General features: G+C 44.2%; 1 protein-coding gene across 2 annotated transcripts; it reads right to left on the bottom strand.

The window, feature by feature from the left end:
• Positions 1 to 13,989: 13,989 nt before the first annotated feature.
• On the bottom strand, positions 13,990 to 60,261 carry RAB4A (RAB4A, member RAS oncogene family). 2 transcript variants are annotated; one of them, XM_080822911.1, is made up of 8 exons: positions 60,019 to 60,261; positions 34,280 to 34,360; positions 32,012 to 32,126; positions 27,179 to 27,241; positions 25,482 to 25,636; positions 24,174 to 24,269; positions 20,069 to 20,203; positions 13,990 to 15,647 (listed from the first exon to the last, which is right to left on the bottom strand). In XM_080822911.1, exons 1-7 carry the CDS (start codon positions 60,047 to 60,049, stop codon positions 20,088 to 20,090), a joined length of 657 nt encoding a protein of 218 aa, XP_080679037.1. In that variant the 5' UTR covers positions 60,050 to 60,261; the 3' UTR covers positions 13,990 to 15,647; positions 20,069 to 20,087. The 2 variants fall into 2 exon arrangements, with proteins under 2 accessions (XP_080679037.1, XP_080679038.1); XM_080822912.1 differs by having other exon boundaries at positions 25,482 to 25,598; positions 60,019 to 60,231.
• Between the last annotated feature and the right edge of the window lie 11,828 nt (positions 60,262 to 72,089).

Genomic DNA, 72,089 nt, shown 5'->3' with positions numbered 1-72,089 from the left:
TGAAGAGGTCTTGTAGTGTCCCGCCGTGCAGTGTCCCCTACTCACCCGAACCTGTTGCTTCGGGGGTGTCTTCTATGGATGTTGTGTGCACCCTGCTGTTGTGGCTGAGCCACTTTTTCCTTCAGTCCAACAATCTGCAATGGCTCTTTTTGCCTGTTGTGGGCAATGTTTGGTCCCTATGGTGTTCATGGACCAGTCTAGGGACACCCTGGGCTTGAGTTGAGTCAGACCAAGCATTTGCCAGAGATGCAGCAGCACCAAACGGTGGGGCACTTTCCCTGTGTAGCTTTGGTTGGTGAGTAGGTCTTGAAGTCAGACCAGCTATCTGCTTTCAGTCCACTGCAGGGGCCGGACTAGTTTGCATGATTATCTTTCCCTTTTTCTGGGGCAGGAATCATTGTGGAGCCGTGCTGGCCAATGTAGGGGCTGCTTGCTCTTTTCCAGGTCTGCACACTGCCCTAATGGGCTCTGGTCAAGAGCATACTGGAGAGGCCGGAGCCACCAGCATACAGCATGTAGGTGTTGGGGTACGGGTGTGAGGCTAGCAAGCTTTGACTCCTTGCTGTGCCTGGATTAAGGTGGGCTCTCCAGAGGGGTGAATGAGCAGAAGAACAGTGTGTGTTTGCAGGAGGGGGTGGGTGTTTATGGGATATGGAGGAGGCAGTGCTAGCAAGTTAGTGAGTCCCATGGGTAGCTGTGTGTTTATACTGCATGGGAGGAGGGGAACGGTGCCTGCCAGGTCCTTTGTTCCTGCAGGAGTTCCCCAGTGATTTCTGTCTCTCCTGACAGGTACTGTGCTCTGAGATTAGTAAATAACTCTCCCTCCCATATGCCCCAGGCATTTTTCAAGCTGCTGCAGTATCTATGTGGGCTGTTTGTGGTGCTGTGTTTTTTAAGGGCGGGGACTCAGTTTCCTTTCACCCACATGCTCTCGCAGAGCTGAGCCTGCTGATTTCTTTGGCCCCTCGGGTTTTCAAAGTTAATGTCATGGGGATTCATCTTCCATGTGTGGGATCCGTGGTGTGAGGGTCTGTTTCTCTCCCCTGTGACCGTGGCATCCCTCCCTCCCACAAACAGTTCCTGAGTCTCTGCACTTCCTACCCTCCTTGACTGGCCTCTTCTCTACCTTTAGTTGTGGAGTTTCAGCCTTCAGATTGTTTTTCTGGGTTATTTACACTGAGGTGAGTGTTATCCAGTTGTATCCATGGGACGAGGTGGGCCTGGAGTCCCCCTACTCTGCCATCTTCCCTGGAAGTCTCTTTTCTTCTAACCCGAAGTACAGTTGATACACATGACATTAGTTTCAGTTGTACAACATAGTTATTCAACAAGTCTTTACGTATGTGGTGCTCACAAGTGTAGTTGCCATCTGTCACCATACACAACCATTACATTATCATTGACTATATTCCCTGTGTTGTACCTTTCATTCCTGTGACTTATTCATCCCACAACTGGAAGGCTGTGTCCTCCCACTCCCCCTCACCCAGGTTGCTCACCCTCCTACCCTTTCTCCTCTGACAATCACCAGCCTGTTCTCTGTATTTATGGGACTGTTCTGATTTTTGTTTGTTTTGTTGGGTGTTAAATTACACCTGTAAGTAAAATAATATGGTATTTGTCTTTCTCTGACTTATTTCACTTAGTGAAATACCCAATGGGTTCAATGGCAAGATCTCATCTTTTTTATGGCTGAATACTATTCCATTGTGTATATACACCACATCTTTATTTGTTCATCTATTGAGGGAAACTTGGGTTGCTTCCACATCTTGGTTATTGTAAGGAATGCCACAATAAACATAAAGGTGCATATAGGTTTTTGAATTAGTGTTCTCATGTCTTTTGTGTAAATACCCAGAACTGTAATTACTGGATCATAAGGAACCTCCATACTGTTTGTTTTCCACAGTGGTTGCACCAGTTTACATGTCCACCTACAGTGTATGAGTGTTTCTTTTTCTCCACATCCTCACCAACACTTGTTATTTCTTGTCTTTTTGATGCTGGCCATTCCAGCAGGTGTAAGATGATATCTCATTGTGGTTTTGGGTTGTATTTCCATGGTGATAGTGATGTTGACCCGCTAGGAATCTAATAGACCCAAGGAGGTTCATGGAACCTCCAGTTTATAACTCGTCAGACAGAAGTACAGGTAATAATCTGGGCTTGTGATTGGCATCTGATGCGGGGAAGGAGGGCAGTCTTGTGGGACTGAGTCCTCAACCTATGGGGTCTCATGTTATCTCCAGGTAGATACTGTCAGAATTGTTAAACTGTAGGATACCTGTTGGTGTCACAGAATTGCTTGATGTGTGGAAAACCCACAAATCTGGTGTCAGAAGTGAAACAGTGCTGTAGTATTGAGAGTAGAGGAGACACAGAGGAGAAGTGAGTTTTTCCTTAGAACCTAAAAACAGTGCTATAAGATATATGAGCTTCTGTCCTAACAGTGCTGTCATGAACATGGTGAGTGTTCCTAAAGCCTGGTGAACTTCTAGAAGTGTGGCAAGGATCATCCCTACAAAATCACAACATGCAAGAAGAGCGAGCATTCTCTGTATGCCCAGGGAATACAGGGCTATGACAGGAAACAGAGGAGCTCGGGTGGGCAGACTAAGTTGATCTTTCAGAAAAGGCTAAAATTGCAAAGAAAATCACGCTTAGGCAAAATATATGCAGGAAAATCTGACGATTGAAAGGAAAATTAGACAAATTTACAATTACAGTTGGAGACACTATCAGTAATAGAACTAGGAGACAGAAAATCAATGAAGATATAGAAGAGCTAAACAATATCATTAATCAAAGAACTGGCATTTATAGAACACTTTACCCAACAACAGAAAAACATTTGTCAAGTGCACATGGACTATCCATCAAGGTAGACCATATCCTGTTTATAAAATAAACATTAACAAATGCAAAATAAATGAAATTATACAAAGTATATTTCTGACTATAATGGAATTAAACTGGAAACAGTAACAAGAAAGATAACAGGAAAATCTCAAATCAGTTGGAAATCAAACAATACACTCATAAGTAATCTCCCAAGGAAGCCTCAAGAGCAATTAAAAATATTTTAAATGGAAGAAAAATGAAATTACAGCCTATTAGAATTTGTGGGCACAGCTAACAGTGCTTAGAAGGGAACTTATAGCTTTGAGTGTTAATATTAGGAAAGAAGTTCTCGATCAATAACCTAAGCTCCCATCTTAAGAAACTGGAAAAGAATGAACAAAATAAACCCACATCTAGTAGAAGAGAAGAAAGTAAAGGATAGAAATCAATGGATTTGAAAACAAAAATGAAACAAATAGCTCATTCTTCAAAAAGAACAAAATCGATAAATGTGTAGCAAGACTGACAAAAAAGAAAAAGTCATATATTACCAATATCAGGAATAAAATGTGGTTATCTTAATTTGCATTTTACTTGATAATAGAGGTTCACATCTTTTTCATGTCTGTTAATCATCTATTTCTTTGTGTGCTTTGTGTGCTTTGCCAATCTTTTAAAAATATTTTGGAAAAATTAGAAAAACACTTTTTTTTTTTAAAGTGTATTCCTGTCTGTCTAGCTTGTTAGGATCTATACATTGGCATCAATCTTCTGTTAATGTGTTGCAAATGTGTTGTCCTAGCCTGTGGCCAAACTTTATGCATTCCGTTTTCTTATAAGAAATATTAATATGCAGGGTCAAACCTTAAACCTTTTCTCTACAGATGGGGGATTTTGTGTCACTTTTAGAAAGATTCACCCTTTGATCATTAAAAAAATTCTGTATGTTCTCCCAATGCCTTAAGAAAAAAAAAACTTGCCTATTGTTTTCAGTTTTTTATTCCAACTGGAATTAATTTTTTGGTGAATATGAAGTAGAAATTGAACTTTTTTCCTCCCAATTAAATGAGTAGTCAATAAACTTAACACTATCCAGCGAAGAGCCCTTAGATATAAGATGTCACATCATATGTTCTCATGAATCGCCATAGATTGAAGAGAAGGTTTCTAGAGGCCGCTCTTGTAGGTCTGTGGGGTAAAGACAAGTTGGTCAGGTATAGACAAGTCGATCTAGAGAAGAGCACACTGGCAGTACCAGATACTGAATTTTCTAAATGATTCTTGCCTATATATAAGAAAGGGGTTAAACTAGAAGGAATGCTATTACTTTTTCTGATAAATGAGGGAAGGAGAATGTAGGTAAAGACTGAGAAGTGAACAGTGCTCTCATTTAGTAAATATTTTGGAATAACCTCAAAAGAACCAGAGAATTGGAAATGACCCAATTGTTTACCAGTTGGGAGCTGGTTAGAGAAAACATGGTCGGAAGGAACACAATGTAGCCTTCAGTGAGAAGATTAAGCGCTTGGTGTACTGAGATATGCAAGAGCTCCAAGATACAGTAGAGATGGAAAGTGGATGGTATGTAATATGTTACCTTTTGTTTAGGGGAAGACTAATAAAAACTATCTGTGTCCAAATCAAGAAGCTGGAGGAGGGTAAACAAAGGACAAGTGGTTTCCTACAGAGGTGAGGGAAAGATTCGGGGGGAGAGGGTGGGGACACTCCACAGTGTGTCTTTCATGCTGCTTTGATTTTTGACCCCTAAGAATATATTAGGTATTCAAGAAAAAAATCCTAGAGAAAACACAAACTAGATATCCCTCTTCAAAGATATGTTCGCCCCCTGAAGATTCTTTTGTCTTTACTCAATTTTAGCTTGTCCATAAATACCGTAGTAGTCATGAAGAAAGTAGTTTTACTCCGCTAAGAGCAGTCTCCGGCTACTGCTATGAGGTATACGCTGAGCTTTGTGAACAGTAAGATATAAATCCTGAATTTTCACTAAAAAGACTAACCTTTTCTAGGTTAATAAAGAGAAAGTGTAAACCTTATGGTTTTGGTTTGTTTTTTTTTTTAATTTTTTAAAGATTTTATTTATTTATTTGACAGAGAGAAATCACAAGTAGGTAGAGAGGCAGACAGAGAGAGAGGAGGAAGCAGGCTCCCCACTGAGCAGAGAGCCCGATGTGGGGCTCAATCCCAGGACCCTGAGATCATGACCTGAGCCGAAGGCCGAGCCTTAATCCACTGAGCCACCCAGGTGGCCCGTTTTTTTTGTTGTTGTTGTTTGTTTGTTTTGTTTTTAAGTGTGGATTTCAGTTTGACCTCTAGCTCTATTAGTGGGCAAGTCCATTGGCACCAGGGCACTGGAGGGCAATTCAGCTTTATGAACCTTACAAAGGAAGACATGTTTGACTGGACGGTTCCACTGCTAAGCTTTTCCTGATATGCCCATGGGTGCAGGTGTCCTGGCCAAGGGAGTCCACACCGCATGGTGTAGGGGGCAGACTGTGGCGGAACCACACACTCTGCCTCTAGCCACGAGCTGGACCCGAGGGGGAGGGATGAAGGAAGCCAAGAGCAGAGCAGTCCTGAAGCACAGACAACACCCGAGTGGAAGCACGGTTGCTCCCTCTTCACCGGTGCCAACTGCTCACACGTACACGGGGTTGCCTATGGCAGGAAGCTCGCTGTGTGTATGGTTTCAATCTAAACGCAAAACACTGGTTTTGTTGACGAGGAACCATCGTCTGATCTAGGTAAGAGTAACTACATGTGTGCATTGACTTTACCGTTCCTTTCTCTGTCATTGTTTTTATGGCCTCGGTGTTGGCTAATAGCTGTGACGACATCGGTTTTCTCTTTTCACGCTCTTATGGCTTTAGGATTTCAGAACTTTGAGTTCCTTCGTCTCTGTGCTGCTTTCAGCCAGACGCTTGCTTCCGGCCCAGAGCCCCCTCGACTGGCTCGCCTCGCTCAGCTGGTCACCTCCGTCTCGGGCAGGGCTCTGCACCCGGCTTACCTCCAGGTCCTTTGTCCCGCGCTCACTTGGGGAGGAGCCCCGACACTCAGCCCTCCTGTTTGCCTTCTATACTTTCTACAACGTCCGTTGAACTAGACTTCTACTTTGCCCCCAGCGGAGTCCCGTGCTGTGCGGTGTCACCCAGTACCAGAACAGACCTGACCTGCGGGGAAAACATGACGTCAACCCTATGAACAAACACCAGCCTTGGCCTAAAGTCGAGGCCGCTACCCAGGGCCCGAAAGGTAACTCTGTTTGGTAAAAGTCTGAAGCAACAGGCTAGCATTTTATTAGCACAAAGCCAAAATTATTCCTGGAAGTAAATAGGAGAAAAGAATGCCCCAGTAGAATAATCTGATGGTTAGAGATTCAGTTAAGAAAAATCCCGAGTAAATAAAGCAATTCTCTTACTCTCGCTCAAAGGCTAACTTAAAGAAATAGAGATGAGAAGCAGCACTGGCCAGGGCTAGCCTGGGTCAACAGGAACGTGGTCACAGCAAATCACATGCGATGTTGCGGTGAGGGCCGCAAACCTCAGGGGTAAGGGGAAGGATAATCTCCCCACGAGGGGGGTGACGGCCATCAGTGCAGGCCCCCCCTGGGCACATTCTTACCTTTCCCTTACTATTTAACTCACCCACAACTTCAGTTCTGGACAGCTTTAAAAGCCACCGACAAGAAGATGGCGGCAAGCATTCTGAAAACCAGTAGGCGTGCCTTTGCAGCTATGCACTTTTAACTTGTAATATTTTCAGCTAACTGAAGGCAGGCACAAAAGGCAAGTTATCCAAATTGCAAGGTGTTGTTTTTTTTTAATTAAAAAAATTTTTTTAATGATTTTATTTATTTGACAGAGAGAGAGAGATCACAAGTAGGCAGAGAGGCAGGCAGAGAGAGGGGGAAGCAGGCTCCCTGCTGAGCAGAGCCCAATGCGGGGCTCGATCCCAGGACCCTGAGATCATGAACTGAGCTGAAGGTAGAGGCCTAACCCACTGAGCCATCCAGGTGCCCCCATTTTTTTTTTTTAAATCAAAAGCTGGTTTTACAGTGATGAAATCAACACATTCCCCCCCTAATAATTTAGCACCAAAGATTATTTTTAAATAATAATAAAAATTAATAATAATAAAAACCACTCTCACTAGTTAAACTAAGAACTGTTTAGAGTTTTAAGAATTCCAACAAATGGATGTTTGAAATTTTCATAGTAGATTTTAAGGCAAGAAAGGATTCCAGCCACTAGAAATCCCAGTGCCTTGTCTGGCTTCTGAGCGGTGGGTTCCATAGCGGGCACCCAGCGCCTTCTGCTCACTTCTAGGGGCGGCCAGCTCCTCCCCCCCGTATTTTGGGCCCTCGGTTGTGAGATGAGGGAAGATCTGCTCCATACTACTGCAAAGGGCTGTTCTGAAAGTTGAATCAGGTGTTAAATGTGAGAATACTTTTAAGTTGTAAAATATGCAAAGCCCTTGGAAAAAGGTTTTATTATTATAGAAATTTTAACTGATAGTATCAGAAATGAGCTTGTTAAACTAAAAGTTTTTAGTAATTTCACTAATAAACTGTTTTTTCGGTTTTTGTTTTTTAAGAAATCAGTGGTTTTCCCCCCACCCCACCCCCCAGCTGGCAGCTATCTCTGGTTCGAGTCACCTGTGGTCAACTCTGGTCCATAATTATTAAATGTAAAATTTCAGAAATAAATGATTTGCCAATTTTAAATTGCATGCTCTTCTCAGCTGCATCATGAAATCTTATGCGAACCTGCTGTGTCCCACCCAAGAGGTGAATCCTCCCCTTGTCTGGCATATCCACGTTGTACGAGTCCCCCCCCCCCCCCAGGAGTCACGGGGCCCACTTGGCTCTCAGTGTGGCTGTGGTGGTATTGCGGTAGTGTTCAGGGAACCCCGATTTTACTGTCTGAGGGCCCCAAAGCACAAAGCTGGTGATGCTAACAATTTGGATGTTCTCTTACTGTGCCTAATCTACAAATTAAACCTTATCATAGCTCTCTCTCTCTATATATAAGAAAAAAACATTATATATATATATATATATACACACACACATACACACACACACATATATATATATTTTTATATATATATAGTGGTCAGTACGATCTACAGTTTCAGGCACCTGCTGGGGTCTTGGAATGGGTACGCCGGGCTGTACTTGGATCAGAGACCCAGGGAGTCACCCAAGGAGCACTCAGCAAATGGATTTCTCCAAGTGCTGAACTATAGTTCTCATAGCTCAGACAGGGTGAAAGTTTGAAAAATCAGGTAGAAACTGGTCTAATCAACTTAAATAGATACAAGGTTCAAGTTTCAGGTGAAATAATTTAATCTTAACATTGGAGTAGGAAAACTATTTGCCATTCCTCTCCCCCTTTGAAAAGGCAGCAGGGTCCAAGTTTTCAAGATCTGATTAGGGCTCTGGCTTCTCCAACATGGGGACTTGTCGAGTGTAACAGAGTATGTAATTAACAAAATGGGGAGATTTGACACATTCTGCCCCCAAGCATTTATGACCCGTCATACAATATTTAGCAAGCTGAGCATAGCTCAGTCTAAAAACAGAGACATCAATAATCATATCCTCAACTGCTTCTCACAGCCCTCAAGCCTAAAGCTTGGTCATGAAGATGGAGAGGACATGCTGAGTACCTGCTTGCCCACAGGCTGCACCGTGAGGTACCAGGAGGTCAACCAAGAGTATAGACAGAATTCCTAAGATATACTCATCCAAAGAAAAAACCTTGCTGTCTCAACGTCAAAGCTCTTACCCCTAGAATGTAAAGTAATTGGATAACTCTGTTACCCAAATTTCGGAAAGGGAGTAGGCTGCATGAGGACATATGATTTTAGACACTTTTATTATAATGTGTCCTGGAGAAGACAGTTTTGGACTGAAATTTTGGTTGACTTGTCAGCTTCAAAAACTTGGGTGTCCAAATGACTCCCCTGATTTGGGGAGTTCTCAGCCTCTACTTAAAAAAAAATACAACAGGGACACCTGGGTGGCTCAGTTGGTTAAGCTGCTGCCTTCAGCTCAGGTCATGATCCCAGGGTCCTAGGATCGAGTCCCGCATCGGGCTCCTTGCTCGGCGGGGAGCCTGCTTCTCTCGCTGCTTCTGCCTGCCTCTCTGCCTGCTTGTGTGTACTCTCTCTCTCTCTCTCTCTGGCAAATAAATACAAATCTTTAAAAACAAACAAAAAAACAACATATTTTTTTTAAAAGATTTTATTTCAGAGAGAGAGACACACACACAGAGCATAAGCATGAGGTGGGGGCAGAGGGAGAAGCAGGCTCCCCACTGAGCAGGGAGCTTGATCCCAGGCCCCCAAGATCACTACCTGAACCCAAACCAGCCACTTAACCGACTGAGCCACTAGGTGCCCCCGCCATTACTTCTTTAAGAAAAGTGTTTTCTCCTTTCTCTTTCGGGGACTCTAAAGCCATGGGTAGACTGTTCTTTTATTTTTGTTTTTATTTTTTTAATTTTTAAAATGAAAAAAAATTTTTTAAAGATTTATCAATTTGTCAGAGAGAGCATGAGGGAGAGCACAAGCAGGCGCAGAGGGAGAAGCAGACTCCCCACCAAGCAGGGAGCCAGATGTGGGACTCAATCCCCGGACCATGGAATCATGGCCTGAGCCGAAGGCAGCCGTTTAACTGACTGAGCCACCCAGGCGTCCCAGGTGGGTTATTTCTTAATGGTGCTCCGTAAGTCCTGTAGGCTTTCTTCATTCCTTTTCATTCTTTGCTTCTCTGACTGGTTAATTTCATACCATCTGCCCTTAAGCTCATGGATTCTTCCTACTGTCCGGTCTGCTGTTGAAGCTCTCTACTGAATTCTGCGGTTCAATAGTTGTATTCTTCAGCGCCAGAATGTGTTTGGTTCTTTTTTATGTTTTCGGTCTCTCTTTGTTGAACTCACTTGGTTCTTGTGTTTTTCTGAGTTTGTTAAACTGTTTGTGTTTTCTTGTAATTCTCTGAGCACCTTCCAGAACAACTATTTTGAATTCTTCATCAGGCAATTCATGTCTCTCCATTCTTTTGGGGGTCAGCTTCTGGACGTTTCCGGCGCTCCTCTGGTGGTGTTGTGTTCCCCAGTTCTTTGTCATCTGTCACCTTGCGAAGGTGTATGTGCATTTGAAGAAGCAGTCACCTCCTTGACTGCATGGACTGGCTTCAGTGAGGACAGACTGCCCGCTGCGAACAGGGGCTGCTGGGGCGTGCTGTGTCGCCAAGACTCATGGTGCAGGGTGCCGAGTGCCGGAGGGTGTGGTGGCTCCAGGTCCGATGCTGTATTAGTTCAGGCCAGTGAGGTCCACGGCATCAACTGGGTGACCCTTGGCAAGCACTGGTGTGCGAGGATCTGCGGCGGCTTCAAGGGCTGTTGGGATCCTCGGTGATGTTTCCTGTCCAGTAGCTAGGGACCAGGGCAGGCAGCAGCGGTGGCCAGGCTGGTGGTGTGCACATACTTGGCTGCAGAAGCCAGCCACAGGTGTCGGTGTAGCGGCAGGGGCTGGGGCCAGAGCCAGCAACAAGGATTTGGGCCAACCGCAGGCCCAGAAGCAAGCAGCTGGGGGACCCTGGCTGCGGGTGTGCACTTCTCCGGCTGCAGGATTGACCAGTGGTTAGAGTCAGGCTGGTGGCCTGCGAGTACCCAGCCGGAGGGGCTGGGGTGAATGTGCACGTGGCACTGGGGGTCAGCCCTGGCACGTCGGAGGGGAAGTCCAGGATGGCACCTCTCACTCATGTAGCCGCAGATCCCGGGCTCTGGCGGGGGCACTAGGAGGGAGCAAGGAGGGACTCAGGCATCTGGCCCAGGGGCAGAAAAAAAAAAAAAAGAATGAAATCTGCAGGGGTGAAAGCTGCGGGGTCGTCTGCGGAGGTCACTGGCGATCACGGCTGCTCCTGCAGAGCGGCTGCGACCGAGGCACTTGACCCTCTCCCTTGCTCTCGGCCGTCTCCGTAGGTCTCAGTGTTGCAGGACGCTGGCTGGGGTAAAACTGACGTGGATCCTCTGCGTGGTGCCCCAAGAGGCTAGGGAGACTGGTCGTTCCCTCCACTCTCCCTTCCCTGGTGGGGAGAACCCTTCCGAGGGGCTGTTCTCACGGTGCTGAGCCATGCCGGCCTCAGGATGCGAGAACACAGGCAAAATGAAGCTTTTTTTCTTCCCCCTTTTCGTGGTTATTCTCAGGTTTTTTGTCCACTGTGTTGAAGTTCTTAAGTGGATTCCTGAGCTCTCCTGGAGCTGATTTTGTGGAAAGGTGTCCAACGTTGTCCAGGTTGATCTTTGCGGGGGGAGAGGCTGGGCTCTTCTACTTCACCATCTCGGTGATGTCATCGGCAAAGGGGCTCTCGGAGTCACAAAACTCCCTCCTGGACAGAAAGGGATTTAGCAGGATCATATGAGCACCTTTTAGGGATTTTGCAAAAGAGGGATCTTGCCATGGATAGACTGGACATCCGAGTACTTTAGAAAGCTGTGGGGACAGAACTGACGATCATCTGTCCTTTCCACAAGCACTCCTATGTGCCCCATGCGGGGCACACAAAAGGCAGGCCTGTTCTTGGGAGGTCTTAGCCCAGGAGAGAAGACAAGTAAGAGTAACATATAGATAAACGTGATCAATATCAAAAGAAAGGTTAGGATAGAAAAAGACAAGAGCAGAGCGTGCCACTGTCTGGGGCGGGAAGGGGCTTAGAGGAGGCTCCCAGCAAAGAAGTTCCACAGCGTCCCCTCCAGGACAACAGGCTGAGCCCGAAAGACTTGCAGAGCCGTTGGGGGTGCGTTACAAGTGAAGAAAACACACCGTCCATGCAAAGGCATAATGGGAAAGCAGGGGGCATTCAGAGAAATGTGCGTGTCCTATAAAAGCACCAGTCTCCCCTGGAAACGGGTATAACATGTACTGTGGGTATGTGATATATATTTATGGCCATGGAAACTAATACAATGACTGTTCTGGAAAAGGGAGTAATGGGGGAGATTTACTCTGAATTACTCACATTACAAAAAAGAAATTCGATGTAAAACGACTTGAGGGCCCCCTGCCCAACATAGAGAAATCAGCACTTTACTGATGCTGTGCTGGTCACCCCGGTGCTCCTGCTGCAGGCACAAGGGTCCCCGGCGCTAGGGGCTGCACTGCTCTGAGTTAGCCACATGCTCTGAAAACACTGTACGAAAGATGTGCATTTTGTTTTTTCCGTAAATGCCAGAAAACTTAATATAATTGCAAGATAAGAAAAAACATAACCATTCTTGGCTTTGTATCAGTATTTTAAGACGTTCTTAATGGCATGGTGATTATATAAAATTAAAAACAAATTCTTTTCGGAGATGCATACTGAAGTAGTCTGGGTGCAATGACAGGTGCCTTGGATGTTTGCAGCGCTACAGCATGCAAAATGGGGCAGAGGTAGAGCAGACAGAGACACGCACGGGATCACACAATTGTCTTCTCACAGTACGCAGTATTTTCTAACCTGGGAGGGTGATGGCCGACACAGCCACGGGTCTTCCTGAATCTGAATCTGCTGGGTGTTCTCAGAGAAATGCCTCTAAAAGTCTGAAACAACTCCTCCAATAATTTAATACAATTAGCAAGTAACTAAGCCACAACTGGGATAAACTCCGATTATATGTGTATGGACAGGTGGAATGATTAGGAAAGAGAGTCACTTTACAACTGGCACATTAAAAAAGATTAAAAATTCATGGGTGTCTTAAAGTCCCTCTAAATCTCCCCTCAAAAAAAAGGATAAATTTGACAGAAAATGAAGAACCACCAATGGTGTTACAGTATGAATTGCTAATGATTTAAATTTCTAATTTTTTTTCTTTAAAGATTTTATTTATTTGACAGAGAGAGACAGAGAGAGAGAGCACAAGCAGGGAGAGCGTCAGGCAGAAGCAGAGGGAGAAGCAGGCTCCCTGCTGAGCGAGGAGCCCGATGTGGGGCTCAATCCCAGGACCCTGGGATCATGACCTGAGCCAAAGGCAGACGCTTAACCGACTGAGCCACCCAGGTGCCCCAAATTTCTAATTTTAACATCAGATTCTTCATCACTCTGAATAATACTGATCTGCTATGAAATCCTTAAGATTTCATCAGTCACAAAAAACCAGGTTTTTAATAAAACCATTAGATTTCCAAACTGCGACGTTCTTATTTTCACTAAATGCTGGACTTGTAAAAGAACAAACAATTCCAAGTCTAAATGGAGTTTAGAATATTCTTCTACAAAGACTCAAAATACTTTTCTAGAAATGTGAATTAAGAGTATCCTGGAAAGCTGTAAGTTGTGGAAAATGTATATGTAACATTTACTAGACTATAATAACATATATTTGGTTTTTGTCCCCAACTCCTGGCACGGGGCTCCTAAAACCCCTGACACTTCCTGTGATGGGGTGTGTTCTGTTAGTCACAAAGCGTCCCTGCTGAGCATGCTGGGGCTTATGCTAACGAGGCGACTGAGGATGGGGCCCCCTGAGCCTCAGGCGGAAACTGGTCACCAGAGAAAGACCAAATCATTAGAGGGGCTGGAACTTTCAGCTCCACGACCTCAACTTGGGAAGGATGGGGGGCAGGCTGGAACAGGACTTGGTGAGTTTCCAGGTTGGCGAACAAGAACATATCCTTGGCTAGGAGGCTGGTGCATCCCAAACTCCAGGGGCACAGGGGGTCCTGGGCTCGGGACCCTTCCAGCCCGGGCCCCATGTATTTTTTCATCTGGTGGTTTGCCTGTAGCCTTTGCAATGAATCAGCATTCTAGCAAGTAAATGGTCTTTCTCGGTTCTATGAGCCATTCTAGCAAATGAATCAAACCCAAGCAAGGGGTCATGGGCAACTCAGATTTCTAGATGGTTGAAAGCACAGGTACCTGCTCACTCGCGGTGCCTGAAGTGTGCGTGTGTGCGGAGGGGCAGGGCAGCCCATGCCCAGAACCTGTGCAGTCTGCGTTATCTCTGGGTGGATAATGTGGGACCCAGTGGGCTGGGATCTGTGCAGAACAGAGAACTGGCGGAGGACACTCCACCGACCAACACTCAGTTCTCCTCCTCCTCCATTTCTCCCGAAGGCCTTTATCAAGAACCACCATGGTTTGGTTCTTCAGCAACTTTTATTGGTCAGAGGATGTGGAATTATATGCAGTACCTGTGGTTTCATGAATAGGCTCATTTATAAACCAACTTCACATTCATTTAAAAAATTCCTGCTTTTGAATAAACGATGTGGTAGAACAGACATGCTCCTGCCCCAGGCAAAACGCTGCTCGGACGCGAGCGGCCCGCGGAACTATCATAAATGCGACACTGGATCCGATGTTCTCCCAGCCAGGTCCACAGAGTAGCTCAGTCTGAGTCTGCGTCATATTCTGACTCTTCAAAAGAAAATATCCATGGCGTTGGGAAAAAAAGCAAAACGAAAGTACCTAAAACAGATACGTACTGCTGTTTTCCTCCAAATCACCTTCCAGAGTCTGTGGCGCCGTTGTGCTCTGCTGACTCCATCAAACAACAAAAGCGGTGGGCAGCTTCCGACTGAAAGGCAATGAAATCTCCCAGTCTGCAGCTAAAAGTCACAGTGAAAGAACATACTGAAGGTGAAGAATGCTTTTTAACCTTTTAGCCTTAAATAATACTGTATTCCAACTTTAAAGAAAAGTTCTGTTATATGCTTTTTGCATTGACATTTTAAAATATCAGAACAAGTCTTTGTAATACAATATATATAATACTTCAATATACCTTAGGTGAATTAAAAACATGTCAACTTGATAACCGTAGTAAGGCATTTAAGTATTCAGCGAAAGCTATACAGAAATTTCTTAATGAGTGGTACTCCTTTAATATTGACTTGATTAGTGGGTTTCCTTAAAACAAACACAAAACAATAAAAGGCTTAAAAAAGAGGCAGTGACATCATACACTGAATCCCAGGAAAAGCACAGTTAACAAACAATGTCTTCCAGCAAGAGACCATCAAGAGCAGCAAACCAGAAACATGGGAGCAGCCCCGGATTACACCGTCCATCACGCTTACGAACAGCCAGAAGCAGAACGGATCTCCCGGTCCAGCGCCTAAAACACAGTGGGTCCTCATGCTACGCTTCCCGAACTGGTCTGGATGAAGATACTTTAAAGTCAGCAGAGTGCTGGACAGTGTAAAGTTCATGGAAACACTCCATGTTTTGTTTTATCTCCGTGTGTGGGTAACTACTGGTCTAGCATTTCAAGGGCGGATGACGTAAACACTTGGCGGACGGTGGCAGGCGGAATGACGTCAGCGCTGCGCTGGCCACCGAGGCCAGAGTCTGTGAGTGTCAGGTCGTAAATGTAACCAGCTGTGCGCGACACCCGACGTGATGATCCAAGTACACCTCACCACTAACATATGATTAAGAACAACAACATCTTAGACTGCACTTAGGGCAACATTCTACCATGCCCTACGTCAGATACCATGCTGTGGAGACGTGATTCGCTGGAGCATATATACGGCACACAGGATTGCAACCAAAAGTGAAAGGGAAATATGGAGCAGAAAATCTTTACATACATGTATACACCTCACGGGACTGTCCATTTAATGAGATTTATTACTATCTGATTCGCTGTGCCCCATCTATGAGCTTGCATAACACCCCGGATCATTTTTCTTCGCACAAACATCTACTTCTGTATTAAGTAGAAAAAGATGGTGGTAAAAAACTTCTTCAAGGTCCAACAATTGTGTCCCAAATACCACTGTATGAACACCTAAAAAATATTAAGAAGAATTTAGAAATATGCATAACTATAAACGTACAGACAAACATAGCTTAAAGTCCCATAGGGACTCAGTGAATGTATCTTCCAACTTCACTTAAACCTACCTAAACCTGTTAGATAATGTGGTAGGTACATTAAAAAAGTCCACTGTGGTAAATGGGAAAAAGAAAGCTTTAGAAAGGTAAAATCTCCATTTGCAAGTTTTATAAATAAGCCTTCTATTTTAGCAACAGACCATTTAGACTTCAACTTACCCAAAAGTTTCCTTATGGATACAAAGGCAGAAAAATCTCTATCCCAATTACTCCTTCCACCTACCACTCATCCTTTCGTTCTGACTAAGAACCCAAAGATTTCCTATAAAGCTTAAATTCTTTCAAGCAGAGCATCTTTTCTAATTGGTAGAGTTTAATCGACCATTTCCTATTTGATCTGTTCTTTACTCCTCATTTCCTCCTCCTGCCTTCTTTTTGATTATTTAGCTTAATTATGTGTTTACTCCATTTAAATTCCTATGTTCGCTCATTAGCCAAAACTTTTTTGTCATGTTATTTTAGTGGTTGCTTTAGGACTTTTTTCTTATGAAGATTTTATATTTTTATATTTTCCCATACGCCCCTGCCCACACATGTGCAGAGCCTCCCCCCGTTATCGACATCCCGGACCAGAGAGGTCCGTCTGTTAGGACTGACGGAGCTCCACTAACACACAATTGTCATCGTCACCCGAAGTCCATTATTTACACTGCGGTTCCCTCCTAATGCTGGACAAATATACAATGACAAGTGTCTATCATCGCGGTATTATACAGGGTATTTTCACTGCCCCAAATATTGTCCATGCTCTGCCTACTCACCCCTCCCATCCCCAACCCGACAACCACTGACCTATTTATCACTGTCACAGTTTTGTCTTTTCCAGAATGCCAGTGTGGGGACCATGCAGTACAGAGCCTTTTCTCCAGATAGCACCGTTCACTTAGTAACATGCACTCACAGTTCCGCCCCTCTCTCATGGCTTGATAGTTCATTTCTTCTTAGCACCGAATAACAGTGCACTGCTTGGATGTACACAGGTTAGTCTATCCATTTGCTGAAGGCCATCTGAGATATTTTTAAGTTTTGGTAATTACGAATAAAGCTGCTATAAACATCCACATGCAGATTTTTGTGTTTTCTTTCCTTTTTTCTTTTTAAGCAGGCTCCATCCTCAACGTGGGGCTTGAACTCATGACCCTGAGAGTAAGAGTCACATGCTCTACCAGCTGAGCCAGCCAGGCACCCCAGATTTTGGTGTTTGCACCTCCTTTCAGTAAATACCAAGGCAGTGAGCCTGCTGGATCATGTTTAGAGTGTGTTTACTTTGTGAGAAGCTGACCCACGGTCTTCCAAGGTGGCTGCACCATTCTGCCCTCCCACCAGCAACGGGTGACCGTTCTGACCGCTCCACATGCTTGCCAGCATTCAGTGGTGTCCGTGTCTAGTATTTTGGCCATTCTAGTAAGTGTGTTGTAGTGGTATCTCACTGTTGCTTTCATCTGCATTTCCCCGACGACTATGCCACGCAGTATCTTCATATACTTGCTGCCGTCTACAGTATATGCCTTCTTTGGTGAGGTGTCCACTATCGTATTTGGCCCATTTTTAATTTGGGTGGTTTTCTTATTAAGTTGGAAGGGTTCTTTGTCTATTTGGATAACAATCCTTTATTAGATGTCTCTTAGAGGGGCGCCTGGGTGGCGCAGTGAGTTAAAGCCTCTGCCTTCGGCTCAGGTCATGATCTCAGGATCGAGCCCCACATCGGGCTCTCTGCTCCGCACGGAGCCTGCTTCCTCCTCTCTCTCTCTCTCTGCCTGCCTCTCTGACTACTTGTGATCTCTGTCTGTCAAATAAATAAATAAAATCTAAAAAAAAAAAAAAAGTAGGAAAAAAAAAAAGATGTCTCTTAGAAATATTTTCTCCCAGTCTGTGGCCTGTCTTCTCTATCTCTCGTCATCTTTCCTTGAGCAGAAGTCTCGTATCAGCTTATCAATTATGTCTCCCATGGATCGTGCCTTTGGTATTTGTTCGAAAAAGTCACTGTCACACTCAAGGTCCTCTAGGTTTTTTTCCTATGTTATCTTGTAGGAGTTGAAGAGTTTTATGTTTTACATTTGGGTCTATGATCCATTTTGAGTTAATTTGTGTGAAGGGTGTAAGGTAGGTGTCTAGATTTTTTTTTTTTTTTTTTTTTGAATGCAGATGGCCAGTTGTTCCAGTGCCTTTTGTGGCAAAGACTATCTTTGCTCCATTGCCTTATCTGTGTTCCTTCATCAAAGATCAATTGACTATACTTACGTGGATGTATTTCTGGGCTCTCTATTCCGTTCCACTGATCTGCTTGTTTTTTCTTTCATCGATACCAAACGGTCTTGACGACCACAGCTGGACAGTGTCTTGAAGCCCAGCGGCCGCTGTCCTCCAACTCTGTTCTTCTCCTTCCATCCTGTCTTGGCTCTTCTGGGTCTCTTGCCACTCCATAAACTGTAGAATCAGTTTGGTCTTCCTCATATAGATCTTGCACATATTCTGTAGGAATCATACCTAAGTATTCGCTTTTTTGAATGCTTATATAAATAGTACTGTTTTGATTTCAAACTGTACTTGTTTATCAGTGGTACACAGGAAAGCGACTGGCTTTGTACACTAACCTTGCATCCTGCTATCTGACCTTGCTGTGTAATTGCTTAGGCAGGAGTCTGTGGATTCTTTCAGATTTTCTACATTATGGAAAACCATGTCACCTGTGAACAAAGACAGTTTCTTCCTTCACTATCTGTGCTCCTTTCATTTCCTTTTCTCATCTTACACGTTAGCTAGAACTTCCAGTATGATGTTGGAAAGGACTAGTGAGAGGGGACATCCTTGCCTGGTTCTTTTCAATAATGAGAAAGCTTCAAGTTTAATGATGTTAGTGGTAGTTTTCTGTAGATATCCTTTACCAAGCTGAGCAAATTCCCCTCTATTCCTAGTTTACTGAGAATTTTCATCATGAATGTGTGTTGGATTTTGTCAAATGATTTTTCTCTTGACAGGATCATATGATTTTTCTCCTTTAGCCCATTCATGTGATGGGTTTTGGAATGGTGAGCCAGCCTTGCATACCCAGAATAAATCCCACTTGGAAGTGGTTTATAATTTTTTTGGTACATTGCTGGATTTAATTTATTAATATCTTATTGAGGATTTTTACATTTATATTCATGAGAGATATTGGTCTGTAGTTTTCTTCTAATGTCTTTGGTTTCAAAATTAGGGTAATACTGGCCTCATAGAATGAGGTAGGAAGCATTCCATCTGCTTCTCTCCTGTGAAAGAGACTGTAGAGAAATGGTATAATTTCTTCCTTAAATGTTTGGTAGGACTCACCAGTGAACCCCTCTGGGTCCAGTACTTTCTGTTTTGGAAGATTATTAATCACAGGTTCAACTTCTTTAATAGATGTAGACCTATTCAGGTGGTCTATTTTTTCTTAAATTTTGGCAAATCATGTCTTTTAATTAATTGGTCTAGTTCATCTACGTTATCCAGTTTGTGGGCATAGAATTAGTCATAGTGTTCCTTTATTATCCTTTTAATGTCCACAGGACCTGCAGTGATGTCGCCTCTTCCATTTTTGATATTAGTAATTTATGCACCCCCTTTTCTTAATTAGTCTGGTTGTAGGCTTATTGATTTTACTGATCTTTTCAAAGAATTAGCTTTGATTTTATTGATTTTTCTCTATTGACTTTCTGGTGTTAATTTCATTAATTTCTGTTGTAATTCTTATTTCTTCTGCCTACTTTGGATTTAATTTGCTCCTTTTTCTAGTTTCCTATGGCAGACACTTAGATGACTGATTTGAGATCTTTCTTCTAAGTGTGCGTTCAATGCTTTCTATTTCTCTCTAGGCACTGCTTACAAGGCCACCCCCGACATTTTCATAAGTTGAATTTCATTTAGTTCAAAATGTTTTCAATTTCCTCTGGAGACTTCCCCTTCGACCCAAGAGTTACTTAAGTGTGTTGTTTAACCTCCACATATTTTGGGTTTTCCAGTTATCTTTCTGTTACTGACTTCTAGTTTAATGCCACTGTCGTCTAAGAGAAGACACTGTACAATTTCTGTTCTTTTAAATTTGTTAAACTGTGGTTTTATACCTCAGAATGTGGTCTATCTTGCTGCACATTCCACGTGAGCTCAAGCAGCATGTGTATTCCACTGTTGCTGAAATATCTAACTTTTAATTACCCACTCACCTCTCGGGTTCATAACGTCACTGCAAAGAGGAATGACAAGCTTCACAGTTAAGCATGCACAGGACTCCGGAGCGGTGGACAGAGTCTATGGTAAGAGGGCCAGCAGAGACGATGTGACAAGAGCACCTACCTGGATACTCTGAGCTTCTCTAACAACCACATTCCTGAGCGCTTGGGGCCTGTGCACGACGTGGTGACCGCAGCTGTCTCAAGGCAGCATCCCCGTACTGAATACCAGAGCCCATTCTTTCCGGGTCCAGCTCACCTGAGGACCAAGCAAGTCTTCTTTAAAAAAAGCTTTCATGTTTCCGTGATCCCCAAGAATATGTTAAGTGAAAAAAAAAAAAAACAAAGTGCAGAATGCTGTGTATAAACAGTTGTTTTGAATAATGAGGAAAAAATATACACACATGTTTTCTTGTATGGGCACAAAAATATCTTTGGAAGGAATGAGAATGGGGGGTGTCTGGGTGGTTCAGTCGGTTAAACATCAGCCTTTGGCTCATGTCGTGATCCCAGGGGCTGGGGAATGGAGCCCTTTGTTAGGCTCCCAGCTCAGCAGGGAGCCTGTGATCAGGGAGCCTGCTTCCCTCTCTGCCTGCCCCCTTCCTGCTCTGTTCTCTCTCGCTATTTCTCTCAAATAAATAAATAAATACATAAAATCTTAAAAAAAAAAAAAAGAAGTGAGAATAACAGTTGACTTCAAGAAGGAGTTTTAGATGGCTCAGGGACAGAAGAGGGGTTGTAATGGAGGGAGACTTCCACTGTATCCACTTTTGCATTTTTTGAATTTGGAAATATGTGAATATATTATATATACAAAGATAAATTAATTAAAAATTAAACCACAGAGAGACCATTTCCTACTTATCAGACTGTTAAGAACCCAAGTATGATAACGCACCCACCCTGTGGGCATGGCTTCGGTGTAAGAAGCACTTTCATTCATTGTAGTGGGATCATAAATTGCTACAACGATGCTAGGAGTACTCTGACAGTCTCTACCCAAGGTCCAGGTGCTATGTTCTTTGACCTGGCAATTCCGCTTCTGGGAACTCATCCTCTACATACACTTCACACAGGGGAAGTGCTATATAAAAGAGTATTTACTGCAGTATTTGTGACAGCAAAATGTTGGCAATACTCCAAACATCCAAAGTAAACTGGTTAAATGATGGCAATACAGACAACTGATATTACACACACTCTTGTGTACATGTGCGTTAGCATATGCATGTATAGGTACGGAAGTCTCTATATGTTCATTTGTAATGATCCGTAGGTCCAGTAAGCACAAGAAGCAAGGTGTGGAATTTATAGTACACTAACTTTTGTGTAAAAAAAAAAAAAAAAAAAAAGAGGAGGAGGGATGCCTGAGTAGCTCCTTTGGTTAAGTGATTTCAGCTCAGGTCCTAACTCCAGGGTGGCCAGACTGAGCCCCGCATGGAGAGAAGCCCCGCTTCTCTCCTCCCCCCGCCCCTCCTGCGGCTCCTGTGTGTGCGCGCGCGCACTCTCTAACCAATAAATAAGTCTTGAAAAAAAAGAGGAAACAGTGGTTTTTGAATCATATGAATGTACTACCTATTCAGAAAATTTAAAGTACTGCTGAAAAATTTTAACTTAATCTGTATATTTTCTCACCTAGATGTAATTATGATTTTGATGATCTTTGTATCTTGAAAATTTTATATGCAGTATTAAGGAAGCAAGGTAATTAAATCAAACCTCGTGATAAGCTTAATACTCAACGCCAAGCCAATTTTAATAACAATGTTACGGAGTCTTTAAAAGTAACAGTTTTTCTGCCAAATTTAGTAAAAAAAATCTTTTTTATTTTCAGATCAAGAAAATCCAGAAGGATGAAGGGTCCCTCTTTTCCGTCTGGGCCCTTGACGCTCCCTCCCTGCAGCTCGCCCTGCACCCTGTCACCTCTCCTTCCCTTCCACCTGCTTCTCTCTCTCAGCATTCACACACGCTAACATTCTTCCATTACCAAAACCTCTTTAAGTTAACCCTTTGTACCCGACGCTGCCAGTACTTTCCTTCCGGAGAGGAGTCAACACTCACTCTGCTTTCTCACCTCCTCTTTGTTCCTCAGTTGCTGTCTTCTACTTTCTTAATTCTACTGCAGTTGTTCTTGATAAAGAAGCCCAATGACTTCCTATTGCCCACCCCGGTGGGTATTTTTCTAGCTTAGTTCTTGGCTTAGGACACTGTTCTCTACTGCATTTGATAGTGAACAAGTCTTTGACTCTTATTATTTTGGCTGAAATGACAGCCACTTTCCCCTGGTTCTGTCCATACATCTCTCTGGCCATTTCCTACTCCTCTTTTGTAGGTTCCTCCTCTTCTCTATCTCTCGGTCTCCAAGGTTCTGCTTTTGATCAGTGCTTTTCTCACTCTCAACTGCTCTCGGATGATCCCGTTCCTTCCATAGTTTCAACTACTCTATGTACTGATGGTTGACAAATGCATACTGCCGGCCCAGACTTCTCCCCAGAGCTTATGAGCTCATTCCATGGGCTTGTGCCAGTGGTACTGCAAAGGGAACAAGTCCAGAACAGAGTCATCTACATGCCCTTGAACCTGCTTATCCTCTGGTTTAATGACATCTCTTCACCGAGTCACCCACGTGTGACATCTAGTTACCCCTGGTTCCTCATGCCTTCTTAACCCCACCTCCTCACCACTCCCCACCCCCAAATCAACCTCCCTGCCCTACTATTCAGCATGAGCCATATGACGCTACTACCAAAATAATTCTGATTCATCTATATCTCTTCGTCTCTACTTCCACATCCTCCTCAAAGCTTTAATCAGTCACCTTTTACTTGGATTACTCGAAAATGCCTTAATTGTGCTGTCCTTTCAATCTTTCCTCAACATGGCCACCTACATACGTGATTTACCTCAAGTCCCAGCCTGACCACATTGCTCGCTGCTTACCATCCTTGAATAGCTTCCCGCCCTCTATAGCAGTGGTTCTTAATCCTGGATGAACATTAGAATCAATCACATAAGAGGGCTTTTAGAAATGCTGATGCCTAGACCATACTTCAGCCCAATTAATCAGGATCTTGAGAGATGTCTCCTGGGATCTGAATTTTCAAGCATCCCAGGAGACTCTAGTGTACAGCCAGGGTTGAGACTCAGTAACCCACGAGATGAAGTTCCAGATCCTTGATGAGAATCACTAGCCTGGCTGCCGCCTCTCTCCAGCCTTCTCACCTGCCATCCCCCACGGGAGTCTCTCTAGTCCAGTGACTTTTCTCTCCGGTAACTTTCAAATCATGCTGTCCCCTCGGCGGGACTACCCCACCCCCTTAGCCAGCTCACTCTTCCTCACATTGTGAAAGACTGAGCTCAGCTGTCTCTCCTCCTGGAACCCTCCCAGACACTACCTCCCCGACCTAGCTAGGCAGGTCCCCCTTCTCTGTGTGATCCCAGGATCCTACATACCCCTCAGTTATTGTATCCACCACACTGTATTGTAATTACTTTTTGACATCTCCCATGAAAGACAGTTTCCTGAGGGCAAGGATTATGATTAAATCATTTTTGTATCCCAGCACCTGACAAAGAACATTCAGATATTTGATGGAATCAATTAAAAAGTGAATGTCCACATATAATTTCGGTAATATTTAAATAAAACTCAACTTTAATAAATGACAATTACACAGTAATTGCCTAAATTTGGGTTATTTTAAATTTATTTTTACCGAAGCAACATATACAACAATAATGAGACAGGTTACAACTGAGGCACACACTCAGTTAGCTTCAGAAATAAATTCACGATGCCCAAGCTGGAAATATCCACATCATGCGTGTACCTATAATTCCCTCAATCTCACCCAGGCGGTCCCCCATCACGCTATGGGACCACTGGCCCAGCAGGGCCAGCAAGCTGTTGACAGAGAGTGGACAATGACCCCACCTTCCTCCTCTAAGCAATGGACCCACAAAAGGCCGTGGTTCTGAAAGCAAGCATGCGCTGAAACCCTGCCCATTCTCTTTCACCAATGGTGCAAGGAAGCCACTGTGAAAAAGGGGTGGGCCTTTGCCTCAGCCACGCGGACGAGACCTTTAAGACCGTAAGTGGCAATTTTAGGTTGGCAGGTGTAGAGAGGGTGCTCTTTGACCAAATCACTCCTGGAAAATTAAAAAGTGGTACTGTTGAACTAGAGAGGAAAATATGCTGAAGAAAAGTTTATCAATGGAAAGCCTTTTACCTGATTCAATTTTGTTAAGTATTTTTCTTGCACATTGTACAAAGGCCTCTTCCACATTCTCCCCCGTTAGTGCACTTGTTTCCAAAAACATCAGCTCTAGAAGTGACAGCAAACAAAATGTGAAGCTACGTTTAGAAGGTGACCACAGCTCAAGTCCCGACGGCCTGCTGGGTATTCTCTTCCCACAGCAAGCAAATGGACTCTGTTACTTCAAAACCACATATTTTTGCAAATACGGCATCAGTAAATGTCAATATGTTTTTTTAAATGTTAGCAGAATTCTAAGCCCCTCTCAGCAGTGACAGGTGTCTCGCGCTGGCGCTCGTCGGTGGAAGATGCTGGGACGGCGCGGGGCCCGCTGAGGAAGCAGGCTGCCTGGAGACGCCCAGCTGTCGACAGGAAACCATAGTCTCCAAAAACTCTTCATGTCACCACAGATAAAACTGACACGGGGAGGGGGGGGCGTGGCTACGCTGCAGCTTGTCTTGTCACCCTGATGGTGAAGAGGTCCTCTCTGGATTCATCCTTTTCTTACCCACCAGAGCGGTTACTAACCCAGTGGAAAGGCGGGCTCTCCTGGCTTCTGTACATCTAACTGGCTTCTTAACAAACTGACGATAGCTTACGTTCTTCTCACATGCTTATTTTCTTAGCATAAAACCAGTCGGTTTGTAAGAATGGAATTTGGTAGTCCTAGAGGCCAACTGAAAACCAATACTAGGATATTTTAATTCTTGACTGGTTCTAAAAATTAAAGTTCTTTAAAATGTCTGCACTCTGATCATTTTGTTACCTATAAGCAACCATAAATTTTATGCGTCATTCTCTGGTTTTCTATATGGAAATTCAGAGGATTTTCGAAGGCATATAACCAAATGACTTAAATTTAATCGAAGCAAAATAAAACCCATAAGCCCAGTATTTCTGCCACTGCTTTCCCCTCCTATTTAGAGCTAATGTTCCATCAACTTAGCTCCAAATTACATTAGAAAACAGGACAGGACAATATGTGATTAGGGCCTTTAAAAATCATTATAAACTTCACTTCAGACCAAGGCCTGTGCTCAGACCAAAAAGTCATTACAGAGTATTAGTACACTGCTCTTTATCAACATCATGACTCCTGTAGGTGGAATGCAATACAGTGAAAATAGGCTAAAGACGCCTAACTTCACTGAAAACACCAGGAAATTTCGCTTTTCTTGAGTACCGTTTAATCTTAAAATTCCAATAATGTAAATTCAAAGCAATGTTATTATCCCCAAATCTGCCCATTTGAAAAGCAGTCGTAGGTAAAGGGTCACTTGCCATTTTCTTGAGCAAATCTGGAAGCTTCTAAGAAAGTGACTTCACGGTCGGCATCCAGGTCCTTCTTGTTCCCACACAGGATGATCACAATGTTCTGACTCGCTAGCATTCTGGCATCTGTTAACCAATTAGTAAGCGCATTGTAGGTTTCTCGGCTGCGTAATATAAGATTGTGAAAACAGTACATGTATTTTATAAGACCAGCAACTCTTTCCAGTCATTCACACTACTCACACGCCGCTTTTGCACACGTCAGGGTAACGCCGACAAGCTTGAATTTAACGCAGGAAACCTGAAGGCCCAACCACGCACCACACCCAGCGGGGCTGGACTGTTCAGTTTCCAGAAAAATGAAACCGCGAGTCAGAGGTTTTGCTGTTTGTTTTTGCCCAGTCAAGGTGCAAAAGGAAACGGACTTTCATTTACTCGTTGTACCAATATTTACTGAGCTCTTAACATGGGTAAGCAAGGCCTGAGAGCCAACCGCTGCCAGTCACCAGCTCTGTGCAGTGCGGTGGTACTTTGTTTTGTAGGATTTACCACATTCTTTTAAGCTCTGTGACATAGACTGTAACTCGCTTTTCCATGAGAAACCTGAACCCAGAGAGTTTAGTGAAGTTGCCCAAAGGCACACCGGCAGCCACCGGCACAGGCAGGCTTGCCCAGGTCTGTCGAACTCCAGGAGATCTATTTTCAGCTCACACACACCAGGGGATATGTCCGCCCTGCCGGCACCCCTAGACAGCCTCATGACCTCACTCATGAGCAGGCTGAGCCTTTCACCACCTGAGCAAGTGCAGGGGGACTGGGCCAGCAGCTGCCCACCTCCTGGCCAGCGTGCCTCATCCTGAACATGCAGACGGGGGGTGTGTCACAGCACAAGGGTGACCCTCTCAGCTGTGCAAGTTCCCATCCAGACAGCCACCAGACGATAGGGCAGAGATGCTGTTTTTCAGGTGGTGTCAGCAAACACTGAGGTCGGCGCTGTCTGCTGGGACTTCTGCAAGGACGAGAATGTTCTATGACCTGTACTGTCCAATACTGCAACCACCAGCCACATGTGGGCACTGAGCACCTGAGATGGGGCAAGCGAGACCAAGGAACTGAATTTTTTTAATTTAATTTGTAATATGTGAGTGACAGCTACACACAGGACAGCGCACTCAGATTCTTAGCATGTGCTGAGAGCCTCACATTAAACAATTTAACAACCAGAAAATCTCGTGAGTGTAACACAATCAGCATGACTGCATATAACAGCGAAATTGAAGTCCGGACAGTGAGAGCACCTTGCCCAAGGGCATCACACAGCTACTGACCTGGAACTGAGACTGGAACCCAGGCAACCGCAGTGCAAAGCCTGTGCCCTCAGTGCTCATCAGTGTCCATTACTTCTACTAACTGACCATGTGTAAGCTTCCCCCCGTGAGCCTGGACAAGTATGTCAAAGCACTGTGCTAAAAGACACACACACCAGGGATGCTTTATGTATCTCGAACCTCACTCGCAGATTTCCTGACCGGGTAAGCAGGGGGAGGGCTTGCCTCCATCGCCTCTAAGACCCCAAACGAAAGGGCTGAGGGGATTCCAGATTCCCAGCCACACAGCACACACACGACATGCAGGTGTGCCTCGGGAAGACGGGACTCGGGGAGCAGAGCCCCCAGCTGCGTCTCCCGCGGGGGAGTGCACATTACCTGGTGATGTCATAGACGAGGAGAGCTCCTGCGGCGCCTCTGTAGTAACTTCTCGTCACAGACCTGAAAGAATCACACTGCTTTGACTTCCGGCCAATCGAGACCCTTCCTACTGAGCACCGTCACCCATGTTTCTGGATAAACCTCGACATGGGGACAGATGTTGCTTCAAACAGAAACGGTTCAGACATCTGAGTGTAGGGGGGCTCTTCTGTCTGAAATCATGTCACAGAAACGCTGGGGAGGTGGGGATGTTAGGCTGAGACAAATAGGACATTTTCGAACAGGGAGATGAAGCTCTCCCACCGAACTCAAGGATATCTTCGAACTTCGTGGGAGAGGAGAAGCACTCTGGAGAGCTGGGTGGCCACTAAGCACTCAGCCATCCTCCTCTGCTCCCTCTGGGGGTTCCAGTCTCCCTCAGGCCCCTGCACAGCTGTCCCCTACTCTTTCCCAGGGGAAAGCCCTCAGACGGGAATACGCTCATCTTCCAACCAGGAACCCACAGCCACCCCCGCCCCCCAGTCCTTCCCTCCAGCCCCTCTCCGCTTACTACCAAGGAAACAGGACTTTACCTAGCTTACCTATCCACACCGAGCACCTCCGAGCACCTTAGCTGTTCTCCAGTCCTGTGGGTTAGTTTCACTAACACTTTGTGGCATCATCAGTCTCTCCTTCCTCGTTAGATATTTTCCCCATTAGCACCATAAAATGTGCTCTGGCACCTCCCATCTTAAAATACAAGAAGATGCGCGGCACTGTGCTTCCAGAGCGCGTCTCTGGATCCGGATTCCTCCGAGGAGTCGTCTTGGCCCGCTCTTTCCTTCTCCTCACCTCCTCTCTGGGGTCTTACTCCACAGCTCTGAGCCCAGCGGCATTTCCTGGTCCTCAGCCTTCCCTGAATGCCTCCCTCGTTCTACCTCTGCAGCTACAACGGCCTCCTCTCTCACCGGCCCGCTCTCCTCCTGGAGCTCTGGGTCCCTCTCCCAGGCGGGCCTTGTTCGTACCGGAGTTCCTCAGCGCTGGGGCTCGGTCCTGCGTTCTCTTTCGTCCTCACACCTTGACTCCAATGTCCTCTTCAGCCCCGACTACTTCTGTAAGATCCGGCCACGGCCCCACCGTCTCCATGTGACTGCCTCCTAAACATGTCCCATGTCACATTTGTAAGACAGAACACTTCGGTTTCCAGGCTGCAGGTCCATCCTGGTTTGGGGCGGGGAGGGCACCGCCAACCCTCTGTTTATACCGCCAGAAAGCTCCGCGTTTACCCTCGCCTCCTCTTTTTTGCGATCTCCATGCCGGACCCATGAGTCGGGTTCTGTCTCAATAACAGGACACAGCCTGTACTGTGCAGGTCCTGCCGTCTTCACCGGTGCCACCATAATCCAAATCACCGAGTCTCTGGCTGGATTCCTGCGGTTACCTGTGCCTGGTGGCCCCACACCACGCATGTCCCCACTGCCACTTGTGTCCCTTGGTCCATCCACCTGAGCAAGCCAATTCCTCATCAAGACCTACAATGCTCCTGGTGCTCAGGGGCTGGAGACTGAGTTCAGTCTCCAAGTGGCAACGATTTAATCAGTCCTGTTTACCTCCTGAAGCCTCCATGAGAGACCCTAAATGATGGAGGTCAGAGAGCTTCTGATTCGTGAACACCTGGAGGTGCTGGGAGGGTAGTGCGCCCACGGAGGGCCTGGGAGCTCAGCACTCAACTCCCACAGCAGCGCCCAGTGCAGCTCTTCCATTTGGCTGCTCCTGGGTTCCACCCTTTGTGATGATCCGGCAGCAGTAAATACGGCGCTTTCCTAAGTTCTGGGAGTCACTCTAACAAACTGCTGAGCCTGGGGGTGGGTCATGGGGCCTATGACTGCATGAAGTGGGAGCGGGTCTGCAGGATGGCGCCCTTAGCCTCTGCGGCCTGCTGCCAACTCCAGATAATCGGAACTAGTTGAATTGTTGGCCGCAGACTTGATGCTGGAGAACTGGTGTGGGAAACCCCGCCCCCCTCATTTGGTGTCAGAAAATGGGCACCACAGAACACTGCTTCCCTTCAGGGCGAAAAGAGAACTGGGGACCTTATCAAAAATAAACAAAAGGACTCATTACAACTTCGACACTTTGAAAAGAGCAGCTATTTTTCAATGTATTTTTAGCTCCTAAACTCCAAAGGCAGATAGGTGGCCTGAAGCTCCCCCTTTCCACCTGGAGACCGCGCTGCAGACGGGCACATGCTTTAAGAAATGGCAGGCGCCGCGTGAGGAGGACCGGATGGCGAGTTCTCCCTGGGGTTCCCGCTCCAAGTTGGAGGGAGGCTTCTTTTCCACATACGTGAATAGGCAACTTTTTTTCTATTTTAGTTTCTAGAAACGAGCAGGTTTCTAGAGAAAGAGGTACGTAAGGGTTCTCCTCAAGAGAAACTAAGTTACACCCATGCTGAGTCGTTGACTTCACCGTCATTCATCTCACCTTGACACATGCCATCTAACAAATTACTCAGGTATACAAGCTAAATGCTTAAGGAAAGTACTTTTCTGAGGTATTTAATTTTCTGAAAGTAGTTTAAACCAGAGTAGTACAGCCACCTAGTTTGAAAAGCAAAGACCGCTAACGGGCCCCACGCTGCAGTCTGCGGTCTCCGGCCGCACTCTTCCCGGGAGCCCCACTTCCCAAGGCCGTCTTCAGATCTGGCTGATTTCCTAAATGCGGTCATTCATGGAATCCACGTTGAACATCCATGTGCTACATGGGCTTTGGAGGAGCAACAACAACAAAATACACATGTCCCCACCTTCATGGATCTTAGTTTTGTCTTCCTGGTATTTGCTTCCATCTTTCTACAAAACGCTGTGAAACCCTCTGACTACGAGCTTCAGGGCTTGCTGCCTTCCTGCCTTGACAAGAATCTTCCCTGCACCTCCCCCTCCCCCTCCCGTCGGGCAGCACCCCCTGACGGCTGCGCTGCCCCCCGTCCGGGCTTGCCTCCCCGGCCGGGTCCCCTGTTGGCTGGACTTCACCTTCCTCTTTCAGGGTTTACTTCCTTGCGTTGACGAAGTATCTCCTCCTGTAATTTCTAAGAATACGTGAAAAGATGGCCTTTGTTTCCCCTATTCTTGAATATCTATAGCTCTTCTGCCTTAATTCTCACACTTGACTGACAGTTTGGCCAAGCTTGGTGTTTCGGCTGGAGAGGAACTTTCCACGCTGAGTGAGGAGGGCAAGGCTTCAGTGCCTTCGAGCCTGGGCAAGTTGCTGCGGAACGGTATAACGCCATTCCTCTTGCGAGTCCTTCAGTGGGACTGTTTCTTTTTTTCTTGGGATCTGTTTGTATCTTCAGTTCATCCACGTCCTCCAAAATTTCACATGATACATACTAGCTGGGACTGTCCCCCCATCCACTCAAGCATTTGGTGTGAGGTGGGCCCGGTACATCGGGGATCTCATTTCTTTGGTGGAAAATTACAGTGAGTGGCTACTTTACTGGGGGGAGCCAACACGTTCGTATATTTTGGCCTTTCCTCTGGAGCTATTCATTTTTCTGGAGAGAAAAACCGTTTCCCCTGCCTGAGAACACATACACACCCGGATGCCGGCAACCGGGAAGAAGTGGGGAGAGGCTTGGGGTCGCAAACTTGCACAAATTTCCCTTTTCTCATCCTTCCCTCATCCCTGCCCTCTGCTGGCCTTAGGACCTCTGAGTCCTGACCCTATTTCAACTCAGAGACTGAACTTCTCCTCCTGTGGGTGCCTACACAGGCAGACAGAAACACTTCAACCCTCCCTCCTGCAGAACCCGAGGCTCCCACATCCTGACTTTTTCTGGGACTCAGCAGGAGGACGCAGCCCCCGCTTGCCGCCCTTCCCCCAGGACAGGCCCTGGAGATGCAGCTCCCTCGGCTTTCAGGCACTCAGCATCCATTCCGGATCACTGACATTTGGGTTTTTTGGGGGGAAATCGCTTCATCATCATTATGTACTCTCCCTTTCTAGGTCTTTGTGAGTAAATGCCATTTCAGTTGTTTTATAGTCATTTTAGTAAGGGTTTGGGGGAAAAACACATTAAGTCTGGCTTGAATCCACAATGTTTAATCAGTGGTTCCAGTAGAATAACTGTGATTAAAATTTTTTGAAGCAATTATTGACCATTTCAAATATAATATACACCTGACTTTAATGCTATCAGTGAGAGTGAGTTTTACGTAACTAAGTTTTAAAACTGCATATCTGTTCTGTTTTGACTTTGAGTATCTCTTCAAAATCCACAACTAAAATACTAATCCACTTCCCTGCTTTAGTAGTTACAGAATATTAAACACGTAATCTCACCTGCAGTGATCTGGGGTCATCCTGCCAAACATCAGTTATGACTGTAGTGTAACAAAAATGTGCAGGACAGAGTATTTGGTGGAATGCATATCAACCAACAGAACATGCTCTAGTTAATATAAAACAAAACAAAAATGCCAAAAGAGGTTTTTAAAAATTCTCCTGTAAAAGTGAAGAGAAAAACTGCTGTGCTACTCCTTTGCCTTCATTTCAATCTAAAGTATACTGTAGAGTACACAATACCACACCCTCTAATGTACTCACTAGTCCCAAAGAATAAATCAGCCTCTACAGGAGAGGCATTCACTCCAGAGACTCTAATGCATTCTCTAGTAAATCAATGCTGCATGGAGAAACCTTGACTTTTGGCTTGTCTTAAAGCTTCTGGAGGTGAAGTTTCTGAAATCCGTGCAGGGAAGGAGACTATATACATGTACACATAAAGAGACTATAATTGGTTATTTCAAATCCAATTTTCAAATATTTTTATTACATTAGAGAGAAAGCTACCTGAATCGTTCTTGGCCTGCTGTATCCCATATCTGTAACTTTACATATTTACCACCAACATTTATTATCTTTGAACCAAATTCCACTCCTATTGTATGATTTGAGTCATCTTTGACTGAAAAAGAAAAAGAACAAGATATTTAATTTGAGACCATTAAAGAAACAGACTTACAGATTTAAACAAGCAAAATCAAGGGCTAAAGTCAATGGAAATGTAATTTACTGTAGCCTTTCATTTTTCCAGTGGTCAGCTGATAAGAACAACACACCATTTTAAACAGAAAACACTACAGTTCCTACTCTGGAGGAGGTGCTAAGGCTCTTTCACAAAACCCCTAGAGCGAACCATCCATTGTAAAGCCTAGGCCTGGAGGTGGCCACGCGGCAGGCAGTCACAGCCACCTGTCCGCTGCGAGGGCACTCACGTGTGGGGACGGCGTAAGGTACCTGGGGGCCAGTCTGGAGGGCTGACAGCCCAGGAACAGGTCTGTCACTGAGGTGTGACTGTCAGTATTGAGGCGGTGACTGTCCCCACCTGAATAGGTAACTACGCCAGAGAAATAAAAGGGAAGGAAAAGGACTGTAGCCCCTGAAAGGAACTTGACGGACACCAAATATTAAAGGAAAAAGAGGAAAAGACAGACAAAACAAAACAAAACTGAACAACAAAAATTCTGAGCACATTATAGCTATTGAGTTTCCATGAATTTGCGGGTTGTATGACAGTGATCTGGAATGAACTCGTTGGAGAGAGACAGGCAAAAGGAGCAGCTCGCGAAACCCACCCGGAATGAACTGTCTGTGAAAAAAGCCCTTGTGGGGGATGAAGAGCCGAGTTATCACTAATAACACGGCTACACAGCCCATGACTGACCTACACTTCTTAACCGTAGGGCAGAATCTAAGTGTGCTAGAAATCACCAATGCCACTTGAGGTGTGCTGAGTGTTTCCTGGGGCCGGGGGTGGGGGACTGACCAGCTAATACTGACCACACCAGCCTGTCCCAGAGGATGGGGAACTAATGTGGACATTCTAGAATTCAAGCTATCGAGAAACCTCAGAGTAAAAGCATCAGAAGGTGATGGCTGAAGTCCAAGGGCATCCTGATTACGGCACGGCCACAGGACCAATCAAGTGGAGCCTTTCCCATTATGCGTCGACCATGCAGACTAACCCAACACACACGTCGCCATGGTGAGGAGTTAGGGGAGGACTGTCTCCACAGGGAGCGGACACAAAGATAGGCAGGGGGGGTTCTGCGCCCAACGTCCTCGGGGCACTTTTTTCTGAGACGCTACAGTGCAGTCTTGGCACCTTGTGAAGAGACCTGGACCGCCCAATGAGGAAATACTTGTTACATTCACTGAGGATTGGCTCTGTGACTAGCCCGTGTGGGCTCTGTGTCACGAGACAGGGGTCCCATCAAGCTCTTGGGCAATGAACACGGAAATAGCAGAATACGTTCCTATAGTATTTCTCAAAGCTCCTTGCCAAGAACTCCCTCTGCTGTCTGTTTCCCCATGGGACCCACCACCACTTAAGTGCACACGCAGTACGTGAAATTAATTATTTTTTGTGTCTTCCCCCGACTGCTGTGAAATAGGTCATCCTCCACAATTCTTCCCATGATTGTAAAAGCACTGTTCATTTTAAGGGTCTTTCAACTTACAAGTCTTTGATACTACCTTGGAATAAAATATTCAACTTCCCTTACCAAAACAGTGTAAGTCAATGGCAAAAAGATGGGTCTGTTGGTTGAGTCTAACCAACTCTAGGGTACGTTCCCAAAGGCACACACCCAACTGCTCTAAACCTGTTTCCTAAACCTACAAAACAGAACTGATGACAATAACCACCTTCACTATAGTACAAGGCCACCGAGGACCCAAGAGGACTCTTTTATCTATAATGTACTACTCGGGCTTCCTGGGCGGCTCCCTGTCAGGGCAGGAAAGTCCTCTGTGGCCTTCTGCCTCACCATGTTGTATTTTTGATATCTGGAATGTATTAGAGTATCTGGAAAATGTACAGTATGATAATATATTGAACAATGAACCACCATAAAACAGAAATAACTTAATAAAAAACTCAGTCATGCTGCTAGAAGCTTAACATAACATAAACTTTTAATATGATTTTAACATACTTTTAAACTATAACATTTTTCCTGAAATAATATTCAGAAGTTTTGCTATAAACAAATTTGAGCATGAGAGCACTCTCAGGGGAAGACATGCATGAAACACGGACCATCTGATGTCACTTACATTTTTTTTCTATAAACTGATGAAGCAAGCAAGACTTGCCAGTTCCTGCATTTCCAATAACCAAGAACTTAAACAAAAAATCTGAAAAACAAAAAGAGATCATGAAAAATAACTTTAAAACATGTGCTACAAATATATCCTTAGACTATGATCAAAAAAAGTTAGCAAAATCTTACTTGTTAATATAACAGAAAAAAGAGGCAACTATTCTGTGAAAACAACAAAAAACATGTCAACTCATCTTTTCACCTTTTTGGTATTGGGCACATATGCCAACTCTCAGTGGTTTTCTGAACTCCGCTCTTGGGAAAATTTCCTTTGATATCGGAAGTTTGAAGACTATTCTTATAGCGAATAAAATCTGTCCCTTTACTAGTCATAAAGAAATATGTATAAGCAGTGACAAAACTAGTCTAGAAATTTCAAGAGTTTTCTGTATAAAAGAAAAACCCTGGGAAACTTCTAGGCTTTGAGAAATCCACTCCCTTCTTCTTTTTAAAAACAGGTATGTTTCCCCCACCCCTGAAGATTTTTTTGTGGTCTCGCTTCTATTCCCTTATCTGTAACTCGTGGGAAGGACAGCTTAAGCCAAGTTTGGGTATTCGAAGTGGGAAATTTGTCTCATTCAGTGTAGTAAGAATTCTTCCTTTCTTCTTTACACAGAGTAATATATTTAATTCGGAATATTATTTTCCATATAATGGAAACGAAGACTCTCCAGTAAAATTTTAATTAAATTAGCATGATGTAGCATCAGTAGCCCCATGTGTTCTAAATGATTAATTTTGCTTCTTCTGTTTAGCAGAGAACTTTAGTTCTGCTGAGACTAGGAGCTGCAGAGGACCCACTCCCTCCCCCACCCCTCACACCTTGATCAGAACCCCACCATCACGAGCCCCCTACGCCCCCCGCCCCCCACAGCTGGACTTATTCTGTGGCCCTGAAGGCACTGGTCTGTCCCTGGCTCCCTGGTTTGCACCTGTGAAAGCATTACCTCCACAAACCTTTTCCAAACCCAGACCAAGCTCCCCTGGCCCTGGCTCCTCTCTCCCCAACGTAAGTCCAAATGGCCTATTTCTTTGCTGACATTCAGCCTAGCCCTGTTTCTTCAGAACTATATTCATCATCACTCAGAGATGAAGCCTATTTAACCTCTCATGATTTTCCCATGGTTACAGGCAATAAACCTACAGGACAATGATATCAGAATTGTCAGCATTTAACCATAACGAGTTTTACGCTTCTTACCGCATGATTTTAAAGCATGCCACATTCATGATCACAGAAGCCAAAAAGAAGCAACCCATTTATAGATAAATGGATAAACAAAATATGGCATATACACTAGAATGTTACTCAGCCTTTAAAATGAGGAAATTCTGACACATGTCACAACAAGGTTGACCCTCAAAGACATTAGCTAAGGGAAACATTCCAGTCACAAAAGGAGAAACACTGTATGATTCCATTTACATACTGTACCTACATTAGTCAGATTCGGGGACAGAAAGTAGAATCGCGGCTGCCAGTGCCTGGGGAAGGCGGGGAATGAGGAGGTATTGTTTAACGGACATGAGTGTCAGTATGGAAAGATGGAAAAGTTCTGGAGATAGATTGTGGCAATGGTTGTCAACAATGTGCATGTCCGTAATACAAATGAACTGTAGACTTAAAAATGGGGAAAGTGGCAAATCTTATGTAATTTTACTACACAGGCACACAAAACAAAACATGCCAAATCTAATCATGCTCACTGAACAGCTTTTATAACCTAAGAAATCAAAGGTTAAGATTGCCAGGTTAAAATGGAAACCCTGGAATTTCTCAGTCTTGTTCAATATCTTCTTCTATTTAAAATATAAAGCCCAATACATTGTAAAGTTGCCCTTGAATGACTACGTGGTTCCATATACATGAGAACGTGGTTCCATATACTGAGCCCCTACTCAGGGCTCAGTCCCACAACCACAAGATCATGACCTGAGCTGCAACCGAGAGTGGGACACTTAACCGACTGAGCCACCCAGGCGCCTACCTCCTTGTGATTTTCTTAATAGCATTTTCTTTTCTCTAGCTTGTTTTATTGTAAAAATCTGTTATATAATACATCAGAAATATGTGTTAAGTGATTGTTTATGTTATCAGTAAGGCTCCAGACAATAGTAGGATATTAAGAGTTAATTTTTTGGGGAGTCAGAATTTATATGCAGATTTTCAACTATGCAGAGGTTTGGTGCCCCTAACCCCTTTGTTGCTCAAGAGTCAACCATATAAGTTGCCAAGAGAAAAAGGTGAGAGCCAAATAAAGATGCTGCCCATATGTAGTGAACAGCAAATACTGAGAATGAAAAGAATTTCTATATGCAAATGGAAATATTTCTTATGTTTCGTATGTATACAGAAAAATGAGTATCACAAATCTATGTGATTCTAGAACAAAACTCACGTATCTAGACATGGACTTTGGCTTGATTCCTGTTCCACTGTTATTTTCTGCTTTGGAAATTTGGCTTAAATGCACTTTATTATGGTACCTATTATCTAGATTGTACAAAAGCTCCAACAGACAAAAGAGGAACATATCCACTGAACTGCACCTTGCTGGGCAAAAGACAAGGAAGACATGTAGTTTCCATATGTAAAAATTCCTCCAACACACTTTTTAAAAGATTTATGTATTTTTTTGAGAGAGCAGGGGGAGGGGCAGAGAGGGAGAGAATCACAAGCAGACTCAGTTGCTGAGTGTAGAGCCTGATGCGGGGGGTTGATCTCATGACCCTGAGATCATGACCTGAACTGAAACCAAGAGTCAGATGCTTAACCAACTTAGCTACCCAGGGGCCCCTCCAACAAACTCTTCATACTCTACATCTTGTAGCTCAAACAGGTAAGTATTTGTACTTTAGTAGAAAATCTTTTTGTTTGAAAACCCTTTTGGGTCAAACATCTAGAAATGCTGGATAAAATATACATTAAAAAACAAAAAAAGCACAGCTGAGCTTTTAGGAAAGAAAGGAAAATTCTAGATGCTTGGAAAAGAGAAGAAACAGAAAAAAAGCAATAGGGGCCCAGATGTGTCAGTATTGAGTGTAAAATGTGTATGGGACAGAGCATAAGAGCTTGTGGCCATGCGAAGGAGGGAGTAGGGAGCTAACTCTGAGTTCTTCTCAAGACCAGGTCTGAAGTGAAAGGGTAGGCTGGAGGAAAAACATCTATTCACTAGCTCAGGGAGATGAGGAGACTTCTTTCACTCTGACTGGCCTCTTTAATGAATGTGAAAAACATTTCCCTTTGAAGACTAATCATGGGCTGGTAAGACAGGTGGGTTTGAAATTCAAATTTACATAAACATGTGCACAATGAACCTCCAAATCAAGAACTGAGCAACAGTAAGAATGAAAGTGACATGACTAGGATGCCTGGAAGAATTACTTTGGAAGGACATGTGCTCAACCCAAGAATTAGGATTCTCACATTTACAGCTCCTTGAAGATGAGCTCACAATCTAAAATTACAAGACACTCAAGGAAACAATCCATCACAAGTCCACCACCTGCAGACAGACTACACTTCCAAGAATTTGATTAAAAAAAAAAAAAAAAAAAAAGGAACCTAAAAAAGTACAGTTGATCCTTGAACAACATAGGGGTTAGGGGCACTGACACTACTCCCCTCCCCCTTCCCATGTTGTGCAGCTGAAAAACCCACATACAACTTTGACTCCCCAAATACTTCACTACTAACAGTCCACTCTTGACTAATAGTCCACTCTAGACTGATAACATAAGTAGAGTAATACATATTTTCTATGTTATATATTATATACTGTATTCCCACAATAAAGTAAGCTAAAAAATATGTTACTAAGAAAGTCATAATGAAGAGAAAACACATTTACATTGCTGTACTGTAAATAAATTCATATAGAAGTGGACATGTACAGTTCAAGCCTGAGTCATTCATGGGTCAAATGTCTACCCAAGATGAAAAATACCATAAAAAAGGAACTGAATTTATAAGAATAAAGTAATATGAAAAAATAGGTAGATTTCTAGAATGTGTCCAGAGATAAAAATTGCAGTCTTTAAAGTTAAATAGTGAATGGATGGGTTTTAAAAAAAAAGAAATCAGCAAAAATGAGAAAATTTAACTGGAATAGGGACTGAAGAAAATTACCAGAAGGTGGAACAAAGAGTTGAGAGGAGAGGAAACTGTGTGAGTTTAAGCAACATGGAGGATTAAAGGAAAAGGTCCAGTACAGTTCTAATTGGTGTTTGGGAACAGGAAAATAGGGAATGTGGTATAGAGCCAACATTAAAAGAAATCATGCCTTAGAATTTCAACAGAATTAAAATTAAAGGGACTATCAGATCCAAAATAACTGTGACCCATGAGAAGGATAAATAAGAGTAAGTCCACACCTAAACACATCATCATCATAGTGAAATGGAAGAACTGAGACTATAAATGCAATCAGGAAGAACAGAAAAATTCCCTATAAAGAAATTAGGGTTCCTTATCCCAAAGATCAGAAGGCAGTGAGATAATCACAGTGTTGAGAGGAGGAGCACAAAACCAAAAACTCTCTAATGTAGAATGCAATGTACAAAAATTATACTCAAGGCCAAGGTATACCTCTGTTTCCAGAAGCTGAGACAGAAGTACTTCTTCCCGCCCAGTACAACCTAAGACACTAGACAGTATATATAAAGGCAACATAAGAAGACTTTGAAAGTGTAGCAAAGAAGGCAGACTGGCCAGGGACCTCGGGGCCTGAGAAAGGACACGGGTGAGTTCTTTGGGTTTTCCTTTCGCCTCACATACCCTAGACTTGGAGCTGAACAAGCTGGCAATCTGCAAATGGCAAAGGGTGAAGATTTTAAAAAGCCCCACCCCTCCCACCTCCCGTCCCAAAGCTGCTCTGTGTAGCAATAGAGCCAGGTGAGGGCAGCCTAGCAAGGAAAAAACTTTTACATATCAACGGCTCTACTGCAGCCAAGCAGCACAGGTAAATCTGGGACCCCACCCCGACCCATACCAACAAAGGCTGAGTGGGGGGCCTAGACGTCCCCCAGTGAGGCCGGAGAACCTCATTACAGCAGGGTGGTGTAGCAGCACAGAGCCAAGACTCTCATTCCCGGTAGCTGGTTATGAGCCGCCCCCAGCCCTCCCTACAATGTCAGCAGAGACCCCGAGCCCCTGTGGTGGTGGTGGTGGTGGTGGTGTGGGAGATGTGGAATGTGGGCGCTCTCGGCCCCACCGAGCAGTAACAAGGAGCACTCCCTCCACCCACAGGTCAACGGAAGCCGAGCCCGGACTATGTACTTCTACCTTCACCGGGCAGTAACGAGGTTGTGCCCAAGAGTGGAAACCAGTTAAATAAACAATTTAAATAAAGATCTCAAGTCTTATAACATAATATAAAAAATGTCCAGGCTTCAAGGGAAAATCACTCAACATACTGAGAACCAGGAAGGTCTCAAACTGAAAGAAAAAAAAAATAGATTCCAATGCCCAAATGACAGAAATATCAGAAATGCATGACAAGGGTCACTTGGGTGGCACAGTCGGTTAAGTGTCTGCCTTCAGCTCAGGTCATGATCCCAGAGTCCTGGGATCAAGTCCCACATCAGGCTCCTTGCTCAGCAGGGAGCCTGCTTCTCCCTCTGCCTGCCGCTCCCCCTGCTTGTGTGCTTTCTCTCTCTCTCTGACAAATAAATAAATAAAATCTTAAAGAAAGAAGAAATGGATGACAAAAATTTTAAAGCAACTTAAAATCTTTTAAAAGAGTTTTAAATATAAAAATATTTCAACAATACAAACATGCTTGAAACAAATGAAAAACAAACCAGTGGCTAAGAGAAAATCTTATCAAAGAAATAACAGATATAAAGAACCAAATGGTATTTTTAGAATTGAAAAATATAGCAAAATGGAAGGGACAGTGGAAACAATCTGTGAACTGGATGACAAAATGATAGAAAGTATCCAATCTAAACAACTAAGAGAAAACAGACTGAAAATGTATGCATAGAGCCTCAGGAACCCTTGATCCTATTAAAAAAAAAAAAAAGCTCTAATATTTGTGTCACTGGAGTCAGGAAAGAAGAGGAAAAAGAGAATAAGGTTGCAAAAGTACTCGAAGAAACAATGGCTGAAAACTTTCTAAATCTGGCAACAGACAGGAATCCAGATTCAAAAAGCTAAGGACAAATCTAAATAAATCTATGCCAACATACATCCTAACTCAACTTCTGAAAACTAAAGACAAAGAAAAGTTCTTGAAAGCAGCCAGAGAAAATGACAAGCCAGAGAAAATGATGGCTTGCCTACAGAGGAGAAAAAATAATTCAAATGACAGCAGATTTTTTCATCAAAAAACCACAGAGGCCAGAAGAAAGCGGCACATTTTTCAAGGGCTGACAGAGAACTCTCTGTCCAGAATCTTGTATCTAGTGAAAATGACCGTCTGGAATGAAGGGGGAATCGAGACATTCTTGGGGGCGGGGCGGGGTGGCGGGGACCCTAACAGAATTTGTCCCTAACAGACCAATCCTAAAAGCATGTTTAAAAGAGGTAAAGAAGTTCTCTGAACAGAAAGTGAATGATAAAAGGAGCCTAGAATGTCAGGAAGGAAGGAAGAACGCGGCCAACAAAAACACATCTAAGCCGGGGCGCCTGACCGGCTCCAGCAGAAGAGCAGCAACTCTTGATCTGCAGGTCATGAGTTTGAGTCCCATGTTGGGTGTAGAGATTACTTAAATAAAAACTTAAAAAAAGGATAAATACAATAGACTTTTCTTCTTCTCCTATTGTGCTTTCTAAACCAGATCTGGCTGTTTAAACAAAAAGGATAACAGTTATGTGATTCTAAATACGAGGAGGGGAAACATTTAAGACAATTATATCAAAGGTGGGACACAGTAAAGAGGTGTAAAAGAAGGTAAGGTTTTTATATGTCCCTCAAATGGAGAAAATGAAGACAGCAGTAGACTGTGAAATGTATTTATAATGTAACACACAGAACAACCCTTAAAAAACCTATACAAAGAGATATACTCAAAAATATAAATAAAGTGAATAGAATTCTTAAAAATGTTCACATAAACCGCAGGAACACTGGAAAAAGAAATGAAAAACAGGGCAGATTAAAAACTGGCAAAAATAAGTCCTAATATATGAATAATTACAATAAATGGAAACTATAAATATCCCAATTAAAAGACGAAAACTGGCATATTAGATGAAAAAGCATGACATGACTATATGCTGTCAACAAGAAACTCACTTCGATTAGAATGACACAAGCAGGCTGAAAGTGAAAGGACGGGAAAAGCTGTATCATGCAAACATTAGTCAAAGGAAAGCATTATTATTATCAGATAAAACAGACTTCATACCAAGGAAGATTGCCTGAGACCAAAACGGTTATTACATAATGATAAAGGAATAAATCCACCAGCAAGACAGGAATCCACACCCAAAACTAATAAAATAGAGCTATAAAGTGTATGTCAAGCAAAACCCGGCAGAACTAAAAGGAAAAACAGGCAAATCCACAATTACGGTTGGGGACCTCAACACCCTTCTCTCTACAACTGAGAGAACTAGAGAAAAAATCAGCAAGGATACAGAAGGAAAAACTCATAGTAAACCAATGTGATCTAGCTGACTTTTACAGAATACTCCACCAACAAGAGCAGAACACACTCTTTCCCAGGACCAATGAGACATATTATCAAGTTAGACTATATCTTGGGCCACAAAACAAACCCCAACAAATTTAAAAGAATGGAAACCACACAAGAATGTGTTCTCTTAACTACAATGTAATTAAACTAAAAATCAGTAACATGAAGACAACAGGAAAATCTCCAAATACTTGGATACTAACCAACATATTTCTAAATAATCTAAGATTTCTCTTTTTTTTAAAAGATTTTATTTATTTGAGAGCAAGGGAGAGCAGAGCGAGAGAGAGAGCATGAGTTGGCGGGGGGCAGTCGGGGAGGGAGAAGCAGACTCCTCGCTGAGCAGGGAGACCGATGTAGGGCTCGATCCAGGAATTTCAACCAGAGCCAAAGGCAGAGGCTTAACTGATTTAGAGGAGCCCCTAAATAATCTATGATTTAAGGAAGTCTCCTGGGAAATCAAACAAATATATTGGGCTGAATGGAAAAGAAATTACAACCTATCAAAATTTGTGGGATACAACTAAAGCACTGCTGAGCGGAAACTTTAGAACACTAAATGCATACATTAGGAAACAAGAACATCAAGAACCGAGAAAAAGAAGAGGAGGATAAACTTAAAGCAAGCAGAAGGAAGGAAATGAAAAGGGGCAGAAATCAATGAAACTGAAAATAGGAGAACAAAAGAGAAAATCCATGAGACAGAAGCTGGCTCCTTGAGAAGATCAATAAAACTGATAAACTTCTAGCAAAACTGTGATGAGTTCAAGGAATTAGGGGCCGATCCAGGAAAAAGACATGACTGGGAGACGGCACAATCCACTTCCTTTGGGCAGCACTCTGACAGGCTGCCCTGGAGGGGACATCCCTCACGGGAGGAGAGCTTCCAGACAAGGTGCCCAGAAGGGGACAAGGGCAGGGGACTTCTGAGGGAGAAGGGTCTGGAGAGGGGCTTTATGTGTCCACACGATGTCACCCAGCAGTCTGGTGGGCAGCCAGTGGCTTGAGGTCTTTAATAGCCCCTGAGTTTGTTTATCAAAGGTTAGCAGATGGTGAGTGTTAATTTCATAGGGTATGCAAAGCAGGAAGTCTCTACATGGCTAAAAATATACTTATTTGGGCTGTATTTTAAGCGACCTAGGGTGTAAGAATTTTAGTGCAGTGCTGGCAGACTCCGAACTAATGTTCCAGCTTGCTGTGAAGAAGAAAACAAAATAGGGGCTAATATAGAGGGCTACCTTTTATCCACTTATACAACTAAGACCGACAAAGTAAAGGGAAGTAGACACAAACAGTTGATTTCAGGAAGTAAACAGCAATCACTGCAGACCCTGCAGACATCAAAAAGATAACCAAGGGGTAACGTGAATGATTCCACACACATTAGTTTAACAACGTAGATGAGACGGGTCAATTCTTTGAAAACACAAAGTACCACAGCTCACTGAACATAAAACAGACAAAATTTAAAGAGCCCTACAGTGATTAATAAAATTGAATTGTTAGTTTTAAAACTCACAAAAAATATTCAGGCTGAGATGGTTTCACTAGAGAATTATATCAAATATTTAAAAAGGAACACAATTCTACACAACCTCTTTGAGAAAACATAAGGGGGAAACCTTCCCAAGTCATTTTAGGAAGCTGGTATTTATTATTATTTAACTTACTATATGTTTTTGTTTATTTAAAAATTTTAACATTATGTATTTGACATATTAGAGATGTTTCACATGCTATATGCAAGTAATATGTTAATGTAAGTATGTATTAAGTATATATTAAGTTATGTAACATACTACATATATGCATATTACATAGCATAAAAATATTCAAAATTTTATTTATATATTTATATTATTACACCAAAACCAAAAACCAGACGACAGTATTGAAACAAAACAGACTACAGAACAATATCTCTGAGTACTTAATAAAATACTAACAAATATTTATATTTATAAATACAATTATACACTATGACCAAGTGGGCTTTATTTCAGAGGTGAAAGGCAGTTCAATATTTCAAAATCAATATTAATAGGCTAAAAAAGGGAAGTCAGATCGGTGCAGAAAAAGCATTTCACAAGAGTCAACACGTGCTTGTGATAAAACTCCCTAGGGGGAAAAAAAAAGAACAGAGAGGAACTTCCTCAACTTGATAAAGAGCATTTAAACAATTCTACAGCTAACCTTATACTTACTGATGAGACTACTTCCCCCTAAGATCAGGAACACAGTAAGAACGTCAGCACTTACCACTGGTTTTCAATACCACACAGTAAGTTCCAGCTAGTGCAACAGGACATGAAAGGGGAACAAAGGCACACAGATCAAAAAGGAAGAAATAAAACTGTTCATATTGGTAGGTGATATGATTGTATACAAGAAAATTCAAGGAATCTCAAAAAACAAAACCAAACCAAAAATCTCCTACAACCCGTAAGTGAATTCATCAAGGTCAAGATTACAGAATATAAAAATCAACTGTATTTCTAATACTAACAACAAACAGGTGGGCATCAAAATTAAAAACATAATGCCACTCACAATCGCTCAGAAAATACACTTAGGTGGCACCGATTCAGTCGGTGAAGCCTCTGCCTTAGGCTTGGGTCATGGTCCTGGGATCCCGGGATCCAGTCCTGTGTGGAGCTCTCTGCTCAGCTGGGAGCCTGCTTCTCTCTCTCCTTTTGCTCCTGCCCCCTGCTTGTGGGAGCACTCCTGCTCTCGCTCTCTTAAATAAAATCTTAAAAACACATTTACTTTGGTGTCAGTCTAACAATACACATGAAGGACTTCAATGCTAGTAAGGTATACAATGCTGAGTGGAAAAAACAACAACAAAAAAATCTAAATAAAGGAAAGATATACTGTGTTCCAGGATTAGAAGACTAGACACAGTAAAGATGTCAATTCTCCCCAAACTGACACGTTTATGAAGTTTTTATCACCATTCTGGCAAGGCTTTTGGTATAGACAAGCTTATCCTACAGTTTATATGGAAAGACAAAAGAACTCGAAGAGCTAAGGGATCACTTTACCTGATCTGAAGCCCCATTATGCAGCTGCAGTAATGATGTCTGTATGGTATCAACACTTGGAGACACACAGACCAATGGAGCAGAACAGAGAACCCAGAAGCAGACCTACACTAAGTCATCAACAGAATTTAAAACTGCAAAAACAGGGGTGCCTGGGTGGTTCCGTTGGCTAAGCGTCTGCCTTTGGCTCAGGTCATGATCCCAGGGTCCTTGGATCGAGGCCCGTGTTGGGTGCCCTGCGTCTTCCTCTACCCTTCCCGCTGTTCACGATCTCTCTCAAATAAATAAACGAAATCTTTAAAAAAAAAACTGCAAAAACAATTCCATGCCAGAAACTTAGCCTTCTCAACAAATGGAGAGGAAGCAACCGGATATCCATAAAGGGAAAAAAAATGACACTATGACTTGAATATCATACCTTATGCAAAATTAACTGAATATAGGTCCCAGACTTAAAGGCAAAACATTATACTATAAAATTTGGGGGAAAATCTTTAGTATCTATGGAAAAGCAAAGAGTTCTTAGGCTTGACTCCAAAAAACAAGCCAGAGAAAGAAAAAACGTATAAATTGGACTTCGTCAAAATTGAAAACTTTTGCTTTGTAGAAAATTTTGGGGGCATCTGGTGGCACAGTCGACTGGGCATCTGACTCTTAGTTTTGGCTCAGGCCATGATCTTGGGGTCATGGGATCAAGCCCCACGTCAGGCTCTGTGCTTGGCGCGAGGTCTGTTTGAGATTCTCTCTCCTTCTCCCTCCGAACCTCCTGCTTGTGTGCTCACACTCACACACACACACACGCACACGCGCGCACGCTCTCTCAAATAAATCCTTCTCTTTTTTTTTTTTAAAGAAAATTTTGTTAGGAGGATGAAAAGATAAGCTACAGAGTGGAAGGAAAGACCGAAAAATATATATCCAACAAAGGACTAGCATTTAGATTGTATACTTAAAAAACAAAAAACAAAAAACAAAAAAAACCTCTCAAAACTCCACAGGATAAACTCAAACAATCCAACTGGAAAACGGTTTCGACATGGAAAGAGATTTGCTGAAAAACATAGGCAAATGGCAAGTAAGCATGTGAAAGTATTTCTAACATCATTAACCAATAATCAGGCAAATGCACATCAAAACCATAATGAGGCATCACTATACAACTCCCAGAACGGCTCAAATCAAAAATAGTGGCAACAGCAAATGAGGGCGAGGATGCTCAGAAATCCTATCACCCACACACTGCCGGCGGAAACACACTTTTGGAAATTAGTACAGTTTCTTAAAAAACTTAACACGCAACTACCATATGACTCAGCAATTGTCCTCCTAGGCATTTATCCCAGAAAAATTAAGATTTATGTTCACACAAAACCCTGTACACCAACGTTTATAGTAGTGTTAGTCACAAGAGCCCCAAACTGGAATCAACCCAGATGCTCTTCAACAGGTGAACAAAGTCTCGTACACTCAAACCAAGGAATCCTGCTGAGCAGGAAAAAGGCATGAACTGTCGGTACATGCCGTAACCTGGAGGGATCCCCAGAGAAATGGTCAGTCCCCAAAGATGATGTGACTCATGACTCCATTTAAGGACACTGCTGAAATGACAAGATCACAGACACAGAGAACACATAGTGGTTGCCAGGAAGGACAAGTGTGTGCCTACCCAAGGGCGACAGGAGAGCTCTCTGTGAGGACGGAAATGTGTGTTTCTGCAGCTGCGGCAACACCGCTATGGTGTTATCTTCGGAGGCGGTGGTATCCCACTCTGGATACCCAGTGTGGTCTCTTAGGAGAGTTCTGCGTGATGTTACCACTGGGGGAAACAGGGAAAGGGTACATGAGAGCTCTGTATTTTTTCTTAAATCTGTATGTGGGTCTATAATTATCTCAAAATAAAGAGCTTTATAAGAAATAAAAGAAGAGGAGACAGTATCCAACACTGACTGTAAGTCTACTACGGACAGTCCTAACCTGGAGGAAGCACCACAGGGTGGGCTCCAGGCAGGAAATGGGGCAGAAGGAAGGAGGACGCGTTAGCAGCCAAGCTGTCTGGGGTGCTATTTTTTGTGCGGAGAGATCTGTGTTTGGCTAGCACAGATAAAACCAAGCACCACGATGGGTAACAAATTCCTCCTCGTAGTGAGAAGAAGCCAACTGTTATGAGACTTGAAGCTGATACCCCTCCTCTTTCCGATGGGGTTTGGAATTCACAGACCTCCTTACAGCTGAGCACGAGGAGATGGGGTCCTCATACACTCATCTTCAAGCTGGAGGTCAGGGGTACAGCCTGATGCTCTCTCTTCAGAGAGCGGGTATTTGAGGTCTGCTGGCCTCATGCCCTTGTCTCTGTGGGTACAGTAGAATGTGCATTGATTTTACTGATTTATTTTGTTTTGATAATCTGTTCAGTTTGACTTTTTCTCTTTCCTTGCTTGAAGTTGAATGACACATACATCAAATATAGAGTATGTGTTTCATATGTTAAGTGTGCAGGGCTTCACAGCTACAAAAGGGTTTAACAGGAGCAGGTGAATAGCCATATTACAGAAAGGTTGTATAAGAAGATAACCTAATGTGAACTAGTTAAATACTTACGTCTACTTACATCAGATTTGATGTGGTTTTATTATAATGGGTATTAAGTTTAAGGCTCTAAGAGGTTATTTGACTCCAATCTGTGATAATTACAGTCACCTGATGAGGGTTTCCTCAGCATGAATTAAGCTAGAAGGTGGGGGAATGACCACATCCCAAAATAGAAAATCTGAAATGAATATATGCTATTAATGTGCTTTTAATTTTCCATGAGAAATTTAAATGAGATAATAGGAAAAGCTATCAAACACAAAGAAATGGGTTTCTATTTAAAAGTCAACCATTCAGGCAAAGATGGACACTGACCATGGCGTAGAGATCCCAGAAACAAGCCTACTTATTTATGACTGAGCAGGTATCACAAATGCCTAGGAGAAGAGAACAGAGAATTTGGAAAGTAACAGCTGGACATTTGGGTATCCACGTGGGGCATAAATGTGAAGTTGGACCCCTACCTGAAAACATCCACAAATACTGTTTTCAGGTAAATTAATGCAAGTGTAAAAGGCAAAATTTTGAAAGACAGCGAAGTTCATTCATCATCTGAAGGGCAAGGGAAGGATTTCTTAAAGAAGGTACAATAAATGGAAGCAGAAGGGGAAAAAAAAAAGGTCAGACCATTCAGGAACACAGACAAAATACAGATAGGGAACAAACGGCTTCCAAGCCAACCGAAACAGCTAAACACAGAGCCAAAGGCTTCAGTCTTTGGGAGAAAACTCATTCATTACTGACTTGTCTTTCTATTCCTTTCAAGGAAGCTCTAACTTCCCAGACCACAGCTGATTAGAAGCATATACCAAGGAGGACTGTGAGCCACAGGCACAATGACAACCACGTCCTGACAGCAAAGGCAACCACTGACCAGGAAACGAGCCAGAAAGTGACTCTAACAGCACAGTACACTTGTTCAGCAATTGATTGCCAATGACGACCTTGACTCTTCCAGAAAATGACGTCATAGAGAAGAGACAAGATGGCCTTTGCCTTCCTAGTTTCTCCCACAAACAACAGTTTGGCTTTTCAGATTTCCAAAGGTCAGAAAGGAGGCAAAGGTGGGTGGCCTTGACCACAGGATTCGGTCCACGTTTCATTTCCTGGCAGAAGAAATGTGTCATGCTGGGACAGTCGGGTCACCTGAGAGGATTCTGTGGTTTCTGGCTTAGGGCACCAGCCGGTGTGTGACACCAGCAAGGGAGATAATACTGAAGGAGGAATCCATTTACGGCAAAATAATGACTGCAGATTCAGAGAGATCGAACTTAAAATGCCTGTGAGCCAACGCGGTGGGGATATGGGAAAGCAGTCCTAAGGCAGAGGCGCAAAGTGTCCCCTGGGTCTGAGTCCCAGGACCCCACGAGAGTTCAGCCTCGCCTAAGGTGGTGGCAAAATCAGTCGGCGGCGACTGAAAAAGATGATGCTGCAGATAAGAAGTACTGACAACCCTTCTGAGAAGCTTGGCTGTGATGGGAAGAAGAGACAGGTGTTCAGGGGGCTTGCAGAGCGTGAGGCAGGCAAACTGGAAGTTACCAGGAGCAAAAGAAAGGATGGTTGGTGGTACAGGTCTGAAAACTCGAGGGATGAGGGCCAAAGCAGAAGGCAGGGACTGGTCCCAGACACGAAGAGAGACGTCCTTGCCTCTGTGACTACAAGAGAAGGGTCAAGGGAGAGTATGAGGTTAAGTCACTTCCCAGGTTGGAGCAGGGAAGGGGAGGAGATGTGGTTCCCCAGCAGGGCCTGTTCCCCTTCCCTCTCATCCACCAGACATGAGAAAAGGGGCTCGAACAGATTAGTGAAGGTTTACAACAGCAGGTGGAGAGAAAGGGCAGGACAGCCAGGCGAAGAGAGAGGATCGCTAAGTACTACTGAGAGTCCCTCGGAAGACGGTTAATCCACAGAACTGAATCTAAAGAGAGCTCTGTCCACACAGCAGCAGGCAAGGCAGGCTGTGAAGCCAGCACGTACAGCTGAAGGACGGAGAAGGAAGGGGTGGGAGGAAAGGTCAATGGTGTCCTATTTGGAGAGGGGACAGCTCATCACCTGGCAGAAGGGATGAGGGTGTCCAGGAGGCTGGAGCTCCAGGGAAGACTGGACGGGAGTGAGCAGAATGGGACACGTGAGCTGCCAGGAAAGTAACTCGAGTGGGGGCAGAAGAGAGGAAGTTAGGAACCGGGCACTGAGCCGCTCGCTGACCACTCTGCAGGGACACGGCAGTCACCCAGGAGCAGTGAGGAGTGGGAGTGGAGAGTGAGGCCCTATGCCAGGTAACCCTGGAGAATACGGAATGACCCCAAGGTCGTCAAGAAACAGCAACGAGAAGGAGCCAGCAGAGCAACAGAAGATGGCCCTTCAGAGAAAAAAATGTTCTGGCACACTGGTCAGAGAGGAGCTGCACTGTGAAACTTGGTCAAGTGCTGGCTCGGGGAAGGGAGAAGGGTTGGGCAGCATCGGAACACGTGACCTGTGGAGGGCACCAGGCAAAATAAGGAAAGGGAGGCGGGAGCGACAGCAAAGCCTAACTCTGGCCCTCTGCTGGTCTGCCTGAGCCTGAATTAAATGCCAGTGGAGAGGAATGGTGACATCCATGGATTTCACATTTGCAGCACAGACTCTGATCGTTGCCCAAGGTCTGGGACAAAATCTGCGATTTTGCTGATCAAACCTGCCGTGGGCCAGGTGTGTGCATGCAAGCGAGGTAGCAGGTGAGTGAGCCTGGTCAGCCACCCAGCGTGGAAACTGCAAGTCTGGAGTTGTTTTCCACATGATATAATGACATATAAAAAAAGAAATAATGCTCCCGAAGTGGAAAACTGTCCCGAAAAGGAAGTCGGTAGCCAGGTCAGTACAAAGAAACCTAATAAAAACAATTACCCTTCAGCAAAACACAAGTTTAGATACTTTAAAGAGTACAATGTTCCATTTGATTCTGATACATGAGGATAAAACTGTATTAAGAAGGGTAAGTGGCAGGGTGCCTGGGTAGCTCAGTTGTTAAGTGTCTGCCTTCCGCTCAGGTCATGATCATGATCATGATCCCCTGGCTTGTGTTCCCTCTCTCGCTGTCTCTCTCTCTCTGTCAAATAAATAAATAAAATCTTTAAAAAAAAAAATAAAAAGGATAAGTGGTTTGTGAAATGTTTCAGAGAATACTCCAACTAGTGTAATTAAAAGAGACAAGCTGAACAGTTACTTTTTTATTTGAGGATACATACACAGCATGCTGTCTTTCTGAACTGTGACTATGAAGCAAGCAAGTTCTACAGCAATATCTGCAATTACACAGATTGTGAGATGACAAAGATACACACACAGAGATCACACGGATCTGTGAAAGCGTCCCTCCTCGACGGTGAAGGTCTTCTGCGTTGGTTCGGGGGCCACGCTTTGGTCCCACGCTTTGGTCCCCGCTATTCCCTGTGTCCCAGCTTCATGCTGAGTTCAGAGGAGTCTGACTCATACTAAATGTTCAACGCTTGTCCAGAACATGCACTAGAGCCATGACATCCAGTGGGAATGCTTATTCTGGGTCACCACTGACCTGAGATTCTATGGAGATTTCTGTCCAAGACAGAGAAGCCGAGTAACAGCCCGACTGCCCTCAGGGACGTGGGGCAGGGCAGATCTGAGTCCAGATTCTGGCTCCACCTCTCCCAGCTCCAGGACTGAACCTCTCAGGTTCCTCACCCACCAGTGGGCCCGTGTCCACCTCACGCAGTCGCAAGGATCCGAGACACCGCCACAGAGCACTCTGTGTACACACTGCTCTAACGTCGCCCTTCATCTAGAGGTAAGAGAATTCAGCCTCTGTACACCATCAGCTTTTCAATGAGGAACAACTTCTGGTATAACCAGGGAAACAGAACCAGAGGTTAACACCAGAAGACTCTTCAACCAGCCCACACTCCGAAAGCTTGTTTAGTCATGCAATACCCAGAAATAATGCTGTTCTTGGGACAACGTAATAGGGAAAATTCACTTTATTAGTGTATGCTACATGCCAGAGAAAATACTCTAACTCACCAAGCTTTTATAGGTGTAAACATTGAAAGGAACTTGTGTGCATAATAACAAAAGACACTGTAATATCAATTTTACTAATAAAGCTTTAGCAATGTCTCAACTTACGAATGTCTCTACAGAACTGAATATAAAGAGATATGGATTTCATTCTCATAAAGGTATAGTATCCTACATTATGTATGGATTTATGACGAATTACTCAAGGTGCTAATACATGAAAAGTGGAAAAAATGACAGTCGCCAAATAGCCAACGTCTGTTTGCCCCCAAAGTATTATCATGGTCACAATGACTCTGAAGAGGGATGTCAGTCTTCAAAACACCATGTGTTTTTAGCACATTCAAAAGACAGTAAGAACTAAGAACACCTGCAGGCATATCGTGTCTATAAAACGACAAAGAGAAATTTCAGTTTTTCTAAGACAAGGGACTCTGATGTGTGTGCGTGTAGCCCAGGCGGACGGAGGCTCACGCTCTCTCTACTGCTGGGCTGCTTTCTCTGCCTACTTCCTCACTGGAGGAAGAGGGCGTGAAGGAACACTTAGGTCCATCATTTTCAGGAAGATCACTACCTGGAACAAACAGCTGAAACTGAATTGTAACTTACATTTTTTGGAGACTGTGGTAGATGCTGCTGTAGTAGAGGTTATCTGCCTAATGGCTACTCCCCCAAGGAGCCAAAGTAACAGGTGAACGTGACCCCAAAAATGGAGACAGGCTTTGGTTATTTTAAGCCAATTATGGTCATTTGGAGCCAGAGACTTGTTTAGAAATACATACAGGCTTAGGCTAAACAGTGCGACTTGTTACCCTGGCCACATAATTGGCCTGGGGGTAGGCACCTGACCCCATGAGGCCCAACCAGATGAACAGGAAGGACTATTACTCCATAAATGCAGCAAAGAACTCCTTTTGTCCATGGCTACGAGAAGGCACACACAGATTACAAAGAATAGCCATTCTGTCACCGAGGGGGATGACACCAACAGAGCTGGCTAGAAGACAGACATGGGAAGCACTTACACTCTTGCTGACACAGCTGAGCTTCTGAACCAGCCAATCCTGAAATCTCATCTATAGTTATTCGAAAAACAAAACAAAACAAAACTTTTTCATATTACCTACGGCCTGCTGAGTTGGGTTCTCTACCCCCTGCCGTGGAAAGCATTCCACTTGATAAAATGACCAAAAGAGCTAATCACCTATTATCTATTAAACAGAAATCTTGTTAAGCATAATTTTATAAAAATTCTTCTATTTTTTGGTCATAGAGAATCAATTTATAATCAGAAGGTTGTTAAGTAAGCAAGGATTTAGAGTGAGGGGAGTTCATTCTCCCGCTAGTTGCTTGGTTACCACCAATGCCAGCCATTAGAATGTTCAGTGGCCACGGATTCAGATCTTGATACATCTGCCATCACAGGAGGGATCGGTCTGCCCCTAAGAGCCCCCTGGCTACTGAGCAGGAAGCCAGTCTCCCCACAATGTGCCTGATGGACACACCAAAGCCTGCCTCCAAAGCTCGTTCACCTCCACCGTTGACCAACTCCCCCCACCGATCAACATGTTCGCTCCTTGGGTTTGCTCAACCGGGCAGCAGCACGCAAGCCCTGCGACTCCAGAAAGCAGGGAAAAGACCTCCAGCTCTCTGCTCCCACACTCTGGGAACTGCTTCCAGAGTCCAAGCCTCAGAAGGGAAATCTGTTTCTTAAAGGATGCATTGTGTGACCTCTTCAATTCAAGCAAAGGTGGTCTGTGGAAGAAGGCTTTTTTTCTTTTTAAATTTTATTTGTTGAGAGAGAAAGAGAGAAAGAGAATGAGCCATGTGAGAGGCAGAGGGAGAGGGCAGAAGGAGAAGGAGAAGCAGACACCTGCTGGGCTCGATCTCAGCACCCCAAGATCATGACCTGAGCTGAAGGCAGTGGAAGGGGTCTTAATTAGTTGCATTTACATTACACACAATGTAACAAAACTGTTTGACTTCTACCATAATGAAAGGAGGACTATGTCTTAAAGTTGGGTTTTCTATTAACCTGGCCTTTGTTTCATATTCTGTACCCAAGAAGAAAAAGGCTGCTCTCAAATGGAATCCAATCAAAGGTGCTTTCAGCAGTCCCTGAAGGCTGTGTCTGGGAGCCTTTCACCACACCAGGGACAGAAAGTCACCTCAGCAGTCCCCTGCTTTTAAAGAACTTACGGTCTCATTAAGAGAAAAATTTTCTTTGTCACAATTGAGATTTAAACAAATTATAAAACAGATATGCAAAGTCCCCGGGATGCCTGACTGGCTCAGTCAATACAGCATGCGACTCTTGATCTCGGCGTTGTGGGTTCGAGGCCCATACTGAGTGTAGAGATTAGTTAAAAATAAATTAAAAAAAAAAAAAAAGAAGAAGAAGATATGCAAAGTTCCCACAGGCAGTGCCAAGATGTAGTATTTATTTTCTGAGGACTCCCGTAATAACAGGCATAAGCAAATGAACAAGAGAAAGAGGAGTGTAACTAAGGGAGCACACTACATATGGTAATATTTTAAATTATAACACGGGAGAAAGAGAGGTTTTGCTTTAAAGTTCCCAATGTTTTTCTACATGATTAAAAATTCATATTTGAAACATTACAAACCTCCCTCTTAAAACACATCCTCTCGTTCATAATGTATTAGGACTTCATGAATACTGTACCCTCCCCCCATAGCTAAATATTGTTCGCTGCTTTTAAGACTTAAATGCCAAAGATGCAGCACATAAGAGAAATAGAAAGAATCCAAAGACGGACACAACTGAGTACTGTCATACAAGAGTTGACCATTCTGAGTGGAGGAGTTGCCCTTAGCTGTGGCTGAGCCACAGAGCATCCCTTCTCCAGGTGTCACAGTCATCGCTATTAGGGATGTATTGCTATTGGTCAAATCTCTCAACATAAATTTATTTTGGTTTGGGAAGGTTATGGGGGGATTACAAAGGAAGAAATTTTGCAGTTACACAGGGTTTATTTGACTTATGTGTTCTAGTGCTACAGTAGGCCATTCTCTACATTTGCCTTACTCTATCCATCCTTTAAATAACAGTACCTTGCATGTCATTTTAGCTTTTAAATTATATTCGCAGCTACAGAGAAGCAAAAAAGTATTCTTCAAACATACAGAACATATCCATTATCGAGATCATACTGATGGAGAAAGCAGTGACAGAGAAAAGCATTGCAAAACACAGACGATTCAAAGGTTTTCCCCAAACTATTTCCACTGGCATGTATCCTAATGGAGTTCTCAGGAATGGGGAAAAAAAAATCCATTCCAATAGCCTAACCAATCTCTAGAGGATAGGTTATAAGAAATAATTCAAGAAACATCAGCTTTCTTCTCATTCCAAAGAAATATTCAGAGCACAGACCATCAACACACCAGCCTGGTTACATATGATAAAAGTGACCAGTACAGTACTGAACCTTGCATGAGAATCCCATTATGGCTAATTCCATACAAAGGGCCTAAAGCGCAAGATACTTTCCAAAAAATGTGGGTGACGTGGTCCTTCACAGTAGAGATGTTACCATTATTATTTTTAGAAGTAAAGTTCACTTTGATGCTTACACAGAACCATTTTTCAAGGAGCACAAAAAGCTTTGGAAATACCATTTACTTAAATCACTATGATATTCCTATGAAGCTGGGGCATATGTTAACAGCAGTCTGGGTCCCCAAATAAATTTTACCTAGCCCCTTCCGACATGCCCCTGCCAGAACCCACCGAGCTCATCCCTGCCCGAGGAGTCCGCCTCTGTGCCCGCCGGCGAGCAAGGAGACGCTGCTTATCAGCAGTTACGGGGCCTCCAGCCACGAGAGGCAAACATCTGGACAATTGCTCTAGTCCCTGTGGTGAAGAACCTTGGGATGATGGGTCTTCTTGCCTTATAAGCCACTAAGCTGGCCCCGACTTCACCTTCCCTTGCCTCTTCTATGTTAAGGGGTCAGTTTAAAAGACAGAAACCAAGTGGACTCAGGACACAGGATGCTGAAGAATTCTCTTAGGCAAATGGGTACATGGGACAGACAGAAGGGAATAGGGGTGGGTAATTAATTGGGTTTGGGACATATTGTGTTAGATACCGCAGGCCATACAAATGGAATAGGTAGGAAGCTGAATATGACAGTAAGCTTGAGGAAATGATATGACTGGAAATATTTAGGAGCAAGACATTCACAGGCAAGGACTAATATGCTTTATAGTTCAAATGACCATGAAAAATTATCAGCAACTTCGGCTTTTCTAAAGAACAATATTTTCAAATGTCTATGGCACTGGAGCCATTATATAGCACAGGGTCTTGATACTCAATCGGACGCCTGCCTGGCCTGGGAGCTGATCAGGTGCGGGACCTCCATCCACCCCACATCTACTGAATCAGAACCTGTGTCTTCACACACCAGAGGACTCAGGGGCCCACCAGTTTGAGACCCACTGCTATAGTGTTCCCCAAACCCACTGCTGTAGTGGTCCCCAAACTCTGGTTCTTAAAATGTTCATCCATTTTCAGCAAATGAGAAAAAGAAAAATACAAACATTAAACATAATAAATGCATTCAATTTAGAGAAATGTCCTTTATCCTGATGTTATACTCTCCTTTGTTGATCTTGTTTACATGCCCTGTCTTTTCTGAAATTAAGGTAACGGCCATCCTGGCGATTTCTCTAACAGTAAGTTACTTAATACTTTATTGGTTCCACGTAACTTTAGAGATGTTATTTCCTTTGCCCCAAATATCTTCTTTCCTCTTAAGCCCTTCCTTCCTATTAAGCCCCAATTTCTCGATGAGTCATATTCTAACTACCAAAGCCTATGTACTAGCTTCTTAGGGCCATGATAGCAAAATACCACAGACCAGGGGGCTTAAAATGAGAGAAACCTATTGTCTAACAGTTCTAGAGGCTGGAAGTCTGAAATCAGGGGTCAGGAGGTCCATGCTTTCCCAGAAAGCTCTAGGAAAGGATCCCTGCTTGCCTCTTCCTAGCTTCTGGTGGTGGCCAGCCATCCTTGGTGATCTCTGGCTTATAGCATTTACTCCGATCTCAGCCTCCGTCTCTGTATCACATTCTCTCTGCATGTGTCTATGCCCAAATTTCTCTCATTTTACAAGAATACCAGTCTTTGGATTAGGGCCTGCCCTAACCCAACAGGACCTCATCTTAACCTGATTACATTACACCCATTTCCAAATAATGTCACATTCACAGGTACCTGGGGTTCGGACCTGAACATACCTTTTGGGGGATACAATTCAACCCACAACCATCAATAATGATGTATTCCTAAAAGAAAATCTCTTGATAATTCTCCAAATTACGTGGTAAGTACTGTAATATAGTGCTTCCAAAATAAAGCACAAAATAAAAATATTAAGACTATATTGTAATAAAAATCAGCACAAGACTCACCATTTGTGTTCCTGTTTCACAAACTGTATTCACTGTAGGAAGCATAAACTCCAAAGTGCAGAGATTTTTCCTCATGGTAGACTGCTTTAGCCCTTACTTTTTTCTTCCCTAGCATTTTTGGCACCACTTATATTTTTTTAGCACCTTTCTGGCAATCATTGCTTGGTACTACCTATTCAATTTGTTAATTCTGTCTCAAAGTCTTGATGTCAGGAATTACTTAGGGCCAATTTCTGACCTCCCAAGTCTTAGATGGCTGGAGTTCCTCAGGAAGTTCTAAGCCACACTAACTGGCAAGGCTTTAAGAGTACGGTGAATCTAACAATATTTGGGAAACACTGTTTCAGTTTAGAGATATTCAGATCCAGGGTTTCAATCTGAAACCTATCTAAGATTTCAATTTTGTATTACAATATTGTATACAGTATTCAATATTATATGGTTATATAGTTTCAAGGCAACAAAATGTTGACTGCTACTCAGTCTATGGAAGGTGAAATGTTGCCTTAACATGCTAAAAAACAGGTAGATATAGCTCATAAATGGTACTCTATAAGCACTGGCTCTTTAATTTTCATCCTATCCCTGTTGAGCTACACATAGCCTCCTTTTCTGGAAGAAAAAAATAACCCTAGAGCACAAAGGAGTTTAAAGGTTAGGCACACATTCATTTGCCAGCTGTCTAAGAGTCAAATGATTGTTTTACTTTTGGGGGAACAATGTTGTGCAAATATAGTCAGTGATAAATGAAGGTGACACCTTAGGACTTTTGGTTGGTTCTTAAATTCTTATTTTAGGTCTGCAATTTCAACTGCCACATTTGCTGTTTCTAAAACTAATTCTCTATTCCATTAGTTTCCTCTAAATTACCTCTATTAGAGAAGATGAAATTGCAAGTAAAAAAGTAAAAATGTACTTGGGAGGTATCATGACATAAGAATACTGTTGATTAAAGCCTTTGGATCGGGGCGTCTGGGTGGCTCAGTGAGTTAAAGCCTCTGCCTTCAACTCAGGTCATGATCTCAGGGTCCTAGGATCGAGCTCCACATTAGGGCTCTCTGCTCGCAGGGAGTCTGTTTCCCCCTCTCTCTCTGCCTGCCTCTCTGCTTACTTGTGATCTCTGTCTGTCAAATAAATAAATAAAATCTTAAAAAAAAAATAAAGCCTTTGGATCATCATTTAATCAGTTAATCCGTGATGTTCAAGAGTTCAGTTAACTGTGTCTAAAGTCAAATAGAGATGCATGATATTTTATCAAGGTTATTTCATATAAGATAAATGAAAAAGCTTTATCTCCCAAAGTCTTCCAGTCCTTTCTTACTAATTTATAATCCCCACTTGGTTTTCTTATTTAGACTTTCCACCCCTCCCTAAGGCTCTAGGTTAAAGAAAAAAAAAAAAAAAGGTGGGGTAGGGAGCACTTGAAAATAAAGAAAAGCAAAAGTACAGCTGAAAATTGCTAGAGAAATGTATTTTCTTTACAAATTCTCTGACTGTGGTTCTCTATAGCGAGAACTAGACCACAAGGGTGCACAGGTCCATGTACAGCAATGACAGCATGAAAAACTGCCATCGACTTCCTGGAGGGTTTCCTAAGCCTTCTAGGAACAGATGTAATGCCCAAGTGGCACCAAGAACAGGGCAAGCACACGTCACAGGAGGGGCTGAAGGTGAAGCAAATGAGACCTCACCCCTCTTAGAAGAAAGATGGAAATGTCTCAAAGGCCCTCTCTGCCTCACCCTCACCTTTGTCCCACTGTTTAGGCTCCCCTTATTAGAACTCCATTTCTCTCCGTGGCTGTCTGGGCCTGGGTATCTGCTGTTCAGCCATTAGAACTGCTTCCTACCTCCCCAGTCTGGGTCAGGTTGCCTTCTAACATTCTTTCCCAGATCACGCTCCTTCAGAACTCCTTCCTGCCTGAAGTTTTAGCTACTCATTCGTTAGGGTTATGATGCCGTTAACTCTGAATCCCCCAGTAGACTGCATGCTCCATGAGACCAGAACCACGCCTGCTGTGTTGCCTGCAGTGTGGACAGCGCCTCCTAGCACCTGCCGGCTCCACCGCGCCATTCCTCGCCTATTTGCGAAAGGAGCAGCAGCGAGGCCGGCACGAGTGATCCGAGGTCAGGTACACACTTCTGAACTGGAGCCTCTCCCGGGATTGTAAAACTCCCGATCAAAGTCTTAATCTGAGAATGCACACGTCTGAACAAGTGACTAGAGACCGGTAAACATCTCCCCCAGCCTGATGCAAACGGGACGTGCAGGGCAGTATTTGTTCTTGCCACGCAGGGCTACAACACCACAAAACAAAAACCCAGTATATGAATTGGGAAGGCTTTCGACTACTCAAAAATTATTTGTGGAGCCCCCTCCAGGGGTGGCTGTTTTAGGGGAAGCAAAGATTAAACAGATAGGGCTCCGCTTCCAGGGTGTTTATGGTTTCAAAAAGGCACATTTATAAATAGCCGTAATGCAACCCAGAAAGGACTAAAAAGCCCGAGAGACTGAGAAACAGCAGTAAATGAGGCGAGAGCTCTCCGAAGGAAGGCGTGGATTAGCCAGTCTATCGATTGCTTCTCCTTGTAATCCCAGGGCAAAGAAAGGAATTCCAAACCAGGAAAGGTCGCGCTGGAAGGCTGGGGGAACCCACTGGAGCGCAGGCGTCGCCCTAAGTCCTTCCCATCCTCGCCGGGCACCACCTCGCCGAGGCAAGTCTGGAACTGGCTTCCCAAACCCCGAGCTACGGAAACTGGGCGAAGAAAGGGGAAACCCCACGGGTGCGAGCGCGGAGGGAAGGCAGGAGGAAACTTGAAAAAGCAGGTCACGTCAGCGCCACACACAGCCCGGCCCGCGCCCCCGGCCCCCGGCCCCCGGCCCCCGGCCCCCGGCCCCCCGAGCCCGCGCCCCCGCGCGCCCCCGCGCGCCTCGCCCCGCCGGCCTCCTACCGTAGGTTTCGGACATGGCCGTCTGCGACATCTTGGGAGCGGCACCGCCTCTCGCCCGGTCGCCGGCTGCAGCTCGGGCCGGCGGGAGAGGAGGGTCCGGGTCGTCCTCCGCGTCTCGGTGGGAGCGGCGCGGGGCAGGGGACCGGAGAAGGGACGGGCCCGCGGTCCCCACGGCAACCGCCGGCCACCCCGCGGCTGCGGCCCTGCCGGACTGCCGGCTCCGCGCAGGCGCACGGCCTCCGCCCCCCCGCCGGGCCGGGACGAGGACGGGGGGAGGAGGGGGAGGCGGAGGGGGAGGAGAGGGGGCGCGAGGCCCGGCCCCCCGCCGTGGTCGCGCGTGCGCACGCAGCCCCCGGCGGTGCGAGGCGCGGGGAGGCCGGACCCGGGGCGGGGGGCGCCGGGCGCGGGGAGGCGGGGGCTGGACTCGGGGCGCGGACAGGCGGGGGCTGGACTCCGGGCGCGGACGGAGGGGCGCGGCTGGCCAAGGTCGGGTTGCCGGGGTGGGGAGGGGCCCGCGATGTGTAGGCCTGCGGGCGACCGAGCGTTGGGGACTGCGGGGTCTAGCTCTCGGGTGGAGGTGGCAGAGTGCCGGCCGTGGGGAGACAGTCCTGCGGGATCGGCCCTCCTCGGTAAAGACTTGGCCGTCGTGCTCGGCGGCTCTCTGGCAGGAGAGGACCTCCTCCCGGGGGCTACTTTGTGATCAGTCTGAGAGCGTGGTTAACGTGTAACTAGGCGGGTAGCCCCAGGTGCCCAGCGAGAGACCCGACGAGCAGGCTGGCGGACCTGCGGGGAAACTGGGCTTTCAGTCCAACCTGCCAGGCCCTCTCCTCTAGGGCTGGGCTGCTGTCTGAGAAAACTGTCGGAAGCTTACGGTGCGCTGGTGCTGGAGAGTCCCCCGAAGCCCATAGACATTGGCCCCTCCGCAGCCCAATGTAGGGGAATCTAGCTTATAAACTAGATTGGTCCTCAACTAAGGTTAGGAGTTGTTGGCTGGGGATTCTGATTTAAGGCGCAAAACTGTCTTCAGAATCCTCTTCTGCTGGAAATGCAGCGAGAAACATTAGGAAGAGAATTTTGGTTGGGAGTTTGCTTGGCCTGAGCCTGATCAGGGCCACATCGTATCACCCAAGATGCAACTTTATTCAAAAGATATAGTAGAATACTAAAAATAGGCCTTGGCTAAGCTCCTAAGTAACTTGGACTGTGGGGAAGTGCTAGTAAATACATTTTTTCCCTGTCCATTTGGCTCCATCCTCCACGTAAATTGGCATCAGACTTCACCGAGGTCTTCCCTTCTTCCCCAATGGCCATTTGGCTCTACATTTTATTCTTTCTGATCCTAATAGCAAATAAATATATCTTTGCTTCTAAACAACAGGCAAGGCTCCATGTTGAAATATTGTGAGAACTGTAATTTCCCAGAATTATTTTGTATGTTTCTTGCTCAACGGGCTCAGATACTTTGTTGCTTTTTTATTTGGGTTTCTGCCTGTTAGTTTTAATTGAGACTACTGAGTGCAGCAGGCTAATCTGATTGAAACTATTTCCAAAGAAAGACAGGAATCCCATTCTTTAGATCTAAGTTTTCTTCCTTCCAGAAGCTTCCGTGGGTAAGAAAGGAATCACCAGATTATTAACTGAAACCGGACCTCAAGATCTCTGAAACCTGGACAGAGTGATAGAAATAAAAATTAAGCTGCTATTTCAAAGCTAAGAACAGTTTTCTATTCTGTGGACCATGAAGACTTACAGAGACCTTTCTGGAAAACTCTTTGTTTTGGAAAAACTGCCCAAAGAAATCATTTAGTTTGCAAAGAAAAAGCCAGATATCACAACTGGAAAAGGAAATACTTGAGCTGAGATTTGAAGGAGCTAAGTTTTTTTAATAATAAGGTGGAAGAGCCTTTGCATCCTAGTCACCTGGTATCTTTGAGAGAAAATAAATTTATCCTAAAAGCTCTCAGAGATCACTTTGATGCTGAGGTGCTATTGATTGTGTGAAAGGAAGACTTGTTGCAAAATTAGTGTTTTCTCCAGTTATTGTCTCCATTCTCTTTAGGGGAAGTCTGTGACAGAGTAAAAGTAGGTTTCCGAAAGCCTAATAAGCATGTTGGAGATTTGTCTACAGGAGATGAATCCTTTGGATCTTCCAAAGGAGATCCACTCCTACCCAGTCCTTAGGATGGTGGGTCCTGCAAGTCTCTTGTACTTTCCCCTTTTTTCTCTGGCAGTGCTGCACATTTAATAACCTATTAGGAACCTCAGGGGGCTTCCAGCCTCCCAGACATTCCTGTTCCCCAGGACTGGCAGAGGACCACATGGGACAGGACACAGATGGGCACAGGGGGACAATGACTGAGGGGCCTTCTAGACTCCTAGGAATAAGGTTGGACCCTGAACAGTGGTCCAGTCTCCTGGGGGTGGAGGGAGGCTTAAAAAGGCCTAGGAATGAGAGTCCAGCACGACTTGATGTTCCAGAAGGCAGCGGCATAGGGAATGATAGGACATGGCATCCTTGTCAGAGCTAGACTTTGTGGAGAGCACTGGTCACAGTCTGTGAGGTATGGTGACTTTACTTGGTGGCTGGAGTTGAAGAACATAAGCCAACTGTGTCTGAGTCCTTGAGGACTCAGAAATATCTGAGTGTTACTTTGCAAAGGAGCCAAGTTCTTCCCAGGTTACCTGGGCTTGAAAAGGTAATACCTTTTTATTTTTTAAAAAATATTTTACTTATTTATTTGACAGAGATGACAAGTAGGCAGAGCAGGAGACAGAGAGAGGGGGAAGCAGGCTCCCCGCTGAGCAGAGAGCCTGATGTGGGGCTCAATCCCAGGACCCGGAGATCCTGACCTGAGCTGAGGGCAGAGGCTTAACCCACTGAGCCACCCAGGTGCCCCAAGTGATGATACCTTTTTAAACACCAAGCTGGTAACACCTCTGACATATAGCTCTTCAGGTTGGCAGAGACCTCAGAGGCCACTGGACCAGTTTGCTTTCCGAGGCCATCTGAAACTACCATCCCTGTGATTGGACATGTCTGTTGTTAGGGGATATTTGTTGAGGATGGGCTAAATTAGCTGCAGTAACAAAGATCTCCCAGCATGCCCGTGACTAAAACAATGAAGTTCACCTCTCACTCAGACCACCTGCCCCACTCATGCTGGGCTCCATGGGAGCACCCGCAGACCCAGGCTGACCTAAGTCTCATGGAAACACATGGTCCTACCATCACTTGGGCAGGAGAAGAAACCAGCAGCAATGATGCATTAGCCCAGGATAATCCCATCAGGAGTGGGTAGAATCACTTCCGTTTATGTTTCAAGGGCCCAAGCAAGTCATGTTCCCACACCTGATTCCAAAGAGAACAGAGAGTGCTATATTGTTACGTACCAGAGGGAAAAGAGAAGAGGATATATTTGGAAAGATGTGATGACTACCAGAGAACTTCGTACCTGTCCAGACAGCTTATTCGGCTTTGAGTTTAAATAACTGCGTTGAAGTGTAATTGACATAGTTGTACATATCTGAAGGAGACACAGTTTCAGGGTAGGTGTATACCTCTGCTTGCTGCTATTGGCGTGCCACTACTTTTGGCCTTTTTAGGGACAGACATTTTCTACGATTCCATTGTATTTTCTTTGTTGCTGATTAGGAATAAAATTCTTGTAGGGTTATTTTAGTGGTTGCTTTAGGGTTTATGGTACAGGTTTTTAACTTATCACATGGTCCACCTGTATGTGCTGTGCCATTTTAGGTAGAGTGTAAGAACCTCACAACATTTTACCTCCGTCCTCCCCGTTAACCGTGCAGTAGAGGTCCTACTTCTGCAAGTCTTGTACACCCCACATACTTACTCTGTTGTTATTTTTGTTTTAAACAGCCAATTCTCTTTATAAAATTGTGGTAAAATATGCATCACATGAAATTTACCATCTCAACCATCTTTGCATGTACAGTTCATTGGCATTAAGCATGTTCACTTTGTTGTGCGACCATCCATCTCCAGAATCTTTTCATCTTGCAACCTACAGCTGTCTCCGTTAAACACCAAATCCCTGTCCCCCCTCCTCCCAGCTCTTGCAACCACCACCCTATTTTCTCTCCCTATGATTTTGATGCTCCAGGCACCTTAATATGAATGGACTCATATGGTATCTGTTCTTTTCTGATTTCCTTCCTTTTCTTTTTCTTTTTTTTTTTTTTTTTAAGATTTTATTTGTTTATTTGACAGATCACAAGTAGGAAGAGAGGCAGGCAGAGAGAGAGGGGGGAGGCAGGCTCCCTGCTGAGCAGAGAGCCCGATGCGGGACTCGATCCCAGGACCCTGAGATCATGACCTGAGCCGAAGGCAGCAGCTTAACCCACTGAGCCACCCAGGCGCCCCTCTGATTTCCTTCCTTTTCAAGGATGAATAATATTCCCCTGTATATATACACACACCATATTTTCCAGAAAATTCTCTTTAAATAAATTTAAACAAGTATTTTATATTTACCCACATACATACCATGTCTAGCATGCCTCCATCCCTTACACACTTTCCAGTTCCACGTGGTATCCTTTCCTTTTTGCCAGAAGTAATTCCCTTAGCTGATCTCAAAGGGCAGTCTGCTAGGGATGAATTCTTCCTGCCTTCAAATACCTAAAGATGTCTTTATTTCATTTCTGTTTTTGAATAGTATTTTTCTTAACTTTAGAGTTCTAAGTGAGCAGCTTTTTTTTTTTTTCTTCTAACATAATGTTTTCTGGCTTATATTATTCCTGATGAGAAATCTATGGCTATTCCTCATTCCTTTGTACACAGTTTTTTTTTGGTTTTCTTAAAATATCTGCCTTTTTAAAAGATTTTATCTTTATTACTGGTTTATGGATTTTGGTTATGATATGATGTGATGTACCTCGGTGTGGTTTTCTTCATGTTTCTTGTCCTCATGTTCCATTAAACTTCTTTGGTCTGTTAATTTATTGTTTGTTTGTTTGTTTGTTTTTCCAGATTTGGATTGTTTCTTCAGCCATTATTTCTTCAATATATTTTCTGCCCCCCCCTTCTTCTTTGGTGATTCCGTCATGTGTGTATCAGCCCATTTGAATTTGTTCCACAGCTAACTGATGCTCTGTTCATTTTTGCCAGTCTTTTTTTCTTCCTGTGTGTCATTTTAGATAGTTTCTATTGTCATATTTTTAAATCCACTAATATTTTCTGCAATATTTAATCTCTCAATCCCATCCATTGTATTTTCCCTTTCAGACATTGTAATTTCATTTCTAGAAGTTCAATTTGCAGATACATATATCATGTTCCCCGCTTATTCTCATTCTTTCCTTTAGTTTCTCGAACATACAGAATATGTTGTAATCATGGTTTTAATGTCATTTTCTGCTCATTTTATCATCTGAGGAATTTTTTTAAAAGATTTTATTTATTTATTTGACAGAGAGAGATCACAAATAGGCAGAGAGGCAGGCAGAGAGAGAGGGGGACACAGGTGCCCTGCTCAGCAGAGAGCCCGATGCGGGACTTGATCCCAGGATCCTGAGATCATGACCTGAGCTGAAGGTAGAGGCTTAACCCACTGAGTCACCCTGGCGCCCCTCAACTGAGGAATTTCTGAGGCAGTTTCCATTGATTGGCTTTTTTCCTTCTTGGGAGTGGTATTTTCCTACTTTACATGCAAGGTAATTTTTGATTGGCTGCCAGACATTGAGAAGTTTTCTTTGTTTAATTATATATATAATATATAAGGATTTAGGGATTCTTCTGGACCTTGCATGTGTGCTGGGGATTGATGTAAAAATTCAAGGGGATTCTTTACCTGGCCCTGGTACTATGGTCTGCCTCCCCTCTGACTTCTCTCCTTCCACCCCCACCCCCATTCTCTTGGCTCCGATCACTTAGGCCTTCTTGTTTTTGAACACATCAAGAAGATGTTGGCCTCGGGGGCCTTTGTGTGTGCTTTTTCCTCTGCTAGAATGCTCTTGCCCCAGATGTCTACGTGGTTTGTGCCCTTATGGTTTTTATGTTCTCTGTTTATATTTTATACCTTTCAGGTATAACATAGTGATCCTTCTCCTCCCCTTCCCCCTAGCATTTCATACACTCCCTACTTTGGGGGCCCCCTCAAAGCATTTGGCACCACCTAACACATATGTGATTTATTAGTGTAGTGTCTGCTCCCCCTCTAGATGATAAGTTCTATAAGAGAAGGGGTTGTATCTCTTACTCTCTGCTCTGTCCTCATGTCTAACATAGTATTTGTGGTACCAAACCCTCAATAATTAAATAGTTGTTGAATGAGCACATGACTGAAATAAAACTCAGCAGCTCTTGATTTAATACAGATTTACTTTAGTGTGATGAAATTAATTTTAACTTGTTGATTTATGGGAAATTTAAAAGCTGATCTCCTAAATTCCACCATGTAATTGTAGAAAGGCTGTAATAAAACCATTTAAAGTATCATCTAATACTTGTGTAATTTATTGAGTACTTAATAAATACTAGGTAGAGTGCTAAGTGTTTTAGATGTAATATTGTCCAACCTAGTCCTTACCACAGACTCATGAGGTAGGTATCATCCCATTTTGTAGACGAGAGAGCAAAGGTCCAAGCGTATTACGTATTTTGCCCCAGTTCTCAGGGCCAATGTATATCCACGCTCGGATTTTTCTGTTAAACCACACTAAGTGAAACACATCTGCTATTCATCTATAATGTGTAATAGGGGAAAATGTAGTAAGAAAACCTCTGAGATGGAAGTGTGCAAACCGTTCAATGTAAGGGAACCTCCAGACCATAGTGCCCTTGGGGTCATGTCCTATTCTGGGTGCTTTCTGTGGCCTTTCTCACCCTCCAAGCCAGGGTTCTTTACTTCACTATGATGCTAAGTAAGTCTGGAGACAGGAGTGGGCAGGTATTTCCCGGAGCAAAAGTTCCCTGAACGCCTCTGTAAATTACGCATAAGCTCATGTTCTAAGCTAGCACATAACCCTGGAGGTAACATCCAATTCTCCAATACTGAACGTGACTCTTTGAACTTATTTCTAAAGGCAAAGGGACTTTGTTTATCCAACAAGCATGTGCTGCAAATGTTCCACCAAACAGTATGCAGTGCGGAGGTCAGAGCGGTAGACATTTGTTAGTGATGTGAGAATACCTCACCTTCATCTTTTAACTTGAAAGTTGTAACTTGTAACTTTAACTTGTAACTTGAAAGTTACAAATATTGTTTGTTCTAATGGGAATGCTTCTCTGCTTATTTCTGCATTTAACAACATTTATACGCAGGGATTTTTTTTTATGAGTCCTTTTAATTTTTATTCTGCATTTCAGTGAAGAGGATTTTCTGGTTCCTCTTTTCTTTTAATCCCATTTTAGAGATCAGACTAACCAACTGACTGAGGATATACATGTGTTTTCTTCCCACTTTCTGGTAAAAGTACCATAGAATTATCTTTGTTTTATTTTTCTATTTTTCTAAACTGCATTTTAAAATCAAATGGTCTATTTGCAGTCTGATTTCTTGTTAAAAAAGATATTTTGCAAAATGACTGGGTTTTTGTTTTTGTTTTTGGGTTCTCCTCCTAATCAGCAAATACATTTAGCCAGAATTTTCTGTTATGGGCTGATTTTTAAAAATTTTAATCAGCTTTATTGAGGTATAATTTTATATACCTATTATATACATAAAAAATTATATATATATATAAATCCAACAATTTTGAGTGTACAATTCCACACAAATTATTTTTGACAAATTTTACACAGTTGTGTAACAAACAACAATACAATCATGATATAGAACCTTTATGTCACCCCCAAACTTCTTTCATGCCCTTTTGAAATGACCTCTGGGCTGACTTTTTTAAAGATTTTTTAAAAATTTATTCTATTTTTTATTTTTTTAGAGAGGGAGAGAGAACATGGGTGGGGATGGGGCAGAGAGAGAGAATCTCAAGCAGATTCTGCTCTGACTGTAGGGCCCAACACAGGCCCAACCCCAGGACCCTGATATCATGACCTGAGTGGAAACCAGGAGTCCAACTTTAACAGACTGAGCTCCCCCAGGCGCCATCCTCTGGGTAGACTTTTAAGAACCTTTATAGAGGATTACTGATGTCACGGGAGAAAATATAATATGTCCTATGAGATTGGTGGGGATTTTCCCACTGCACAGAACAGTCACCATCCAGACATCTGACAACCTGTCCTTCCCCCCATGTTAATCTCCCGTGTTTGTGTTTGTGTAAGCCACAAGCCCTTTCTCTGAGCCTGAACAGGATTCAATACCATTTCCATCCATCAGCTGGGTGGGCTGTGCCTCTTACTGGAAGACTCATGAGACCTAAGAGGAGGTGCTTCCTCTTCCCCTCCATCCCCCCTAAAGTGGTGGAGGCTCGGCCGGCAGGCGTGTGCCACGCCACCTTGATTCGTCTGCCAGGGCTGCTGTAACAAACACCAGACTTCGGGGCTTGAACAACAGAGATGTGTGGCCTCCCCATCCCGCAGGCTAGAAGCCCACCACTGAGGGGTCGGCACAGGTGATTCCTTTCCGAGGGCTGTGTGCTGGGAGCATCTGTGCTGGGCCTCCTCCCAGCTTCTGCCGGAAGCTGGTTTGCTGGTTTCCTCACCATCCCTGGCCTTCCTACAAGCGTCCCCCGACCTCTGCCCTCATCTCCAGCTGGCGTTCTCCCTGTGTGCACGCCCGTGTTCAAATGTCCCCTTTTCAGTCAGAACACCAGTCATATTGGCTAATGACGTCTTAACTAATTACACCCTAGTTCCAAATGAGATCATTTTCCGAGATCCTGGGTGTTTAGGACTTCAACGGATGAATTTTGAGAGGGAAACACAATTCAACCTTCGCCATCCAAATGTCCCTCCCCTCCCCTAAATCATAAACATACAGAAATCATGCCTCGCTTGCATTGGTAGAGACCCCGGTGTCTCCTCAGAAATGAGGTGCAGACTCCTGCAGATTCTCTTATTTCTTTATTTTTGTAATGTAATTAGCCAACATATAGTACATCATTAACTTCAGATGACCCCTGCGGATTCTTAAACTGTAAAGCATATGTGAACACCTGGGGACCTGTGAGAAACACAGATTTCTGGATCCCCTCTCTGGAGGGTCTGATTCATGAGTCTGGACCAGCGCCCAGGAATCCATCTTGTTTAACAAGCACCACAGGGGTTTCTAAGGCAGCAGGTCCCCACCTTCAGAGAAGCCCTGATGTGAGCTGTAAGGGGTCGTCTTGCTGAAAGTCCCAGGCTCCAGCTGCTTGTGGAAAATGCAACAGAGAGGAGTAGAGCCTGTATGGAACCTTAAATGTGGTGAGTGGCAGGATCTTTACATCTGAGTAGTGAAGACATGGTGCTTGAGATCTCTCTAGGACACTAACCCACTTAGAAATAGGGATGGGCTAGAGATACACTATGGGCTAAATTTTCAGCTATATATATATATATATATATAGCTGAAAATTTATATATATATAATAATATATATATATATATATATCTATTTGTGAGCCACACCTTTCCCGTTCGGGGGTCATCCATCATTCCTCCGGTCAGCCAGAGCCTTGGGAAGCACCCAACATTCAGCAAACAAGAGCTGCCTCCAAAAGTTGGTGGCGAAGGGGGGCTTTGCAATGCTCCCTCCTCTTCCCTGGGTCTCACCATCTCTCCTGCCTTCTCTGACCTTTTTTTAAGGAGCATCTTAACTCAAGGACTTTCCCTCAGTCCTCTGTTGAGATGGTTGATTTCCTTCTTAAAGCGCAATCTGCTTGGTTTCTTTCTTTCTTTTTCTCTGCTTGCCCCCATAATTCAGCAATAGTTCCGTATTCACCGGGCAATCTGCCTCTGACCCTAGAAAGTAAGTCCTCTGAGGGTGGACACTTGACCTTCATTGTTCTCACTCTTTTCCCCATGTCCTCTCTAGCACCTGCCCTAGGGGCAGGCACATTTTAGATGCTGCAAAATGTTTGTGGAATTAACTGGATGGATGGATGGATGGATGAATGGATGCTGGTACCACCTGTGAACAGTAAAGAAGACCATGGGGAATAAATGGAGAATTTAAACCATTTCAGGTGAGTCCATGTTAAGGCTGCGTGAAGGCTATGTGCCAGAATACCAAGGAACAGGTGAGTCACTTGGGGTAGGAAATAGGGATTGTTTTACGGAGGCTGTTTCTATGGGTTTTCCTTCTAGCCTCTTTTTGTTGTTGTTGTTGTTCAGCTTAAGTGTTTTCACGTTGTGTGTGAGTAAAGAGGGGTCTTTCCTTACTACTGAGCTTAAGCAAATGGAAATTCTGTTTGTGGGAGAGGTGGTTTTGGAAACCGAGGGGCTCTTTGGGAACCAATATGCTATGGGGTTTTGGATCAAGCTTGTTGAATGGAAGAAGGGGTGGAGAGATGGGGCCAACAACAAAGAGAATTGAAAGTTACCTCAGAGAGAGAGAGAGAGAGAAGGTTGATCCAGCGCTGGAAAGATGGCCATACTCTTCAACTTATTTTTTGATGCATGATTTCCCTCGAATCTTGGGTCCAGTGGGAGATCCCGGCCCCTCTAACCGAACTCTTCTGGACTGTCTAGGGGGTGCCCTGTGGTAAGGACTCTGAGGAGCCACTTCTCTCTTCCTCAAGAATCTACCAGCACAGGGCAGCTCCGGCTCCACGGCTACCCAATGGGAACAATGCTGTTCAGAAATCATGGTTGGAAAATCAGGAAACCCTTCAGTCTCTCTAGGCTATTCAATTTGAAGTTCTTAATTTAAGAAATAAACTGAAGAAACAAATTCGCTAAGGAATTTAGCAAGACTGCAGGTGTTTTTGTGACTTTCCTGGTCAAGTGGTGCCCCCTTGTGGGTACTTCGACATACTCGCCAGGATTCTGGGCTCCGGAAAAGCAAGACGACGGCGGCAAGGACGATCCCAAGAATTGCTAGTTTGGGCCCCGGCTGATGGTTCTCTGGATTGTCTACTGGGCAAGAATGTAACTTATGAGTGGTGTGGGCTCATCTGTGACTCCCGCCACCCGCCCAGAAGGTATGTCGGTACCTGTGAACGTGACCTTATTTGAAAATCAGATCTTCGTGGATGTAATTAAGGAGTGAGTGAAGATGAGGCCAGTAGAGTTGGCTTTTCATCCAGTATGACTGGTGTCCTTATAAGATGAGGAGACAGACATGGGGGGAGAGAAGGCCATGGGGCGATGGAGGCAGAGGTCGCAGTGACGCCGCTCTAAGCCCAGGAACGCGCAAGATCGCCAGGCTCAGCCTAAGCTCGAATGTGGGGCCGTGGCACAGACCCTCTCTCAGAGCCTCCAGATGGAACCAATTTGCTGACACCTCGACATGGCACTTACAGCCTCTAGGGCTGTGAGAGAGTAAATGTCCGCTGTTGGAAGGCATTCAAGTTGTGCTACTTTGTTAGGATGGGCTGAGCGAACAAATGCACAAGGGGTCTGGGACTCTGAGTCAAAGTCCCAGCTACCACTTAAAACCTGTGTGACCTTGGATGAATCATTTCAGTGCCTCTGCGCCTCTGCGCCTCAGTGTCATTAACGACACAGTGGAAACATGCAAAAGGGAGAGTTCCCCTACCTCCAAGGTTCCCATGAGGACAGTGTGATCCCGTACGTAAGTGCATTTTGTTCATCGTAGAGTACTGTGCAAATGTGATATTATCATGGGGCCAAAGGGTGGTGGCGTGTGGTGGCAAAGAGTGAGGCCCTGAAGTTCGTTGGCCTGGGCCCATGTGTGGGTGGAAATGTCATAGAGGAAAACTTGATTCTCAAAGGAGCCAAAGCCGGGAATACCCAGGGAAGGAGTTGGAAGACATTAGAGGGATCAAGTAAATTCTTGCTCTGGTACAAATTACCCCAAAACTCACTGTCTTAAAACCATGAACATTTATTATACACAGTTTCTGTGGACCAAGAATCTAGAGCAATTTAACTGGGTGCTTCTGCATCCTTCTTATGAGGATACAGTCAAGACGTTGGCTGGGGCTGGGGAACCCACATCCAAGATGGGGAGGCCTCAGCCTTTACTTACCATGGGGTCCTC

The sequence above is a fragment of the Martes martes genome, assembly GCF_963455335.1.
Source record: "Martes martes genome assembly, chromosome: 14".
In the NCBI taxonomy this organism is placed as follows: Eukaryota; Metazoa; Chordata; class Mammalia; order Carnivora; family Mustelidae; genus Martes; species Martes martes.
Note: the sequence above shows the minus strand (reverse complement) of the source record. Positions and strands in the feature narration are given on the sequence as shown.

Excerpts from the sequence above, each read along its gene's own strand:
- RAB4A (XM_080822911.1), bottom strand. The coding sequence starts at position 60,049 with ATGTCGCAGACGGCCATGTCCGAAACCTACG. Across the intron at positions 32,127-34,279 it reads TCAGTTTATAGAAAAAAAAT|TCAAAGATGACTCAAATCAT; the intron begins GTAAGTGACATC and ends TTTCTTTTTCAG. Across the intron at positions 24,270-25,481 it reads CAGATTTGCTCAAGAAAATG|AGCTGATGTTTTTGGAAACA; the intron begins GCAAGTGACCCT and ends TGTCACTTCTAG.